Genomic DNA, 72089 nt, shown 5'->3' on the forward strand with positions numbered 1-72089 from the left:
GCTACAAGTACTGTGAACAAAGTGATGTTGTTTTCAAATCGCAATGTACAGGGCAGGCCACACATGCCTGCAGCTGCATGTCCACAGATGTCTCAGAGTCCACCATCAAGGGTGATGAATGTTAGGCCAATAACACCTTGTTGGCGCTGCGGGGGTGATCATCGTTTCCATTCATGCCGCTTCAAAGGGTACGTTTGCAAGGGCTGTGGAATAATGGGACACCTCCAATGTATGTGCAGGCGAGCGGCTAATCTGTTAATCCTGCAAACCACCAAGTTGCAGATGAGGACAGATCCACGGCGGATCACGATGAACCAGAGCCTCAGACAGAGGAGGCAGAGTTATATGGGGTGCATACATTTACCACTAAGTGTCCCCCGATAGTGCTGAAGGTTGAATTAAATGGACTCCCAGTGTCAATGGAGTTGGACACGGGCTTGAGCCAGTCCATTATGAGCAAAAAGACTTTCGAGAAATTGTGGTGCAGCAAGGCCTCAAGGCCAGTCTTGACTTCAATTCGCATGAAACTGAGAACTTACACAAAGGAACTGATTCCCATAATCGGCAGTGCTACTGTAAAGGTCACCTACGATGGAGCGGTGCAAAAGCTACCACTCTGAGTGGTACCGGGCGATGGTCCCACGCTGCTCAGCAGGAGCTGGCTGGGAAAGATACGCTGGAACTGGGATGATGTCCGAGCGCTCTTGTCCGCTGATGACACTTCGTCTGCCCAGGTCTTAAACAAGTTCCCTTCGCTGTTCGAACCAGGCATCGGGAAGTTCCAAGGAACAAAAGTGCAGATCCACCTAATTTTGGGGGCGCGAGCCATCCATCACAAGGCGAGAGCAGTACCGTACATGATGAGAGAAAGGATAGAGATCGGGCTAGACCGGCTGCAAAGATTGGGCATCATTTCGCCGATCTAATTCAACGAGTGGGCCAGTGCAATCGTCCCTGTACTCAAGGGAGACAGAACCGTCAGAATCTGTGGTGATTACAAAGTAACTATCAATCGTTTCTCTCTGCAGAATCAATACCCACTACCAAAGGCCGACGACCTTTTTGCTACGCTGACGGGAAGAAAGACGTTCAAGAAGCTGGACTTGACCTCGGCCTACATGACACAGGAGCTGGAGGAATCATTGAAGGTCCTCACCTGCATCAACACACACAAAGGTCTCTTCATTTATAACAGATGCCCGTTTGAAATTTGATCAGCGGCGGCGATATTCCAGAGAAACATGGAAAGTTTACTGAAGTCAGTCCCGCGCATGGTGGTCTTCCAGGACGACATCTTGGTTACAGGTTGGGACACAGTCGAGCATCTGCAGAACCTGGAGGAGGTTCTTAGTCGACTCAACCGCATGGGGCTCAGGTTAAAATGCTCGAAGTGCGATTTCCTGGCGCCTGAAGTGGAGTTCCAGGGGAGAATAATCGCGGCGGAAGGCATCAGGCCCACTGATTCGAAGACGGAGGCAATCGAGAATGCACCTAGGCCACAAAATGTGACAGAGCTGCGGTCGTTCCTAGGACTCCTGAACTACTTTGGTAACTTCTTACCGGGTCTCAGCACACTGTTAGAACCACTGCACGCCTTACTGCGTAAAGGAGACGAATGGGTATGGGGCAAAAGCCAAGAAAATGCTTGGTAAAAGCTAGAAAATTGTTATGCTCAAACAAATTGCTTATGTTATATGATCCATGTAAGCGTTTGGTACGAGCATGTGATGCGTCGTCGTATGGCATCTGGTGTGTATTGCATCAAGCTAATGATTTTAGGAAATTGCAACTGGTTGCTTATGCATCTAAAAGTCTGTCTAAGGCTGAGAGAGTCTACAGCATGATTGAAAAAGAAGCGTTAGCATGTGTTATATGTGTATACTTGTATTTACTCTGTACAGCCACCAGAGGGCTCATACCCTGGAGTCGCAAGGGATCCCATAATCCCTTGGGAGCACAGGTATTTAAGGAGGCTTCACAGGTTGGAGAGGCACTCTGGAGACCTGCAATAAAAGACTAAGGTCACACTCTACTTTGAGCTCACAGTGTTCAGTCTGGCTCTTTCTCCAGACACAACAACTGGCGACAAGACAGACAGCGAACCTGAAGATGCAGAGAACAGTGGGTATCCTGGAGAAATTCTTGGAGGGAGATGTTTGGCAAACTTTTGTGGAGCGACTCAACCAACACTTCGTGGCCAATGAGCTAGATGGGAAAGAGAGCGCTGCCAAACGAAGGGCAATCCTCCTCACTGTCTGTGGGGCACCAACGTATGGCCTCATGAAGAATCTGCTCACTCCAGCGAAATCCACGGAGAAATCGTACGACGAGTTGTGCACACTGGTCCAAGAGCATTTGAACCCGAAGGAAAGCGTTCTGATGGCGAGACACCGGTTCTATACCTACAAAAGGTCTGAAGGCCAGGAAGTGGCGAGTTATGTCGCTGAGCTAAGACGCCTTGCAGGACATTAAGAATTTGAAGGACATTTGGAGCACATGCTCAGAGACTTTTTCGTACTTGGCATTGGCCACGAAACCATACTTCGCAAACTTTTGACTGTAGAGACCCCAACCTTGAGTAAGGCCATAGCGATAGCCCAGGCGTTCATTGCCATCAGTGACAATACGAAGCAAATCTCTCAGCACACAAGTGCAGCTACAAGTACTGTGAACAAAGTGATGTTGTTTTCGAATCATAACATACAGGGCAGGTCACACACACCTGCAGCTACACGTCCGCAGATGTCTCAGAGTCCACCATCAAGGGTGATGAATGCAAGGCCATTAACACCTTGATGGTGCTGCAGGGGTGATCATCGTTTCCATTCATGCTGATTCAAAGAGTATGTTTGCAAGGGCTGTGGAACAATGGGACACCTCCAACGAGTGTACAGGCGAGCTGCAAAGCCCATTAAAACTGCAAACCACCATGTTGCAGAGGAGGACAGATCCACGGATAATCACGACGAACCAGAGCCTCAGATCGAGGAAGCAAAGGTACATGGGGTGCACACATTCACCACGAATTGTCCCCCAATAATGCTGAATGTTGAACTAAATGGACTCCCGGTGTCAATGGAGCTGGACACGGGCGAGAGCCAGTACATCATGGGCAAAGAGACTTTCGAAAGGTTGTGGTGCAACAAGGCCTCAAGGCCAGTCTTAACTCCAGTTCGCACGAAACTAAGAACTTACATGAAAGAACTGATTCCTTTAATCAGCAGTGCTACCGTAAAGGTCTCCTACGATGGAGCGGTGCACAAGCTACCACTCTGGGTGGTACCGGGCGATGGTCCCATGCTGCTTGACAGGAGCTGGCTGGGAAAGATACGCTGGAACTGGGACGATGTCTGAACGCTATCGCCCGCTGACGACACTTCGTGTGCACAGGTCTTAAACAAATTTCCTTCGCTGTTCGAACCAGGCATCGGGAAATTCCAAGAAGCAAAAGTGCAGATCCACCTAATTCCGGGGGCGGGACCCATCCATCACAAGGTGAGAGCAGTACTGTACATGATGAGAGAAAGGGTTGAGATTGAGCTACACCGGCTGCAAAGAGAGGGCATCATTTCCCCGATCAAGTTCAATGAGTGGGCCAGTCCTATCGTCCCACTCCTCAGGGGAGACGGCACCGTCAGAATCTGTGGCAATTACAAAGTAACTATCAATCTTTTCTTCCTACAGGACCAATACCCACTATCAAAGGCCGACGACCTCTTTGCAACGCTGGCGGGAGGAAAGATGTTCATGAAGCTGGATCTGACTTCAGCCTACATGACGCAGGAACAGGAGGAATCATCGAAGGCCCTCACCTGCATCAACATGCACAAAGGTCTTTTCGTTTATAACAGATGCCCATTTGGAATCCGATCGGTGGCGGCGACATTCCAGAGAAACATGGACAGCTTACTGAAGTCAGTCCCGCACACCATGGTCTTCCAGGACGACATCTTGGTCACAGATCAGAACACAGTCGAGTATCTGCAGAATCAGGAGGAGGTTCTTAGTCGACTCAACCGCGTGGGGCTCAGGTTAAAACACTCGAAGTACGTTTTCCTGGAGCCTGAAGTGGAGCTCCTGGGAAGGAGGATTGCGGTGGACGGCATCAGGCCCACCAACGTGAAGACAGAGGCAATCGAGAATGCACCGAGGCCACAGAACGTGATGGAGCTGCGGTCATTTCTGGGACTCCTGAACTACTTTGGTAACTTCTTACTGGGTCTCAGCACATTGTTAGAACCACTGCATGTCTTACTACGAAAAGAGGACGAATGCGTTTGGGGCAAAAGCCAAGAAAATGCCTTTTTAAAAGCGAGAAAATTGTTATGCTAAAACAAATTGCTGGTGTTGTACGATCCATGTAAACATTTGGTACTAGCATGTGATGCGTTGTCATATGGCATCGGGTGTGTATTGCAACAAGCTAATGATTTCGGGAAACTGCAACCGGTTGCTTATGCATCCAGGAGTCTGTCTAAGGCTGAGAGAGCCTACAGCATGATTGAGAAAGAAGCGTTAGCATGTGTCTATGGGGTAAAGAAAATGCATCAATACCTGTTTGGGCTAAAATTTTAATTGGAAACTGACCATAAGCCACTTATATCCCAGTTCTCCGAGAGTAAAGGGATCAATACCAACGCATTGGCTCGCATCCAGAGATGGGCGCTCACGTTGTCCGCATACAACCACAGGCCAGGCACAGAAAACTGTGCCGATGCTCTCAGTAGGCTGCCATTGCCCACCACGTGGGGTGGAAATGACGCAGCCCGCAGATCTAGCCATGGTTATGGAAGCATTTGAGAGTGAGCAATCACTTGTCAAGGCCCAGAGGATCAAAACCTGGACAAGCCAGGACCCTTTATTATCTCTAATCCAAAGCTGTGTGCTTCACGGGAGCTGGTCCAGTGTCCCAGTGGAAATGCAGGAAGAGATAAAGCCGTACCAGCAGTGCAAAGCTGAAATGTCTATACAGGCAGACTGCCTTCTGTGAGGTAATCGGGTAGTGGTCCCCAAGAAGGGCAGGAATACTTTCATCAGTGATCTCCACAGTACTCACCCAGGCATTGTAATGATGAAAGCGATAGCCAGATCCGAAGTGTGGTGGCCTGGTATCGATGTGGACTTAGAGTCCTGCGTGCACACATGTAACACATGCTCGCAGTTAAGCAATGCACCCAGGGAGGCGCCACTAAGTTTATGTTCTTGGCCGTCCAAACCATGGTCTAGGGTCCATGTTGACTATGCAGGCCCGTTCTTGGGTAAAATGTTCCTTGTGGTTGTAGACGCGTATTCCAAGTGGATTGAATGTGAGATAATGTCGGCTAGCATGTCCTCTGCCACTACTGAAAGCCTGCGGGCCATGTTTGCCACATACGGCTTACCCGATGTCCTGGTGAGCGAGAATGGGCCATGTTTTACCAGTGCTGAGTTCAAAGAAATCATGACCCGTAACGGGATCAAACATGTCACATCTGCCCCGTTTATACCAGTGTCCAATGGTCAGGCTTGGAGAGCAGTCCAAACCATCAAGCAAGGCTTGAAGAGGGTAACTGAAGGCTCACTGCAGACTCGCCTATCCCGAGTCCTGTTTAGCTACCGCACGAGACCCCACTCGCTCACTGGGATTCCACCTGCTGAACTGCTCATGAAAGGACGCTTAAGACAAGGCTCTCATTAGTTCACCCTGATCTATATGAACAGGTAGAGAGCAGGTGGCCTCAACAAAGTACATATCATGATAGCGCAAATGTGTCATGCGAAATTGAAATCAATGATCCTGTATTTGTATTGAATTATGGACAAGATCCCAAGTGGCTTCCCGGCACTATTGTGGCCAAAGAAGGGAGCAGGGTGTTTCGGGTCAAACTTTCAACTGGACTCATTCGCTGGAAACACTTGGACCAAATCAAACTCAGATTCTTGGACTATCCTGAGCAACCCACTTTGGACCCTACCTTCTTTGACCCCCCAAAACACACATCAGTGGCAACCGACACCGCGGTTGGCCACGAAGCAGAACCCATCATCCACAGCAGCCCAGCAGGACTCATCGCACCAGGCAGCCTAGCAAGGCCAGCTGCACAGCAGCCGAGCGATGGCCCAACAGACGATTCACCAATACCAGCATTTGCTCCGAGACAATCAACCAGGGAAAGAAGGGCCCCAGATCGACACACCTTGTAAATAGTTACACAGTTGACTTTGGCGGGGGTGGGAGTGTTATATATGTAAACTTGTATATATCTTGTACAGCCACCAGAGGGCTCATCCCCTGGAGTCCAAAGGGATCCCACAATCCCTTGGGAGCACAGGTACTTAAGCAGGCCTCACATGCTGGAGAGGCACTCTAGAGACCTGCAATAAAGGACTAAAGTCACATTTTACTTTGAGCTCACAGTATCCAGTCAGAATCTTTATTCATACATAACACGTACAATGTAGTGCATGTGGACTTTAGCAAAGCTTTTGATATGACTGGTAGACTGGTCACAAAGGTTAAAGCCCATGGGATCCAGGGCAAAGTAGCAAGTTGGATCCAAAATTGGCTTAGAGGTAGGAAACAAAGAGTAATGGTTGATGGATGTTTTTGTGACTGGAAGGATGTTTCTAGTAGGCTTCTGCAGGGCTCAGTACTGGGTCCCTTGCTTTTTGTGGTATATATCAACGATTTAGATTTAAATATATGATTAAGAAGTTTACAGATGACACTAAAATTGGCTGTGTAGTTGATAATGAAGAGGAAAGTCATGGACTACAGGAGGATATCAATCTACTGGTCAGGTGGGCAGAACAGTGGCAAATGGAATATAATTCAGAGAAGTGTGAGGTAATGCACATGGGGGGGCTAATAAGGAAAGGGTATACACATTAAGCCGTAGGCCACTTAGAAGTGTAAATGAACAAAGGGACCTTGGAGTGCTTGTCCACAGATCCTTGAAAGTAGTAGGTGAGGTGGATCAGGTGGTTAAGAAGCCATATGGAATGCTTGCCTTTACTGGCCGAGGCATAGAATATAAGAGCAGGGAGGTTATATTTAAATTGTATAATACTCTAGTTAGGCCACAGCTGGAATACTGCTTTCAGTTCTGATCGCCGTATTATAGATAAGACGTGATTGCACTAGAGAGGGTGCAGAGGAGATTCACTAGAATGCAGCCTGGAATGGAGTATCTTAGCTATGAGAACAGATTGGATAGGCTGGGTTTGTGCTCATTGGAACAGATGAGGCTGAGAGGAGACCTCATTAAGATGTATAAAATTTTGAGGGCCCTGGATATAGTGGATAGCAAGGGCCTATTTCCATTGGTGGAGGGGTCAATTATAAGGGGGCATAGTTTTAAGATGGTTGGTGGAAGGCTCAGAGGGGATTTGAGAGGAAGCTTCTTCACGCAGAGGGTTGTGGGAATCTGGAACTCACTGCCTGGAAGGGCGGTGGATGCAGAAACCCTCACCACATTTAAAAGGTGCTTGGATGGGCAGTTGAAGTGCGTAACCTGCAGGTTTATGGACCTGGAGCTGGTAAGTGGGATTAGACTGGATAACCTCTTGTTGGCTGGCGCAGATACAATGGTAAGTATTGCAGGGAATCAAATACGGCCTGGATAATCTCCTGGACTAGTTTCGATCGCCTGGATGGGTTGAAGAGTCATTTTCCCAGATTTTTTCTCCAATTGGCCTGGGCTTTTATCTGTTTTTTTGCCTTTCCCAGGAGATCGCATGGCTCCGGTTGGGGTGGAGTTTAGAGTGTTGTGATGCATGGGGTGTCGCAGTTGTGTGGAGCGGACTGGTTGGGCCGGATGCTCTTCACCTGTCTGCCATTATTTATTGTTCATAGGTTTATATGTAACCTGCAGGGCTGCTGACCGAGGGCTGTGCGGCTCTTTGTTGGCCGGTGCGGCCACGATGGGCCAAAATGGCCTCCTTCTGCGCTGTAGATTTCTAAGTTCCGTATCATTACTCTTTTCAGATTTTTTTCCCCTTCGGTGAAATTCTTTGTGCTTTTACAGTGAGGGATATCAGTGATGGAGGCACTGCGCGGATCTCAGAGATGCAGTAATCATGACCATCTTAAAAAAGGGGACAAGTCTGACTGCGACAACTACAGAAGAATCTCCCTGTTATCAGCCACTGTGAAAGTCATCGCTAGAATCATCCTCAGCAGTCTTCTCTCTGAGGCTGAGGAGCTCCTCCCGGAGTCACATGTGGATTCCGTCCCCTACGGGGCACAACGGATATGATCTTTATGGCGCGACAACTGCAAGAGAAATGCAGGGAACAGCACCAACCCTTGTACATGGCCTTCTTTGATCTTACAAAGGCCTTTGACACTGGTAACTGCGAGGGACTATGGAGCACCCTCCTCCATTTCGGCTGCCCGCAAAAGTCTGTCGCCATCCTCCGCCTGCTCCATAACGACATGCAAGCCATGATCCTGACCAACGGACCCATCACAGACTCAATCCACGTCCGGACCAGGGTCAAGCAGGGCTGTGTCATCGCGCCAACCCTCTTCTCGATCTTCCTTGCTGCAATGCTCCACCTCACAGTCAACAAGCTCCCTGCTAGAGTGGAACTAAACTACAAAACTACAGAACCAGTGGGAACCTGTTCAACCTTCGCCGTCTCCAGGCCAGAACCAAGACCATCCCATCCTCAGTCGTCGAGCTACAGTATGTGGACGATGCTTGCATCAGCGCACATTGAGAAGCTGAACGCCAAGTCATCGTCAACATCTTCATCGAAGCATACGAAAGCATGGGCCTTACGCTAAGCATCCGTAAGACAAAGGTCCTCCACCATCCTGACCCTGCCACACAGCACTGCCCCCCAGTCATCAAGATCCATGGCGCGGCCCTGGACAACGTGGACCATTTTCCATACCTTGGGAACCTATTATCAGCAAGGGCAGACATCGACGACGAGGTTCAACACCGCCTCCAGTGCGCCAGCGCAGCCTTTGGCCGCCTGAGGAAGAGAGTGAACGAAGATCAGGCCCTCAAATCTGGCACGAAGCTTATGGTCTACAGGGCTGTCGTGATACCCACCCTCCTGTATGGCTCAGAGATGTGGACCACATACAGTAGACACCTCAAATCGCTGGAGAAATACCACCAATGATGTCTCCTCAAGGTCCTGAAAATCCCCTGGGAGGACAGACGCACCAATGCTAGTGTTCTTGATCAGGCCAACATCCTCAGCATTGAAGCACTGACCACACTCAACCAGCTCCGTTGGGCGAGCCACATTGTTCGCATGCCCGACACAAGACTCCTAAAGCAAGCGCTATACTTGGAACTCCTACACGGCAAGCGAGCCCCAGGTGGGCAGAGGAAACGTTTCAAGGACACCCTCAAAGCCTCCTTGATAAAGTGCAACATCCCCACCGACACCTGGGAGTCCCTGGCTAAAGATTGCCCAAAGTGGAGGAAGAGCATCTGGGAAGGCGCTGAACACCTTGAGTCTTGTCGCCGAGAGCATGCAGAAAACAAGCGCAGGCAGTGGAAGGAACGTGTGGCAAACCAGACTCCCCACCCACCCTTTCCTTCAATGATTGCCTGTCCCACCTGTGACAGAGACTGTAGTTCCCATATTGGACTGCTCAGTCACCTGAGAACTCACTTTTGAAGTACTGCCTATGATGATGATCACCGCGCGACAAATCCAAGAAAAACGTAGGGAGCAGCATCAATCTCTGTACAAGGCCTTCCTTGACCTCACAAAGGCCTTCGACTCTGTCAACCGGGAAGGATTATGGAGTGTCTTTTTCAAATTCGGTCGTCTTCATAAATTTGTCACCGTCCTCTGCCAACTTCACAATGACATGCAAGCCATGGCCCTTACCAACGGATTCACCAGAGACCAATTACAAGTGCAGATCGGGGTCAAGCAAGGCTGTGTCATTGCACCAATGCCCTTCTCAATCTTTCTCACTGCAATGCTTCACTTTTAACAAGCTCCCCGTGGGAGTGGAGCTAATCTACAGGACGAACAGGAAATTGTTCAACCTCCGTCGCCTCCAGTCCAGAACCAAGCTTGTTCCAACCTCTGCCATTGAATTACAGTATGCAGACGATGCTTGCGTTTGTGCACACTTGGAGGCCGAACTCCAAACCATTGTTGACACCTTCACTGAAGTGTACGAGAGACTGGGCCTTGCATTAAACATCCGTAAGACAAAGGTTCTGCACCAACCTGCCCCTGCCACACAGTACTGCCCCCCCCGATTATCATGATCCATGACAAGGTCTTGGACAGCGTGGACCACTTTCCATACCTTGGGAGCCTTCTGTCACTGAGGACAGACATCGATGACAAAATCCAACACCGCCTTCAGTGTGCCAGTGCAGCCTTCGGTGCCTGAGGAAAAGAGTGTTTGAAGACCAAGATCTCAAATCCAGCACCAAGGACATAGTCTATAGTGCAGTAGTGATACCCGCCCTCCTAGATGCTTCAGAGACATGAACAGTAGGCATCTCAAAGCATTGGAAAAGTTTCACCAATGCTGCCTCTGCAAAATCCTGCAAATCCATTGGCAGGATAGGCGTACATAGAAACATAGGAAATAGGAGCAGTTGTAGACCATTCGGCCCTTCGAGCCTGCACCGCCATTCAATATGATCATGGCTGATCCTCTATCTCAACACCATATTCCGCTTTTTCCCCAAACCCCTTGATGCCTTTTGCGTCTAGAAATCTATCTATCTTCTTCTTAAATATATTCAGTGACTTGGCTTCCACAGCTTTCTGTGGTAGGGAATTCCACAGGTTCACCACCCTCTGAGTGAAGAAATTTCTCCTCCTCTCAGTTCTAAATTTCCTACCCCGTATCCTGAGATGTGACCCCTTGTTCTCGACGTCCCAGCCAGGGGAAACATCCTCCCTGCATCCAGGATGTCTAACCCCGTCAGAATTTTATACGTTTCAATGAGATCCCCTCTCATTCTTCTAAACTGAGTGAATATAGGCCTATTCGATCCAATCTCGCCTCATACAACAGTCCTGTCATCCCAGGAATCAGTCTGGTGAACCTTCGCTGCATTCCCTCTATGGCAAGTATCTCCTTAGGTAAGGAGACAAAAACTGCACACAATACTCCCGGTGTAGTCTCACCAAGGCCTTGCATAACTGTAGTAAGACATCCTTGCTCCTGTATTCAAATCCTCTTGCAATGAAGGCCAACATACCATTTGCCTTCCTAATGGCTTGCTGCACCTGCATGTTTGCTTTTAATGGTGTACAAGGACACCCAGGTCCCTTTGTACATTGACATTTCCCAAGCTATCACCATTTAAATAATAGTTTGTCTTTATGTTTTTATTACCAAAATGGATAACTTCACATTTATCCACATTGTACTGTATCTGCCATGTGTTTGCCCACTCACTCAACCTATCTAAATTGCCTTGCAGCGTTTTTGCATTCTTCTCATCTCACAATCCCACCTAGTTTTGTGTCATCAGCAAACTTGGAAATATTACATTTGGTTCCCTCATCCAAATCATTTAAATATATATATATATATATATATATATAGTAAATAGCTGGGGCCCAAGCATTGATCCCTATAGTCACTGCCCGCCATCCCGAAAAAGACCAGTATATTCCTACTCTCTGTTTCATGTCAGTTAACCAATTTTCAATCCACGCCAGTATATTACCCCCAATTCTACGTGCTTTAACTTTGCACGCTAATCTCTTATGTGGGACTTTATCAAAGGCCTTCTGAAAATCCAAATACACTACATCCACTGGTTCTTCCTTATCTATTCTATCAGTTACATCCTCAAAAAACTAAAGTAGGTTTGTTAAACATGATTTTCCTTTCATAAATCCATGTTGTAAGGGGTAATCCCATTGTAAGGGGTATAGAAGAATTGTAAGGGGATAAAATACAGTCACTAAAGTGAAAGTAGACAGACAGATAGATGATCACTAAAGTGGATACTGAAGGTAGTGAATTGATCTGACACATGGTCCAGATTGTCGGGCTTATCAGCATTAGGAGGTTCTGAGGAATCGGGAGTTCCTCTACCTTACGGTAGGGATTGTAATTATCGTAAATTGACAGATTGTATGTAAAACTCGCTTATGTCTGTAAAGCATGCTTATAAACACTTGCTTACAATGGATTTTGAGAAGGGGAAGCAGCAAAGCTTGCTATGCAGCAAAGCTTGAACTTTGGTACAGAATGACGGAAAATGGCATGGAATCAGGTTAAAGGGAATAGCTTTGCTTGTGTGTTTATCTTTAAAAATTGCAGACCAAGCTGGAAACGCCGGAGCAAGGTTAAGACTGTGGAACAACACATTCTAACTAAGGCTGAGATCGAGGGTTAACGAATCAATATAGCTTCGTAAATCAGCTGTAAACCAACTGGTGGTCATGAAAGGTTTTGCAAGAGGGTCGCACACCTTGGAAACTGTATAACTGTGGGCGAAACCATTGTTCTCTGAAGGGTTCATCGGAACTCTTCCCCTGCATACTTGAATAAAGATCGGTTGAACCGAGGTTTCATCTGAGTGATTCTGTGGTCGCATTAATGGGCGGGTGTTGTTTCCTTATATCAGGGAGTCCACCTTGAAGAAGAGAAGTCTTCTTTTCACTCAAACATTTGGCGCTGCGAGCAGGGTACAGAGATTCCGACCCAGATGATGTGTCAGCTATTGCAGTGAGCATTTTTTTTTGTACCACCTGCAGACCTGTAGCATTGACGGGGAAGGAGGTAATCTGTATAAAGAAGTAAGAGGAGGTAATCTGTATAAAGAACTAAGTTATAGCGAACCACGGAAGGATGAAGACCGAGGTAGGATAGGTGTATGTCCTGAAATTGACGGGTGACACGATAATAACAGGGAGAAGCCTGTATTGATCATGCGCGACGCAAAGAAGAAGGAATACAACCTAAAGAGGCGGTGTGTACCGACCCCAGGATCGTTCGGGAAAAACTGGCCAGAGGGATGGAATGAAGACCACGGGAGTCTCTGATATATGGACCAGAAAGGTCTCGGGTATAAATGCTAGCAGAAAAGAATGTGAAAATAATTTTTTTTTTAAACTTACAAGTTAAAACCGACACTTAAGTTGCTGAGGACCTAGATTAGGGAAGCAATCAGTATTGTTAGTCCGGCCAGACGTTAGAGGAGTCCAAGGGCGTGGAAACAGTACACAGAAACTGGTAGAGGGGTAGATGTACCCAGACGAGAAATGGCATGCAAGGATATGTTAGACTGCAGTAGATACTTTGTGGATGACCATAAGAAATTAATAGTGACTATGTTGTGATGGGTGGGATCCCAAGATAGAGCCAGCCAAATAAAAATTCTGGTGGGAGAAACAGAAAAATAAGGAAACCACCAAAGCAGGATTAATGGTAGTAAGTCAGTGCCTACAATACAAAGTCATGGCAAGACCGAAGCTAGAGGAATTACAGAGGTTAAGAATAGAAGTGAGCAGTTTGAGAATGACGCCCACCGGACAGTTTGGACAGAGACTGACGAAGAAAAACAAGGGAACCAGAAAATAAATTGTTGAAAAATAAAACCGCACAGAAGCTTCAGCTTTTGTGCCAAGAAAGGGAAAGATAAGCTGTGTTGAATGAAAAGTTGGTGTGAGTATCTGTCTTTAAATGAAAGTGTTCGTGTGGAAGTTTTCTTGACTGTGGAATATTTGAGGTGGGAGTTAATGAATTTTTTATTTGTCTGAAAGCCGGTCTTTTAACAGAGAAATGCCAAAAGGATGGGTTTATTTAACAAAAGATAAAAGTTCAACCTTGAAGTCACAGTTGCTAAAAGAAAAACAAATTGAACGTTTTAATTGGAGTACAAAAAATGTCATCTGCTCTGTATTGTATTTAGTTAATAACATATAGGCTATGAAAAAGATATGGTTTAATTGGATTATTGAGGGTAATTAACTAATGAAAACTGGACTTTCATTGTGGCCACGGTGAAATTTTGGTTTTGTTTCAAAGTGTGAATATGAAACTTTCACCACATTGGAAAAGAGGTAAAAGACACTCTATACTGATAATTACAGGAACGTTTCTACTTCATTAAAGGAGATTTAAATGTCGGGTTTGAAAACCTTTTTAAAATGATCGAGATGAATTGTGAGCACGTGTCTCTCATATCGGGAAAGGTTTTAAAACAAGAATTACGTGAAGTCACGTAATGACATCATGCCTTCTTACAAACCCGTAAAGGAGTTAACCCTTTCCACAGACAACTCTTTTATTTAGTTCACCAAACAACTTTAGCATCGCTGCATGAAATTAAAAAAAATACTGGACATTATTCATTTGGGTTTCTTAATTGGAAGTGAATGTTTTCCCACGTGCGAGAAGGAACATAAATAAATTGTAACGGTTATAAAGAATTAAAAAAAAATGTGTAATCTTTAATATGGAAAGAGTGAAGTAACATATTTAGGATATATCTTAATATAAGGGAAAAGACAAATGCCCAAGGACAGAAAGGAGGCTATTAGATCAATGCCAAGGCCAGGGACTATGAAATGGGTCAAGCAGGTACTAGGACTATTCAGTTACTGCCGAAACTTAACCCCAAATATGCCGAGATGGCTCAACCTATACAGGCTCTGGTCAAAGCGGGGAAACCCTCCCAAGAGCCAGTGGACTGGGGCCCTGATCAGGAAACAATGTTTGTAAAGTTAAAACAAGCTCTCACAAGTGCTCCAGCCTGGGATTACCCAACCAGAATAGGCCTTTCCACATCTATACGTACCACAGTAAAGATCATTATTACATATCCAGCATACCTGAGTAGAATTGCTTAACACAGGAAGGCTAAAACAGTATTCGACGCACAAAGGGCTCAGTGGGAAGCAATGCTCTTATCCCTCAACGGGACGATAACAATTACGGAGGGAGAGGAGCATCAGTGTAGCCCGACAGGAGAAGGGAAGGGAAGGAGTCAGGCTAGTGAAACCCCGCTTGAGGAGGCAGACATGGATCTATACGTAGATGGGTCCCGGCGCTATATCAACGGGACACCACAGACGGGATGGGCCGTGTTAGATAGCAGCGGACAGGTTAGAAGGGAAGGACGGCTAGAAGGGGGCCTATCGGCTCAAATGGCTGAAATGGTGGCTCTCACCAAGGATGGCTAAGGGAAAAAGAGTAAACATCTATATAGACAGTCGGCATGCTTTTGGAGTAGTGCATGATTATATGATAGCCTGGAGTAGACGGGGATACATGACCTCAGGAGGAGGGCCAATAAAACACGAGGAGATTGTTAAAAAATTAGTGGAAGCCTCCCTCCTACCCCAAGAGTGTGCGATAATAAAAGTCAAAGTGCACATATAAATCAACACCAACACAGAAACGCATGGACAGACGAGGCAGCCAAGCAGGTGATGGAGAGAGATACACTGGCTAGGGAAGCCCAGGTCGGAGCATGTACAATTGGGCCTGAGGAAGTAAACATGCTTAAGGTACAGGGAGAAGCCACACCACAGGAAAAGGAGGGGTGGAAGCCCAACAAGGGACCAACAGGGCATGGAGGAAAGACGGAAATGTGGTGGCCCCAGAATGCATCCAGGGGAGCCTATTAAATACCACAGGTATGTCCATACAGGTAGAACCAACATGATAAGCTCGATGTCCAGATGTTGGTGGTGGAAGGGAATGAGTAGAGATATAGAGAACTACTATAGAAGGTGCGTGACATGCGCAACATACAACCCAGGGGGGAATGTAAAGGTCAGAATGAGACATGAGCCCCGACCGAAAGGACCCTGGGAAAACTTACAGATAGATTTTACTGGACCATTACCCAGCAACAAGGGGAAGACATACTGCTTAGTTAAAATGAAACTCAGGGCAACCCCTAGTCGGACAACAGAACTGACAGCCTTTGAACTAATGACCGGAAGGGCTAGGAGACTGCCAAAAGTCTTGGTTACAGGAAGCAAGGACGTAGGACCTTATAAAGACAGGATATGGAGATTTGTGATGGAACTCTGTAAGCAGTTACATGATTTAAAAGCACAGGCTAGAGGACCAACAATTAATCAAGGACTTAGAAAACGACACTAAGGAACAGAAAGTCTAAATACCCCAAGTAGACAGTCAGGTAATGGTGAGGATTAACCCAGAGAGGTCCGGGCTCGCACCAAAATGGACCAGAGCCCATCAGGTAATAATGGGTATCGACAAGTGGATACACTGGAGCCAGTTGAAAAAGCACTAATTAACCAGTGACGACCAGGAATATTGTTTTTTGCAGGATTCTGGTGCTCATGGGAACAACGTGGGGTAACTCATCCTCATATCAAGGACAACAGGCTGAGGGACAGCAAGGCCTGTATTACAGGGACTCGGGCGACATTAGTTGTGATAAAGAATCAGGAATGCTGATGGTGACGGTCGGAGCAACAGTGGACCTAAATTGCAGCGTTGGCCTAACGGGCATAAGAAAACATAGCGAGGGGTCGGATCGACAATGGGGATGGGCCAATATTGCGGGACTAATAATTTGGGTGAATGAGATCGCAGTGTGTTTTGCAATCAGGAGTGGGGGACAAAGATACTGCACCCGGGAGCAAGGAGGATGCAGATAAGGTGCAGGCCAAATTTCACTCAATTCGCCAGAATACCCTAGCAAGGGAAGGATGAGTGGAAGTTATGCCCGCCCTCCCAATGTGCAGACGCCTATGGATGGTGTTGGAGGGTTATTCCCCGAGAAACACCCTCAGCGCCACCAACGTGTCCAACTATGACTGCTTGGGCAAAAGGGGGATTGGTAATAAGGCAGACCAAGGATAAGATACATTTCGGGGTACATCAGCGAATAATTACTGTATTCTAAATTTAACAGACTTAACCATCCCCAACTTCTGCGAGTCAAACACTATAAGCCTGTATAAAAACCTGACCCTGCGAGCACTTGAAAGCCCTGAATCAAAAACCTTGAAGTTTAATGTGGAAAGAGGGTCAGGTAAAAAGCGGGATCGGGGAAAAAGAGGGATACTAGAAATGATAGGCGCAGGATACGCGGCGGGAGTTGCAACGGTAAACACTATAGACTGGCACACGATAGATGATCGAGTCGACACCCTAACACAAACCTTACAGGGATTGTTGGAGAGGGATGAGGATAATGGAAAAGTACAGGCACAACTGGGTAGTAGCGCAGAGAGGAAATTATTGCAAGTGGCCCACATGTTGCGAGACCACACCAGAACTATAAATTTGATAAATAGAGCGGAAAGAAACTTGAGTAGAACCATACAGACAAAAATAGTATGCGCAGGGTACGGAGCATGGTTACTCAGTGGTATACAACATAACCTAGAGCAACTTCAGAATGGAAAGTTGCCGGATTGGATAACACTTGATGTATTTACCAACTGGACCGTGGACAAAAACACGACTCATGCATGTGAGGTGCGGAGGAACAGTCATGCTTGGGTCCCAAAGGTCAGATGTGGAGCCAACATTTAAATATAATAGGTTTTGTACTATCAATACCACAGTATGATGTGACAAAGGGAAATCCCCTATACCAAACAGATAATATAGGGGAAATAAGAAATCAAACTCGCCTGCATTACCATGACCTATCTAGATATGTAATTAAAGAGAACAACAGTACTAAGAGTTTCAGCATAGATGATTGTTATAAAAATAACCAAGTTGTTTTATGTCAAGATCCACTATGCAGGATCAAAGATGACTTTGGATATGACCAAACTGACGGGTGCACCTTGAGTATCACCCCCCATCTCGAGACTACGAAACTACTGCTGTTCCACAAGGAAATGGAGAATGGTGTGTGAACACCATGGCGACTGAGATGACGGTCACAAATAAGGGAGGAGATACCTCATGTGCCATCATGAATACTGATTTCTGCTTTACCCCGCTTGACAAGACAATATAAATGGGTACATTATAAATCCTGAACTGAAAGAAGAAACCATCAATGGGACAATGATAGACACTATCTGAGAAGGGTATGAGAAGGCCATCGGGCTGCAAGGAAAACCGATACCCGAACTGAATGATGAACAAACTCAACTGGAGCAAGATATTCGGAGGCAAAGACTGAAGTATATAGTCCTGATGGAAGACATAGACAAACTGTAAAAGGACACTGAGGAAATGCTGGACTCAATGTGCAAGTGCATCCATGGATACGGTGTCATATATACTGGTTATAGTGCAAGGGATCATATTGGTCATCTTGCTATTGTTAGCCTGTAAAAAGTGTAACCGATGTAAGAGGCAGGTCATAGCCCGAACTATAGTTAAAACATTGAATAACGGGAATATAGACAGTCCAGCAGAAAGGACTTATCTTGTATAACCTTGATGGGAAAGCTGACAGATGGGATCTACAGTTTGGGAAGTAGCGCTATCCAAGCGAAAGGAGAACCCTGGAGGTTCACCCATGAGGAATAGAATGGGAAATGGCCTATCTTGGGCAAAAAGCCAAGGACCATAAGGGGGGATTGTAAGGGGTATAGAAGAATTGTAAGGCGATAAAATACGGTCACTAAAGTGGAAGTAGACAGACAGATAGATGGTCACTAAAGTGGATACTGAAGGTAGTGAATTGATCTGACACATGGTCCAGATTGTCGGGCTTATCAGTATTAGGAGGTTCTGAAGAATCGGGAGTTCCTCTACCTTATGGTAGGGATTGTAATATATCGTAAATTGACAGATTGTATGTAAAACTTGCTTATGTATGTAAACACTCGCTTACAATGGGTTTTAAGAAGGGGAAGCAGCAAAGCTTGTAATTTGGTACAGAATGATAGAAAATGGCATGGAATCAGGTTAAAATGAATAGCTTTGCTTGTGTGTTTGTCTTTAAAAACTGCAGATCAAGCCGGAGCAAGGTTAAGACTGTGGAACAACACATTCCAACTAAGGTTGAGATGGGGAGGTTGCGAAACCACTCAGCAGCTAGTCTGATAAGGGCTAACAAATCAATATAGCTTCGTAAATCAGCTGTAAACCAACCGGTGGTCATAGAAGGTTTTGCAGGAGGGTCGCACACCTCGGAAACTGTATAACTTTGGGCGAAACCATTGTTCTTTGAAGGGTTTATCGGAACTCTTCCCCTGCATGCTTGACTAAAGACCGATTGAACCAAGGTTTCATCTGAGTGATTCTGTGGTTGCAATAACGGGTGGGTGTTGATCCCTTATATCAGGGAGTCCACCTTGAAGAAGAGAAGTCTTCTTTTTATCCCAACACTGTTGATATTATCTAAGTGTCCCGTTATCACATTCTTTATAATAAACTCTAGCATTTTCCCTACTACTGATGTTAGGGCAACCGGTCTGTAGTTCCCTGTTTTCTCTTTCCCTCCTTTTTTAAACAGTGCGGTTACATTTGCCATCCTCCAATCTGCAGGAACTGTTCCATAATCTATAGAACCAATGCATCCACTATTTCCATGGCTACCTCTTTTAGTACTCTGGGATGCAGAATCATCAGGCCCTGGGGATTTATCGGCTTTCAGTCCCATTAGTTTCTCCAGCACTATTTTCTTACTAATAATCATTTCCTTTAATTCCTTTTGCTCACTAGACCCTTGGTTCCCCAGCATTTCTGGGACGTTATTTGAGTCCTCTTCCGTGAAGACAGAATCGAAGTATTTATTTAATTGTTCTGCATTTCCTTGTTCCCCATTATAAATTCTCCCATTTCTGATTGTAAAGGACCTACATTTGTCTTCACTAATCTTTTTCTTTTTACATACTTGTAGAAACTTTTGCAGTCGGTTTTTATGTTCCTTGCAAGTTTACTCATATTCTTATTTTTTCCCTCTTAATCAATCTCTTGGTCCTTTTTTGCTGAATTCTAAACTGCTCCTAAGCCTCAGGTTTGCTATTTTTTCTGGCAACTTTTATGACTTCTCTTTGGATCTAATACGATCCTTAATTTCTTTTATTAGCCATGGTTGGGCCACTTTTCCTCTTGTGCTTTTGTGCCAGAAAGAAATGTATAACTGTTGCAATTCATGCATTCGTTCCTTAAATATTAGCCATTGCCTATCCATCGTCAAGCGTTTTAATGAATCTTCCCAATCTATCATATCCAATTCATTCTTCATACCTTCATAGTTTTCTTTGTTTAGATTTAGGACCCTAGTTTTGGAATGGACTACTTCACTTTCCATCTTAATAAAGAATTCAATCATGTTATGGTCATTCTTCCCTAAAGGACCCCGCACAACAAGACTGTTAATTGACCCCTTCTCATTATACAATACCCAATCTATACACAATACCTGTTCACTAGTAGGCTTCTCAAGATACTGGTCTAAAAAAACATCTCGTACACACTCCAGGAATTCATCTGCCACAGTATTATTACAAATTTGGTTTGGTCAGTCTATATGTAGATTAAAGTCACCTATGATTACTGTAGTCCCCTTGTTACATGCATCTCTAATTTCCTGTTTGATGCTGTGCCCTACATTGCCACTACTGTTTGGAGGCCTGTAGACAACTCCCACCAATGTTTTCTGCCCCTCGGTGCTCCTTAGCTCCACCCAGACTGATTCTACATCTTGATTTTCTGAGCCAATATCCTTTCTCATTATTGCTCTGATTTCATCCTTTACTAACAACGCCACACCAGCCCCGCTCCTTTTTGCTTGTCCTTCCTAAATATCGAATAGTCAGTTCCCAACCCTGGTCACCTTGCAACCATGTCTCTGTAATTGCAACTATATCATATCCGTTTACATCTATTTGTCTTATCGCTATTTTTTCTTACCTGAACCCTATTTGTTAGTGCACTCTTTTGTTTGTATGCTCTGCCCCTTCCTGACATAATCTGGTTATCCTTACCACAATCACTTTCCTGCATTACTTCCTTTTCTTTTCTCTTTAGCATTCTAGATTTCTCTCCACTGTGTCCGTCATCTCCACGTCACCCCTCCCCCCCGACCCTTATTTAGTTTAAAGCCCTGTCTACCTTCCTAGTTATTCGAATCACTAGAACTCTGGTCCCAGCATTGTTCAGGTGTAATCCGTCCTCAAGGAACCGCTCTCTCTTTCCTGAGTATTGGTGCCAGTGCCCCACGAATCGAAACCCACTTCTCCCACACCAACCTCTGAGCCACACATTCATCTCCCTGATTCTATTGACCCTATGCCAATTTGCTCGTGGCTCAGGTAATAATGCAGAGATTATTACCTTTGTGGTTCTGCTTTTCAATTTAGTCCCTAGCTGTTCAAACTCTCTCAGCAGAACCTCTTTCTTAGTCCTACCTATGTCATTGGTGCCTATGTACCAACATCAGTGTTCTCTCTCAGGCCAACATCCCCAGCATTGAGGCATTAATCGTGCTCAACCAGCTCCGATGGATGGGCCACATCGTCCGTATGCCCGATACTAGACTCCCAAAGCAAGCACACTACTCCGAGCTCCACCACAGCAAGCGAGCCCCAGGAGTGCAGAGAAAACGCTTCAAAGACAACCTCAAAGCCTCCTTGAAAAAATGTAACCCCCTGACTAACCGAATCTTGGGAATCCCTGGCCCAAGACCACTGAACATGGAGGAGAAGCAGCTGAGAAGACGGCAAACACTTCGAGTCTCTTTGTCGGGAACACACGGAAGCCAAGTACAGGTACAGCATCGAGAATCGGAGTTCCGGAATCCATACTGTTTTGGAATCCGGACACCGGGACGATCCGTGGTGGGGTCGTCCGGAACCCGGATCTGCATCTCGGGCCACCGCAAACCTCTTCCCCACCTCGGGATGCCGCCGACCTCACCTCGGGCCGACACCACCTCGTCACCTCAGGCCGACTCCCCCTCGGGCCGACTCCCCATCGCCACCTCGGGCCGACACCACCTCGCCACCTCGGGCCGACTCCCCCTCGGGCCAACTCCCCATCGCCACCTCGGGCCGACTCCCCCTCGCCACATCGGGCCGACTCCCTCTTGGAACGACTCCTCCCGTCAGCTCGGGCCGACTCCCCCTCGGGCTGACTCCCCTTCGGGCCGACTCCCCCTCGGGACGGCTCCCCCCCACCACCTCGGGCCAACTCCCCATCATCAGCTCAGGCTGACTCTCCCCCGCCACCTCGGGCAGGCTCCCCATCGGGCCAACTCACCCCCCACCCCCCACCTCGGGCCGACTCCCCCCCCCCCGACTCGGACTAACTCCCCCCACCACCTCGGGACAACTCACCCCCCCCCACCTCGCGCTGACTCTCCCCCCCCCCTGCTCGGGCCAACTCCTCCTCAGGCCGACTCCCCATTGCCACCTCGGGCCGACTCCCTCTTGGGACGACTCCTCCCGTCACCTCGGGCCGACTCCCCCTCGGGCTGACTCCCCTTCGGGCCGACTCCCCCTCGGGACGGCTCCCCCCCACCACCTCGGGCCAACTCCCCATCATCAGCTCAGGCCGACTCTCCCCCGCCACCTCGGGCAGGCTCCCCCTCGGGCCAACTCACCCCCCACCCCCCACCTCGGGCCGACTCCCCCCCCCCGACTCGGACTAACTCCCCCCACCACCTCGGGACAACTCACCCCCCCCCACCTCGCGCTGACTCTCCCCCCCCCCTGCTCGGGCCAACTCCTCCTCAGGCCGACTCCCCATCGCCACCTCGAGCCAAATCCTCCTCGCCACCCCGGGCCGACTCCCCCCCCTTCCACCTCGAGCCGACTCCCCCCCACCCCCCACCTCGAGCCGATTCCTCCTCGCCACCTCGGGCCGACTCCCCCCCCTTCCACCTCGGGCCGACTCCCCCTTGCCCCCCCCACCTTGAGCAGACTCCCCCTCGCCACCACGGGCCGACTCCCCGTCTGGCCGACTCTCCCTCGCCACCTCGAGCCAATTCCCCCTCCCCCCCACCTTGAGCCGACTCCCCCCCCCCCCCGCCACCTCGGGCCGACTCCCCCTCGGGCCAACTCATACCCCCCCCCCACCTCGGGCTGACTCCCCCCACCACCTGGGGCTGACTCCCCCCCCACACCTCGCGCTGACTCTCCCCCCCCTGCTCAGGCCAACTCCTCCTCAGGCCAACTCCCCCTCGCCACCTTGGTCCGACTCCCCTTCAGGCCGACTCCCCCTCGCCACCTCGAGCCAATTCCCCTCCCCCCCACCTTGAGCTGACTCCCCCTCACCATCTCTGGCCGACTCCCCCTCGAGCCGACCCCCTCTCGCCACCTCGGGCCGATTCCCCTCCCCCCCCACCTCGGGCCGACTCCCCCTCGCCACCTCGGGCTGATTCCCCCTCGCCACCTCGGGCCGATTCCCCCTCGGGCCGATTCCCCCTCGCCACCTCGGGCTGAATCCCCCTCGGGCCGACTCTCCATTGTCACCTCAGGAGCATGATTGGTATGCAAGGGAGGATTATATTGGAGACAGTGTAAATATCGTGACACACATGATTGACCACTTCCTTCAAGGCAGGCCACCATGCTGTTGTGGCCAACTTTTCCAATGTCACCGTGGTCTCCCACTGGATGGGAATGGAAGAGAGAGAACAACTCCTCACCCATTATTGGCGGGGCACACATCATAGTGCAGTGTCTGCCACCTTCTGAAACATTAACAACTGAGTGTCCAACCTGAGGCCAGGGGCCAGTAGAGTACTGGAGGCCCTGGCTGTGGGCTGAGGAAGGAGCTTTTCCTCTTCATGTCATGCGATCACTGTAGCCTAAGGCTGGTATTGTCGCTGGTATTGTCCCTAAATCAATAGGATCAGACGTAGTGGCACTGTGTTCTACAAAAGCATCCTTGGGATCACCTGACATGGCCGCCTCCTTGGCAGCCCTGTTGGCTCCTGCATTCCCTTTATGACTACACGGATGTCGAATAACATTTTGCAGTAGCACCACAGCATAACCAGTACTAGGTGACCTCGGCACATAGTGCAGGGAACCGTCCACATATACGCCTGGAGCACTTTCACTGGGCTCCTTTTGAACAGGATGTGACTCAAAATCTATCAGAGGCAGTGGACACTTTGTTGATCTCCCTCATACGCTAAGAATTGGGGTGGTAGTATGGTTGCTTTGGGGGTTAGTTCAATGTCTCTGTGCAACAGTTCCAGTGTCCATCTACTGAGTTGGGAGGAGACCAGAGAATCTCCGGGTCTCATGAATAAGTTTAGTGGTGTATGCGGGGCATGCAGGATGACTGCTTGTAGCACTGTGATGTACATGAAGTGATGTACTGCTCAGAACACAGCCAGTAGATGACGTTCTCATGCCATATAAGTTGCCTCCACATTGAAGTATTCGGGGCGTGTAAGTGATCGGCTGTAGTCTGTCAGCTCGTTTCTGATAGAGGATGGCAATAAGGATCTGTTGCTCCCACCTCTAGGTGGAAAGGCTGAGTTAGATCAGGAGTGATCAGGCAGGTCGCCTGTATAATGGGTGTCTTGAGTTTAGTTACCGCATCACTGTGGAGTTCTGACCAGCTAGGGCGAATATCACCATCCATTCCCTTTAACAGTTTGTAAAGTCACTTTGCCACCTCGGCAAAACAGGGGTAAAATTTCTCTGATATTCGACCAGACCCAAAAACGCTGTTTGGGATGTCGGAATGGGCAGTATTTGGATGATTTGGATTTTGTGGGCATTCGCCACTGATCTGTTTGGTGAGATAGACAGCTCCAAGAAGGTCACTTGTGCCTTTTGTGGGTTAACCTTGAGGCTGGACTGAGTGAGTATAGTTAATAGTTCATCAAGGAGCAATAGAAGTTTGTCTACAGTTACGGTAGCTAATAATGAATTATCCACGTTCTGCAACAGACACTCAGTCTGGAAAATCCATTAGGGTTTATGCCATTCGTTTGTGGAAGATTGTCGGTGTTGTGTATGGAGAAAGAGGCAGATTGAACACTGTGAGCTCAAAGTAAAGTGTGACCGTAGTCTTTTGTTGCAGGTCTCCAGAGTGCCTCTCCTTAAATACCTGTGCTTCCAAGGAATTATGGGATCCCTTGGGACTCCAGGGGAAAAGCCCTCTGGTGGCTGTACAGAGTAAATACAAGTCCACACATATAACAACCCTCCCCCACAAAGTCAATAGTGCAACTATTTACAATGTGAGTCGATCTGGGGCCCTTCTTGCCCTGGTTGATCATCTCGGTGTGAAAGCTGGTGTTGTTGAATCATTTGTTGGGGCCTTGCTCGGCTGCTGTGCAGCTGGCCTTGCTGGGCTGCCTGGTGTGTTGGGCCCTGCTGGGCTGCGGTGGATGATGGGTTCTGCTTCGTGATCAACCGTGGTGCCAGTTGCCAGTGGTGTGTATGTTGGCGGATCAAAAAAGGTAGGGTCCAAGGTGGGTTGCTCAGGGTAGTCCGTGAATATGAGTTTGATTTGGTCCAAGTGTTATGTCTGAGGTCGAGAAATATTTAGAACCAGTCTCTATCTGCGATAGGAGGGTAGGTGTTTCTTGCACAACCGGGGAACAAGCTGGGTCAATAAGTTAAACTTTTGGTAGACTATGGTCAACCTCCAACTGCCGTCCAGTTTCTTTACAGGCCAAATTGGTGAATTGGTCGTGAAACACCCTGTTTAATGAGGGATTGGATCATGTCCCTAACATAGGGGTGGCTCTCTCTTGGGATGGAATACTGCTTGGCGAACGGGTGAGGGGGTCCATTTATGAACTCTTCCCCTTCCATCCTCCCACAGTCATGTTTGTCAGTGGTGAACACCACGAGGTGTTTTTGAATAAGTTGGCTTACGCATTCATTCTCGTGTTCGGGAGCGTTGTATACTGATGGTTTCTTAATGGCAAAAACAGAATGAGCATCCAAAATTTCCACCATACTAACTGAGGTTCCCAACCCCATCCACATGCAATCCTGATTATAATCGATTGTTGTCCCATATTTCTCTACCATCGGGGGTGGGCATTAACATAGGTGACAAGACTTTACAGGTGAGATCTCTCAACTGTAAATCAGAGGCCTTTCCTGTATATGCGGCAGTAGTTTTGCCATTAAATCCCTTAAGTAGTAAGCAACCCTTGCCCGCCGCCACGTGGCGTTCAGGGTGTGGATGATGGTGATGACAAAGCCAGTAACAATTAGCATAATTTGTTGTTGGCCGTCTTGCAAGACAACAGGGATTCCGTCTTCCATCCCCATCTCATCAGAACCCCACTTTCAACCAGTCGAAGGGGGCCAAACCCCTTTATAGGGACCCTGGTGAGGATCCTTCTCGCAGAGATGCGCTGGCTTCTGTAACCGCACATACTTGCTGGTTATCCTGCCTCCCTGTAATAATTTAGGTTTTCATCAAAGCAATTAAATGAGCCAATTGTTGTTCCACCCCAGAGGGCTTGGGGCCATCCCTCAGGGTGTATCTGGGCGGTAGATCTTGGTGCCTGCATGGGGTTCCGGAACTCTTTCGCTATGTGGCCATTCCTGCAACTATAGCAGGGGCCCAATGGTCTTTTGCCAGATTATTGGAGGCCCTCTACAACAGCAACTGCTTTCGTAGTGGTGTCTCCCGTAAGGGTCTGGTGGCAGATCCTAACCTTTTCCACCTCCCAAGCCCGGGTGACATTCGCCTCCACCACCATCCGCTGGTCCGTGGGTCAAATGGATATGTCCAGAGCTGATTTGACTTGCGGGGTGAAGCTGATGTAAGAACATAGACTTAAACGGAGCCTAGTGTTGTGTTCTCTCGTAGAGATCGTACAGGCGATTAGCAAATGCCCGAGGAATGTCATCTGGTCGCTGCTTAGTCTGTTGCAATAACGCTACCAAGTTAAGATCTTGTATCCCAGGCAGGTAAGGATATGGGTCTTTACCTGGGCTGGGGTAGAGGCAACCTGATGGACCACCTCTGACAGCCCATTCTATAACTGCTGGTGCAGCTTGTGAGAAGGATTCGCTTAATGTCCACATCATCGAACTCTGAGCGCAGCGTCTGTTAACATCCAGTGGAAAGTCCATGGAATAAATGGGGCCTATCTCCCGGTTCAGTGCTGCCATTTCATCAGGATTGAGGGGCTTGGAAAATCTCTGTGATCCCGTGGCCTGATTACCACCAGTACGCAACTCGATGCGAATAATCACCGCCACTGCTGCACTTGAGCAGTTGGGCCCCGGAGGTTCCCAATCGTCAGGCCAGTCATCCTGGTGCCCATATCTAGCTGTCTTCTCTCTCAAATTACCCCAATCTTGGGTCTCCTGGGTCATCGTTATCGATGCCAGTCACCATCCCAGCCATAACAGCTGATACTAACGCCTGCTGTTTTCCCAACTTCCCTTTTAGTTCTAATATTCTAAGCTTAGTGAGAGAGAGGGAGAGAGAGTGATCTGCTCCCTTGTGGGGCTGTTTGGCCGTCTCTTGCAATGCCCCTCCAGCATCATCGAATTTCTGCTTAATCTTTGTATTCTCCTTCTGACATTTATTCAGCTCCTATCGGGTCTGCTGCACTCAGCCAAAGCAGCGGCCGCATTTAAGCTAGTGATACTCTGCTGCTGTAACAATGTGGCTGACTGCTCGGCCCCCAGCTCTAATGCGCTAACCTGTCGGCTCAGCCTGTCTATCTCTTGGTCCTTCTGGGACTTAACCTCCTGTAACTGTTGTTTAAGATTCTCAATCTCTTGTTCTTTTTCTCTAAACGACTCATCGTCTCTATGAGCACAGTAGTGTGCTCTGCAAGCGAAAAGGTTATTTGCATTGTCAACCTTTAACTTTTTCTAGTCTACTCGTTCCTGGATAAACGCTACTACTTCTTCAAAAGGCGTACGCCCGCCTTTAACGAAGCATCCCATTAGCAGTTCCTGCAATTTTTCTAACTTCTCTTTATAGGCTGACGCCATGTCTTTGGATGCCATCTTACTGATCCCAAGTCTTAAGATTGCGTCTTTGATTACTGGCGGGTTGCACAATGAGTCTCTGCACCCTTTAACTGTTTCCCTTCCCAAATCGTGTGTTGGCCGGACTCGCAACTCGGAGATCCCCAATTGCCGCAACAAGAAATCTATATCACTTTGCCAGGTCCTGCCTCGGTCGTCAGATTTGTAAGGTTTCGATCAGACTCGGCAAAAGAAATTGACAGTGAAACTACCACATTGCAACAAGTAGGGACAATTTATTATGTACAACAGTATAAACGCTTAACAAAATAGAGTTGGTAATTAACAGGCCGAGACAGGCCTTACTTCCTGTTGTGTATGGAGAAAGAGTCAGGCTGAACACTGTGAGCTCAAATTAGAGTGTGACCGTAGTCTTTTATTGCCTCTCCAACCTGTGAAGCCTTCTTAAATACCAGTGCTCCCATGGGGTTATGGGATCCCTTGGGACTCCGGGGAATGAGCCCTCTGGTGGCTGTACAGAGTAAATACAAGTCCACATAGATAACAACATTCCCCCGCAAAGTCAATAGTGTAACTATTTACAATGTGAGTCGATCTGGGGCCCTTCTTGCCCTGGTTGATCGTCTCGGTGTGAAAGCTGGTGTTGTTGAATCATTTGTTGGGTCCTCACTGGGCTGCTGTTCAGCTGGCCTTGCTGGGCTGCCTGGTGTGTCGGGCCCTGCTGGGCTGCTGTGGATGATGGGTTCTGCTTCGTGGTCAACCGTGGTGTCGGTTGCCACTGGTGTGTGTGTTGGGGGATCAAAAAAGGTAGGGTCCAAGGTGGGTTGCTCAGTGTAGTCCGTGAATCTGAGTTTGATTTGGTCCAAGCGTTTCCGGTGAATGAGTCCATTTGAAAGTTTGACCCGAAACACCCTGCTCCCCTCTTTGGCCATGACAGTGCTGGGAAGTCACTTGGGACCTTGTCCATAATTTAATACAAATACAGGATCATTGATTTCAATTTCGCGTGACACATTTGCACTATCATGGCACTTTGTTGAACCCGCCTGCTCTCTACCTGTTCATGTAGATCAGTGTGAATTAATGAGAGCCTTGTCTTAAGTGCTCTTTTCATGAGCAGTTCAGCAGGTGGGATCCCAGTGAGTGAATGTGGTCTCGTGCGGTAGCTAAGCAGGACTCGAGATAGTGAGCCTTCAGTAACCCTCTTCAAGCCTTGCTTGATGGTTTGCACTGCTCTCTCTGCCTGACCATTCGATGCTGGTTTAAATGGGGCAGATGTGACATGTTTGATCCCGTTACGGATCATGAATTCTTTGAACTCAGCACTGGTAAAACATGGCCTGTTGTCGCTCATCAGGCCATCGGGTAAGCCGTGTGTGGCAAACATGACCCGCAGGCTTTCAGCAGTGGCAGCAGACGTGCTAGCCGACATTATCTCACATTCAATCCACTTAAAGTATGCGTCTACAACCACAAGGAACATTTTACCCAAGAATGGGCCTGCATAGGCAACGTGTACCTTAGACCATGGTTTGGGGGGGGCCAAGACCATAAACTTAGCGGCGCCTCCCTGAGTACATTGCTTAACTGCGAGCATGTATTGCATCTGTGAACACAGGACTCTAGGTCCGCATCGATACCGGGCCACCACATGTGGGATCTGGCTCTCGCTTTCATCATTACGATGCCTGGGTGGGTACTGTGGAGGTCATTGATGAAGGTGTCTTTGCCCTTCTTGGGGCCACTACTCGATTGCCCCACAGAAAACAGTCTGCCTATATAGACATTTCATCTTTGTGCCACTGGAATGGCTTTATCTCTTCCTGTATTTCCACTGGGACACTGGACCAGCTCCCGTGAAGCACACAGCTTTTGACTAGAGATAATAAGGGGTCCTGGCTTGTCCAGGTTTTGATCTGCCGGGCAGTGACGGTTAATTGCTCACTCTCAAATGCTTCCATAACCATGGCTAGATCTGCGGGCTGCGACATTTCTACCCCCATGGTGGGCAATGGCAGCTTACTGAGAGCATTGGCGCAGTTTTCTGTGCCTGGCCTGTGGCCGATGGCATAGTTGTATGCGGACAACGTGAGCGCCCATCTCTGGATGCAGGCCGATGTATTGGTGTTTATTCCTTTACTCTCAGATATAAGTGGCTTATGGTAGTTTCCAATTCGAATTTTAGCCCAAACAGGTATTGATGCATTTTCTTTACCCCATAGACATACGCTAACGCTTCTTTTTCAATCATGCTGTAGACTCTCTTGGCCTTAGACAGACGCCTTCATGCATAAGCAACCAGTTGCAGTTTCCTGAAATCATTAGCTTGTTGCAATACACACCCGACGCCATATGGCGACGCATCACATGCCAGTACCAAATGTTTACATTGATCATACAACACAAGCAATTTGTTTGAGCATAACAATTTTCTTGCTTTCACAAAGGCATTTTCTTGGCTTTTGCCCCAAACCCATTCTGCCTCTTTTCCTAGTAAGACATGTAGTGATCTAGCAGTGTACTGAGAAGAAGTTACCAAAGTAGTTCAAGAGTCCCAGAAACGACCGCAGCTTCGTCAGGTTCTGTGGTCTCAATGCGTTCTCGATTGCCTCCGTCTTCACGTTGGTGGGCCTGATGCCATCCGCCGCAATCCTCCTTCGCAGGAACTCTACTTCAGGCGTCAGGAAAACGCACTTCGAGCGTTTTAACCTGAGCCCCATGCGGTCAAGTCGACTAAGAACCTCCTCCAGGTTCTGCAGGTGCTCGACTGTGTTCCGACCTATGACCAAGATGTCATCCTGGAAGACCATGGTGTGCGGGACCGACTGCAATAAACTTTCCATGTTTCTCTGGAATATCGTCGCCGCTGATCGGATTCCAAACGGACATCGGTTATAAACAAAAAGACCTTTGTGCGTGTTGATGCAGGTGAGGGCCTTCGATGATTCCTCCAGTTCCTGCGTCATGTAGGCTGAAGTCAGATCCAGCTTCGTGAACATCTTTCCTCCCACCAGTGTTGCAAAGAGGTCGTCGGCTTTTGGTAGTGGGTATTGGTCCTGCAGGGAGAAATGATTGATAGTTATTTTGTAATTGCCACAGATTCTGATGGTGCCATCTCCCTTCAGGATTGGGACAGTAGGACTGGCCCACTCGCTGAACTCGATCGGTGAAATGATGCCCTCTCGTTGCAGCCGGTCTAGCTTGATCTCTACCCTTTCTCTTATCATGTACGGTACTGCTCTCGCCTTGTGATGGGTCGCGCTTCCGGAATTAGGTGGATCTGCACTTTTGCTCCTTGGAATTTCCCGATGCCTGGTTCGAACAGTGAAGGAAATTTGTTTAAGACCTGGGTACACAAAGTGTCATCAGCGGGCGATAGCACTCGGACGTTGTCCCAGTTGCAGCGTATCTTTCCCAACCAGCTCCTGCCGAGCAGTGTGGGACCATCGCCCGGTACCACCCAGAGTGGTAGCTTGTGCACCGCTCCATCGTAGGAGACCTTTACGGTAGCACTGTCGATTACAGGAATCAATTCTTTAGTGTAAGTTCTTAGTCTCATGCGAACTGGAGTTAAGACTGGCCTTGAGGCCTTGTTGCACCACAACCTTTCGAAAGTCTTTTTGCCCATGATGGACTGGCTCGCGCCGTATCCAGCTCCATTAACACCGGGAGTCCATTTAGTTGAACATTCAGCATTATCAGGGGCCAATTCGGGTGAATATGTGTACCCCATGTACCTCTACCTCCTCTATCTGAGGCTCTGGTTCGTAGTGATCCTCCGTGGATCTGTCCTCCTCTGCAATGTGGTGGTTTGCAGGCTTAACAGGCTTAGCAGCTTGCCTGCACACTCGTTGGAGGTGTCCCATTGTTCCACAGCCCTTGCAAATGTATCCTTTGAATTGGCATGAATGGAAACAATGATCACCCCCGCAGCGCCAACAAGGTGTTAATGGCCTTGCATTCATCACCCTTGATGCTGGACTCTGAGACATCTGCGGACATGTAGCTGCAGGTATGTGTGACCTGCCCTGTACATTACAATTCGAAAACAACATCACTTTGTTCACAGTACTTGTAGCAGCACTTGTGTGCTGAGAGATTTGCTTAGTATTGTTACTGGTGGTAATGAACGCCTGGGCTATCGCTATGGCCTTACTCAAGGTTGGGGTCTCTATATTTTAAAGCTTGCAAAGTATGGTTTCGTGGCCAATGCCAACTACGAAAAAGTCTCTGAGCATGTACTCCAAATGTTCTTCAAATTCGCAATGTCCTGCAAGGCATCTCAGCTCGGCGACATAACTCACCACTTCCTGGCCTTCAGAACTTTTGTAGGTGTAGAACCGGTACCTCGCCATCAGAATGTTTCCTTCGGGTTCAAATGCTCTTGGACCAGTGTGCACAACTCGTCGTACGATTTCGCTGTGGGTTTCGCTGGAGTGAGCAGGTTCTTCATGAGGCCATACATTGGTGCCCCACAGACAGTGAGGAGGATTGCTCTACGTTTGGCAGCGCTCTCTTCCCCATCTAGCTCATTGACCATGAAGTATTGGTCGAGTCGATCCACAAATGTTTCCCAATCATCTCCCTCTGAAAATTTCTCCAGGTTGTTCACTGTCCTCTGCATCTTTGGGTTTGCTATCTGTATCTCGTCACCAGTTGTTGTGTATGGAGAAAGAGTCAGACTAAACACTGTGAGCTCAAAGTAGAGTATGACATTTGTCTTTTATTGCAGGTCTCCAGTGTGCCTCTCCAACCTGTGAAGCCTTCTTAAATACCTGTGCTCCCATGGGGTTATGGGATCCCTTGGGACTCCGGGGAATGAGCCCTCTGGTGGCTGTACAGAGTAAAGACACGTCCACATATATAACACTTCCCGTTTTGGTCTTGGACAGCGGAGCACGCCGACTTGACTTCGGTCACATCTACGTCACTGCATCTTCTCTTGCTTGTAGTTCCGTCTTCTCCTCGGTGACAATCAGTGTTTGGCTTGTCCTTGTTATAGTCCCGAGTGCATAATCTTCTCGGGCATGAGCCCTTCTGGCCTAGTGATTGGCTCTTAGAGCATATGATCTCTCCATGATTGGTCCCTATCGGCTTATTCCTGGCCCCGCCTAGGGGTGGACGTAGAGTCTCTCAATCTGATGTTTTTGCTTACACAAATGAATTATATTAATCACATTACACACATGAGTTAATCACATCAATTATACAAGTACATTTTCGCAGTTACAGACCAGTTCAAACCGAGGCAAGCATAAGCAGTTTTAGGTCTGTATATAATTTGAGGTGAAGGGTTCACTCAGAGCCAAATCTCCAGCAGTAAAATTGCACATGTATATGATTTACTAACAGAAATTGAATACGAACATGATTTTCTTACACTGGCAGAATGGATAAGGGGAAACCAGTGAATGTGGTGTATTTCAGAAGGCATTCGATAAGGTGCCACACAAGAGGTTATTAAACAAAATTAGGGCTCATGGAATTGGGGGTAATATACTAGCATAGATTAAGGATTGGTTAACGGACAGAAACAGAGAGTAGGAATAAACAGGTCATTTTCGGGTTGGAAGGCTGTAAATAGTGGGGTACTACAAGGATCAGTGCTTGGGCCTCAGCTATTCACAATCTATATCAATGATTAGGATGAGGGGCCCAAATGTAATATTTCCAACTTTGCTGATGATACAAAGCTAGATTGGAATGTAAGTTGTGAGGAGGATGCAAAGAGGCGTCAAGGGGATAGAGACAGGCTAAGTGAGTGGGCGAGAACATGGCAAATGGAATATAATGTGGAGAAATGTGAAGTTATCCACTTTGGTAGGAAAAATAGAAAAGCAGAGTATTTTCTAAATGGTGAGAGATTGGGAAACATTGGTGTTCAGAGGGACCTGGGTGTCCTTGTACACGAATCACTGAAAGTTACAGGTACAACAAACAATTAAGAAAACGTATGGTATGTTGGCCTCTATTACAAGAGGATTTGAGTATGAGTAAAGATGTCTTACTGCAATGTGTGAGACTGCACCTGGAGTATTGTGTACAGTTTTGGTCTTACCTAAGGAAGAATATACTTGCCATCGAGAGAGTGCAACAAAGGTTCACCAGACTGATTCCTGGGATGGGGGGACTGTCCTATCAGGAGAGGTTGAGCAGGCTTGACCTATATTCTCTAGCGTTTAGAAGAATGAGAAGTAATCTCACTGAAGCATACAACATTTTTACAGGGCTTGACAGGGTAGATGCAGGGGGAATGTTTCCCCTGGCTGGGGAGTCTAGAACCAGGGGTCACAGGCTCAGAATAAAGGGTCGGCCATTTAGGACTGAGATGAGGAGAAATTTCTTAACTCAGAGAGTGGTGGATCTTTGGAATTCTCTACCCCAGAGGGCTGTGGATGCTCAGTCATTGAGTATATTCAAACCAGAGATCGATAGATTCTTGGATATTGAGGGAATTAAGGGATATGGGGATAGTGCAGGAAAATGGAGTTGAGGTAGAAGATCAGCCATAATCTTACTGAATGATGGATCAGGCTTGAGCAGCCGAATGGGATACTCCTGCTCCTATTTCTTATGTTCTTATGTTCAAAATTCCATAGATTCTAAAACGCTTCTCGCGGATTGGAAGGTAGCAAATAACCTCGCTATTTAAGAAAGGAGGGAGAGAAAATGGGGAACTACAGACCTGTTAGCCTGACAACAGCAGTAGAGAAAATGCTGGAATCTATTATTAAGAATGCGGTAACAGGCCACTTAGAAAATAATAATTGGAATGGGCAGAGTCAACGCTGATTTATGAAAGGGAAATTATGTTTGACAAATTTGTTAGTTTTTTGAGGTTGTAATTCGTAGAATAGATAAGGGGGATCGAGTAGATGTGGTGTATTTGAATTTTCAGAAGGCATTCGATAAGGTGCCACACAAGAGGTTATTAAACAAAATTAATGCTCATGGGATTGCGGGTGGAGGGGGTAATATACCAGCATGAGTTGAGGATTGATTAACGGACAGAAAACGGGAGAGTAGGAATAAATGGGTAATTTTCTGAATGGCAAGCTGTAACTAGTGGGGTTAAGCAAGGATCAGTGCTTGGGCCCCAGCTATTCACAATCTATATCAGTGATTTGGATGAATCCAACTTTGCTGATGATAGAAAGCTTCCGTCCTGTCAATCACCGAGCCCTGACCCCGCCCCTTCAATCACCGGGCCCTGACCCCGCCCCTTCAATCACCGGGCCCTGACTCTGCCTCTTCAATCACCGGGCCCTGACTCTGCCTCTTCAATCACCGGGCACTGACACCGCCTGTCAATCACCGAGCCCTGACCCCGCCCCTTCAATCACCGAGCCCTGACCCCGCCCCTTCAATTACCAGGCCCTGACTCTGCCTCTTCAATCTCCGGGCACTGACTTCGCCTGTCAATCTCCGGGCACTGACACCGCCCCTTCAATCACCGAGCCCTGACCCCGCCTGTCAATCACCGGGCACTGACTCCGCCTCTTCAATCACCGGGCACTGACTCCGCCTCTTTAATCACCGAGCCCTGACCCCGCCCCTTCAATCACCGAGCCCTGACCCCGCCCCTTCAATTACCAGGCCCTGACTCTGCCTCTTCAATCTCCGGGCACTGACTTCGCCTGTCAATCTCCGGGCACTGACACCGCCCCTTCAATCACCGAGCCCTGACCCCGCCTGTCAATCACCGGGCACTGACTCCGCCTCTTCAATCACCGGGCACTGACTCCGCCTCTTCAATCACCGGGCACTGACTCCGCCTGTCAATCACCGGGCCCTGACTCCGCCCCTTCAATTACCAAGCACTGACTCCGCCTGTCAATCACCGGGCACTGACTCCGCCTGTCAATCTCCGGGCCCTGACTCCGCCCTTTCAATCACCGGGCACTGACTCCGCCCCTTCCGCCCAGCAAGTTCGGTTGATCTGCCCGAGCTCGGACCACAATGCAAGGCGGCGGCTGACGTCAATGGTACCATGTGACAGTAGGCGGAGCCTGGAGTGAGGTGTGCGCAAGTGCGGGGAGAGTCCACACTTTCATACACACTCTGTCAGAGTGTCTTCAGAAACATTATTGTTAAATACATTTAAATTCAGGATTGTAGGTTCCAGGTCGAGCATTTTCATCATATGACTTGAAACCAAATGACGTAAGCAGGAATTCCGCACCTTCATACCAGTGATGTAACTAATTGACAAAGAGCTTTGATTGGTACAGTATTTGTTTAAAATACCGCAAATATAGCCACTGTGGCGGTTTGTATTTATCAATATACTAGAATCATAGAATCAGATGTAGTGAACTGTTACGTTGCTGGGAATCGAATCAGGCGGAAGGGAGGTTATCTTCTGAGGACGGGACATTAGTAAAGTCTTAAAAAGATGCATTGCAGTGTAGTTTGCTTTTACACTGGGCTGTGTAATTGTTCCATTCGAGTTGTTACACCATAAAAGATAGATACGTTATATCGAGTTCTGCAAACATCACATATTTATTTATTTTAAGTATAAGAATGCAACCATCTCTTTCTCCAGCATATATATTAGGGGAAACCTATTTTAATAAAAAGTGTTGGTAATAGCCTGACAATTATGGTTTTGGTATACCTGCCAAACGCACTAGATTTTAAAGAGATCTCTCTCTCCATCCCTCCACCCCCCCCCCCCACCCCCTGCCCAGAGGCTCCAAAACAATATCCCTCAGGTTAGATGATTTAATCCTGAGCTGAATTTCCGACATCATATTTTCTCCATCACCAAGACTGGCCACTTCCACCTAAGTAATATCGCTTACCTCTGCCACTGCCACTGCCACAGCCTATCTGTTGCTGAAACCCTCATCTGTTCTTTTGTTACTTCCAGATTTGACTATTCCAATGCTCTCCTGGCTACCCTCTCACCTTTATCAGCACGACGTTGCTACTTTGGATGGTGATTGACTGGTCCGATGTCCTATCGAAAACATCCATGGCACCACACATCCTGATGTTGTCCATTTGAAAGTCTCTAAACTTCTAAACACATCTGTGATCACAAGAAATCTCTGCAATACGTTTGCCTGAGGGAATTCAAAAAGCAGCAATAAGCACTGATTGTCGGATATGAATAAACACTCCCATGAAATGTCTCTTAATTTTGCCTCCGTTTCAGTTTGCTGAGCCCCAGAAACACATGCTGAAGGTGTTGCCTCTTATCAACAAGAGCAGACATTGATGATGAGATTCAACACCACCTCCAGTGCGCCAGTGCAGCCTTCGGAAAAGAGTGTTCGAAGACCAGGCCCTCAAATCTGCCTCCAAGCTCATGGTCTACAGGGCTGTGGTAATACCTGCCCTCCTGTATGGCTCCAAGACATGGAGCATGTAAAGTAGATACCTCAAGTCACTGGAGAGATACCACCAACAATGTCTCCGCAAGATCCTACAAATCCCCTGGGAGGACAGACGCACCAACATTAGTGTCCTCGACCAGGCCAACATCCCTAGCATCGAAGCACTGACCACACTTTATCAGCTCTGCGGGGCGAGCCACATTGTTCGCATGCCAGACATGAGACTCCCAAAGCAAGCGCTCTACTCAGAACTCCTTCACGGCAAACAAACCAAAGGTGGGCAGAGGAAACGTTACAAGGACATCCTCAAAGCCTCCCGGATAAAGTGTAACATCCCCACCGACACCTGGGAGTCCCTGGGCAAAGACCGCCCTAAGTGGAGGAAGTGCATCCGGGAGGGCGCTGAACACCTTGAGACTCATTGCCGAGAGCATGCAGAAATCAAGCGCAGGCAGTGGAAAGAGCTTGCGGCAAATCTGTCCCACCCTCCCTTACCCTCAACGACTATTTGTCCCACCTTTGACAGGGACTGTGGCTCTCATATTGGACTGTTCAGCCACCTAAGGACTCATTTTAAGAGTGGAAGCAAGTTTTCCTCGATTCCGAGGGACTGCCTATGATGATGAAATTCAAATCTCTGTAGAAATTATTTAAAAATTGCCTCAGCCTGTGATAATAATTGACCTGCCTTCAGCGAGCAGGTTACTCGCACATAGCCAATCGCACCTCCGTTAAGCGGGCATGTCAGAGGCAGGTTGGTGGTGGGTATTAGAATTTTACAAATATTACCTTCATACCCGCCCCCAACCCACCCGTCCTTCGCAGTTAAATTTCCTCCCAGTGCTTCTACTATTTGACCGATCAGATGGGTGTTGTTGTATAGCCCTGACAAGGTCTCAAAAATCATTGCAGTCTGCTTCATTTTGCATATTTCATAATTTTGATATACAAAGGCACAATAGTGGAGCAGCTGGAATAGGGGACCCAGTCACAACCATTAGCAAAGATATTCAGTTGCAGAAAAGATTCTTAAGATAGGTTCAAACCAATGAGGCCATCCCTTCAGTGTCAGTTCCAAACAAAGCACAAGGGGCCTGAAAATACCCTGGCGAAGTATTTGGGAATGGGGGAGGTTTTCCGATTTACAAGTTGATGTTAGGCGCCTGCACTGCTATGGGCAGATCTTGAATGCTCACCAGAAAAAGGAGTGGTGGTGGGGGAGGCAGGAAAAGTAATGCTGGCCAGCTGCTCTCTGTGCCTGGGCCACTAGAATTAAGACCCAGAAATTCATGTGGCAAAACTTTTACGTCTCATACCTCCTGATATGGCTGATTGCTCAAGATCAGGGACAGTTAAATTCAGAGTGCTTTCAGGACTGTTTCCAATGTGGCCAGGCCACCACCTCAGGTGGGAGTTGAAGATGGCTGCAGTGCCTGTTTTGGTGCATTATAGAGTGGCTGATGTGCAGAAAAATTAAATATATTCAGGGACTCAGCATCCACATCACTCTGGGACAAAGAATTCCAAAAATTCACAACTCTTGAGTTAAGAAATTCCTCATCTCTGTCTTAAATGACCTACCCCTTATCCTGAGACTGTGCCCCCTAGTCCTAGCCAGGGAAACAACCTCTCAGCACCTACCCTGTCAATCCCCTTCAGAATCTTGTATTTCAATGAAATCACCTCTCATTCTTCTAAACTCCAGAGAGTATAGGCCTATTCTATACAATCTCTCATAAGAATCAATCTCTTAACCCAAGAGACAGTCGAGTGAACCTTCATTGCACCGCCTCCAAGGCAATTATATTCTTCCTTAGACACAATACAGTCGAGCAGAGTCAGCATAGTTTTATGAAAGGGAAATCATGTTTGACAAATTTGCTGAAGTTCTTTGAGGATGTAGCGAGCAGGGTGGATAAGGGGGAACCAGTGGCTGTTGTGTATTTGGGTTTTCAGAAGGCATTCGATAAGTGCCACATAAAAGGCTACTGTACAAGATAAAAGCTTACGGGGTTGGGGGTAATATATTAGAATGGATAGCAGATTGGCTAACTAACAGAGTCGGGATAAATGGGTCATTTTCCGATTGGCAAACGGTAATTAGTGGGGTGCCACAGGGATCGGTGCGGGGGCCTCAACTATTTACAATCTATATTAATGACTTGGATGAAGGGACCGAGTGTAATGTAGCCAAGTTTACTGATGATAGAAAGATGGCTGGGAAAGCAAATCGTGAGGAGGACACACAAAATCTGCAAAGGGATATTGACAGGCTAAGTGAGTGGGCAAACATTTGGGAGATGGAGTAAAATGTGGGAAAGTGTGAGGTTATCCATTTTGGCAGGAAAAATAAAAAAGCAAGTTATTATTTAAATGGAGAGAAATTACAAAATGCTGTAGCACAGAGGGACCTAGCGGTCCTTGTGCATGAAACACAAAAAGTTAGTATGCAGGTACAGCAAGTAATCAGGAAGGCTAATGGAATGTTGGCCTTTATTGCAAAGGGAAGTCCTGCTACAAATGTACAAGGTATTGGTGAGGCCATACCTAGAGTACTGTACAGTTTTGGTCACCTTATTTAAGAAGGGATATACTTGCATTAGAGGCATTTCAGAGAAGGTTCACTAGGTTGATTCCTGAGATGAAGGGTTTGACTTATGAAGAAAGGTTAAGAAGGTTGGGCCTATACTCATTGGAGTTTAGAAGAATGAGAGGTGATCTTATTGAAACGTATAAGATACTGAGTGGGCTCAACAAGGTAGATGCAGAGAGGATGTTTCCCCTCATGGGGGAATCTAGAACTAGGGGGCATAGTTTCAGAATAAGGGGTCGCCCATTTAGAACTGAGATAAGGAGGAATTTCTTCTCTGAGGGTCGTAAATTTGTTGAATTCTCTGTCCCAGTGAGCTGTGGAGGCTGGATCATTGAATATATTTAAGGTGGAGATAGATTTTTGAGCGATAAGGGAGTAAAGGGTTATGGGCAGTGAACAGGGAAGTGGAGCTGAGCCCAGGATCAGATCAGCCATGATCTTATTAAATGGTGGAGCAGGCTCGAGGGGCCAAATGGCCTACTGCTGCTCCTGTTTCTTATGTTCTTAAGTAGGAGACCAAAACTATGCACAGTACTCCAAATATGGTCTCATCAAGGCCCTGTACAATTGTAGCAAGACTTCCTTACTTTTATACTCCAACCCCCTTGCAATAAGTGACAACATGCCATTTGCCTTCCTTATTGCTTGCTGTATCTGCATGCTAGCTTTCTGTGTTTCTTGCACAAGGATACCCAAATCTCTCTGAACACCAACATTTAAAAGTTTCTCACCATTTAAAAAATATTCTGTGTTTCTATTCTTCCTCCCAAAGTGAATAACCTCACATTCCCCTACATTGTACTCAATATGCCACATTACTGCTCACTCACTAAGTCTATCTAAAACACTTTTGCAGGATCTTTGTGTTCTCCTCACAGCTTACTGTCCCACCGGCTTTGTATCGTAAGCAAACTTGGATACATTACACGGTCCCTTCATCTAGGTCATTAATATAGATTGTAATTAGCCGAGGCCCCAACAGTGATCATTGCGGCACCTCACTAGTTACAGCCTGCCAATCTGAAAAAGACCCATTTATCCCTACTCTCTGTTTTCTGTCCATTAACCAATCCTCTATCCATGCTAATACATTACCTCCAATCCCATGAGCCCTTATCTTGTGGAATAACCTTTTATGTGGCACCTTATCGAATGCCTTTTGGAAATCCAAATATACTACATCCATTGGTTCCTCTTTATCTACCCTGCTGGTTACATCCTCAAAAAACTCTAATAAATTTGTCAAACACGATTTCCCTTTCATAAAACCATGTTGACTCTGCCTAATTATGTTATAATTTCCTAAGTGCCCTGATACCATTTCCTTAACAATGGATTCCAGCATTTTCCCGACAACTGATGTCAGGCTAACTGGCCTGTAGTTCCCTGTTTTCACTCTCCCTCCTTTCTTGAATAGTGGTGTTACATTTGCTACCTTTCAATCTGCTGGGACAGTTCTAGAGTCTAGGGAATTTTGAAAGATCAAAACCAATACATCCACTATCTCTGCAGCTACCTCTTTTATAACCCTAGGATGGAAGCAGTCAGGTCCAGGGAATTTGTCGGCTTTTAGTCCCATTGGTTTTCTCTACTTATATTAATTAAATTAAGTTCCTCACCCTCATTAGACTCTTGGTTCCCCACCATTTTAGGTATGCTTTTTGCATCTTCTACTCTGAAGATACAAAATATTTGTTTAACATTTCTGCCATTTCCTTATTTCCCATAATAATTTCTCCTGCTTTCATGTTTACTTTTGCTACTCTCTTCCTTTTTACATACTTGTAGAAGCTCTTACAATCTATTGTTATATTTCTTGCTAGATTTCTCTGTCTATTTTTTCCCTTTGTATCAATTTTTGTATGTAAGGGACTAAAATGGCATCACACAGGGTATTTCTCAAAAGGAAACCCATTGGACTTAATTTAAATGGGAGGGCGGGTTGGGAACAGTGGGGCTGCTAAGTGATCTGCAAATCTGGGAGAACGGGTATCCCGCAGGCCCTGCCGAATTTAATGACAAGGCCTGATTTGCAAGGGAAACCACTGCTTCCCACCCTTGTCACCCAGCTGGAGAGGCTAGCTGCCTCCGGGCAGTTAGGCCTGCGGCATTAGGCCACGGGAGGAGGGAAGGATTGCGTGGGGGCCTGGGGGCCGCCGGAGGGGCAGGTGGGGGGTTCGGAAGTGATTGGAGGCCAGGACCAGTACGGGGAGGGGGTTGGAAGAGATCGGGGGCTGGGACCAGAGCGGGGAGGGGGTTAGAAGAGATCTGGGGCCAGGACTAGCATGAGGAGGGGGTCGGAATAGAGAAGGGGTGAGAGGGGTTAGATGAAGATCGGGTGCCGGAGGAGTGGGAGCGGGGTGTCGAGTGAGGATCGGGGGCCAGAGGAGCATTGGGCGGGGGGGGGGAAGGGAGGTGTGGAGGATTTCTGGGGGGGATCGGAGGCCTCTCCTGGGTGGATCCAAAGCCTGGCAGTGGGGGGGGATCAGAGGACTCGTGGGGATCGACCTCCTGGATGGATCCAAAGCCTGGGGAGGTGGTGGGGGGGAGGGCAGAGGGTAGAATCGGCGGCCTCGTGGGGAATCAGAAGCCTAGGGGGGAGGAATCGGAAACCTCGGGGGTGGGGGCGGGGGGACTCTTCGATTGCGGGCGTTGGGTTATGTAGGGATCCAGGAGGCAAGTGTAAAGGTACTTACCTCCTGGATCCAACAGTCTTTGCCTTGCTTTAGCTGTTGGGTTTCATGCAAAACCCAACCAGCTAAAGTTAAATTTAAAATGGTTAAAGCAGAGGCTTCCAGCTTCTTTATAATATTTAAATAGACGACCCACCTCCTGGGAACGCGTTGGCTGCTCGCCACCCCTCCTCCGTTAAAACCAGAAGTGGGCGGGTTGGGGGCATGTTTTGGTCGGAATTCAGATTTTTAACACTTTAACTTCCCACACGATCCCAATACCATCCGTGTTTTAGGTTAAAATTCCCCTCATCAATTCCATTCCAGAAAAAACTGGCCGCAGTGTCATCATAAATACAAACTGATAAGTTGAGGATAATATGTCAATTGGTTGCTGTTGCTGCATTCAGTGACAAGCATCTTAGGTCATTATCAACGATTGCTTTCATTCAATATTGATAATTGGATATTTGATATAACTAAGTTATGCGAGGTGTATCATCTGCTGCCTTTGCTTGAAGATCTGGGGGAATGTTCACAAGATCACTGTCCTCAGTGATTAGGAAAGGCGAACCTGCTCTAAATTGCAGCACCTTGATTGTTAATTTATCACAGATCAGCTAACTCAGCATAGGCCAAAAAAGAGCCTGGAGCTTTCTAGTCTGTAAGGTTTAGTATTCATCTGCCATTTGGCCCAATCAGAACACAGGGATGAGCTTCCTCAGGCTTTTTTCCACCCTTGATTATGTTCTTATGTACCACACCATTTTGGCCCCAAGTTTCGACATGATTTGCTCCTGATTTTTAGGAGCAACTGGTGTAGAACAGAGTATCTTAGAAATCAGAATTCTCGACATTTAGTTTGCTCCAGTTCTAGTCAGTTAGAACAGTTTCACTTTGGAACAGAATTTTTTTTCAAAAGGGGACGTGTCCAGCCACTTACACCTGTTTTCAAAATTTTGTCAGTGAAAACTTACTCCAAACTAACTTAGAATGGAGCAAGTGAAGATTTTTGTACACTCGAAAAAACCTTGTCTACACTTTAGAAAATCAGGCGTAGGGAACAAGGTGGGGGGGTGGGGGGAAGGGAAGTCATTAAATTCTACAATCAATCCTTAGTTATACTTATACAAATATTATACAAATAAATCCAACCTGAATAAAAATCAAAGAAAAGATTAAATAAACCATGTTCCTACCTGTGTGAAATAGCAGCAGCCTTCGAGCTGCTGTGCTTCAGGCAGGCCTTTCATGTTGGAGACAGGCAAGGGTGTGGCGTCAGTGTCTCGACAGCAGCGGCAGCAAGCTTCGAGCTGAGCTGCAGTGCTTGAGGCAGGCCTTCATTCTCTTCGTGGCTGGCCGCGAAGAAGCAACACCAGACGGATTCGGCCATGAGATATCAGCGGCGTCAGTGGCTGGCCGGCAGCCAAAGAATCAGCAGCGGACCGACGTGAGGCCATTTGGCCATAGGATATCGGCGTCAGTGGCTGGCCGGCAGCCGAAGAATCAACACCTGACACACGCAGCTCTTTATGGTGCTTGAGGCCATTCGGCCACGCTTTAGGGGCGGCGTCAGTGGCTCGACGGCAGCCGAAGATACAGCAGCAGCCTTCGAGCTGTGAGGGGGACTGAGGCCATTTGGACAGGGAGAGGCAGCCACATCGACAGTTTTATATTTACATTTGCAAAGTTGAATTGGCACTCTTATTTCTCCAAACACACAGTCCTTAATTTGCATGCACCAATGCAGCACCGGTTCTTCAAGTTTAGCAGTGAAAAGCTGAACTCACTGATTTCAGCAGGTGATTTATTCAGCAATGCTGCTAAAAGCACTCTCTCACACACAGAAATATTAAAAAAAATTACATTACAAGCCTTTGCAGGGGTCCAAGAAACAAATCTTCACTTTTTCTGCAGTCCTTTTAAAAATGGCCGAGTGCCAATGTTTGTGTGAGACTGCGCGTGCGCGCACGCTCCAACGCGCACGCGCAGGGTTGCCGGCATCACAAAGGCTAATTTAAATTGTACCCGCCCCCTGCTACTTAGAAAATTGGTGCGAGTGTTAGGCTCCGCCCCCTGCTGCGAAGAGCGCGCCGCGCCAAGCAGACATCGAGCTCCAAGGAGCTCGAGAATATCGGACTTTTTTTTAAGCGCAGTTTTCGATGCGAAAAACAGGCGCCCAGCTCGGAGGTGCGCCGTTTTCACCGCGGGACGAAACTTGGGGCCATAGTGTCCGCTTTGGCTCAGTGGTAGCAGTCTTGCCTCTGAGTCAAAAGGTTGTGGGTTTAAGCCCACTTCAAGACTTGAGCACATAATCTAGGCTGACACAAATATAAAAGCAAAATACTGCAGATGCTGGAAATCTGAAATAAAAACAGAAAATGCTGTAAATACTCAATAGGTCAGGCAGCATCTGTGGAGAGACACAGTTAACGTTTCAGATTGATGACCTTTCATCAGAATTGGGCTGACACTTCAATGCAGTATTAAGGGCATGCTGCACTATTAGACGTGCCATCTTTTGGATGAGATGTTAAACCAAGACAGGTCTGTTTTCTTGGGTCGATGTCAAAGATGCCATGGTACTAGTTGAAAAAGATCAAGGGAGGTATGCTGGTTAATATTTATCCCTCAACCAACATCACTAAAATAGCCACTAGTCATTTATGTAATTGTTGCTTTTGTGACTTGGTTGTATGCAAATTGGCTGCTGTGTTTCTCTACATTACAGCAGTGACTACACTTCAATAAATAATTAATTGGCTGCGAAGCACTTTGGGAGGTGCTGAGGTTACAAAAGACACTAGAGATATGCAAGTGCTTCCCTTCTTTCATAATGCATTCTCTGTCAAGCTATCAGAAGAGTGAAGATTTGAGTTTTGAAGCAGGCAAACTGATAGTTGAGGTGTCAGCTACACCAGCAGAGTCATATAGGGACTCAGCTGTTACCTTTTGCTAAATGTAAAACTAGACAGGGATCAGGAAAGGGGAATTCTAATGGGTCTGATCTGGATTTGAGTGCTGTGGTTTACCTTGCTGCTGATGAAAACCCTCACATCATGAAACATAAAAGTAAAAGGATGGACTTTTATTTTTAAAAGGACATTTTTAGTCTCTGGTTTAGATTTTAGACATTTATTATACAGGTAATCCACTCAAAAAATCAAATTACCCAGTAATAAAAAAATAGTTGGATGGCAACCCTAAATTCATATGACAAAGAAAAAGCTACAATTTGGAATGCTATTGCTGGAATTTCAAATGGATGAAACGGCATACTTGGTCATTTTTAACCATTTACGCCATTTTTTTAGGCATTCTGCTGATCTCCTGGCAGAGTACCCCCATGTATATTCCAGGCCACTCTGTTTTAGAAGTTGGATCAATTCTGAAATTGGTCAAATTCTGACTGTCGAAACAGAATATATCCTGGACAACTGATTTAGACAAATACCAATGTAACTGGACCCCGAACTGAACACCTTCTTTGCCTCCATTACAGGTGCTGCAAGGGTCACACTCTGTACTGGATAACATTTTAAAAAATCAATGCAAAGTTGTATACAGCCAATCACTAGGTTGTCCACTGGGGGCTGGCTCTATTTAATCTGGGAAATTGGATTAAAATACCAGCCCTGGATTAGACCACCTGTTCTCAGTATAAACATGACGTTGTAGAGATACATTTCTTCTTCATTGTAATGGCTAAATTGCTGGCTTTATCCCCAGATGTTCCTTTTTTCACAATTGTTATACTTGTAGCTAATTAAACATTTTTTTAAATGGCAGTATCATTTAACTAATAATCCATGCGGATTTCTGAACAGTTGTTTACTGTGCCAACCATAATTGTTTAACAATTGCTGTGGTCTCTTTTGATTCTGGAAAAAGTAGAAAATAGCAGCTGTGTTCACATTTGTATTGTAACCGCAATGTGGAAAAATATTTCTGGGTTAACACTGTCTAATAACAGCAACAACAATCCTTTATATAGAAAAATGTCCCAAGACACTTCACAGAGGCATGAGACGTTGAGCTAAAGAATTCAGGTGCTTTCTGACGACAAAAATGTGATCATGCATGTTAATGCCCACATTCAGGGAACACCCATGATATTTTTATCATACAACGGTGCATGATGTCTGCATTGTTTGAATGTCCCAAGAGAATATGCTGAAAAACCAGTACTATACAGTCATGATTTATCATGTCAATTAGAAACCACAGCTCAGTAACTTAGCACATATAATGAAGCTCACCCAGCACCTGAGATACTGTGGAAACTCCATGGAGATGCTGAAGCAACAATGAAATTGTTTGGAGCATTCAGGTGGGGTGTTGCTCTATAGTAAAGTCATGGTTTCCGAAATCATCACTGTCTGCAGCATGCAGCACAAATGTACGACCTGAAGAGGACTGAGCACGCAGCAGCATGATGAGGAGAGTCACAGAAAGAGGATGAGGGTGACATGGAGGAAGGTGCTGTGCAGGCAAGGAGATTGGTGGAACTCTGTGATTGAAAACTACTTGGCACATTCTGCCACTGGCCAACTTGTTCTTGCTATGGAAACCCATACATTGGTTTGGAGTTTCCTCCTTGGGCACAACCTGGAAGTTAGAACTGAAAATGTGCCCAAAGTTGCGCCTGTTTTTCCAATGTCAAGTTACACTCTAGGATCCTTCCAATCTCATTACAATAACACCGAACTTAAAATATAACTGGACATAAATCAGTACTATCAGTCACAGCCCAAAGAATCTCTGAATCCACACGTGTATTTCTTATTTGAGTTTTTAAATTTAAGTTTCAACCCTTTCAAGATGGCTCCTGGGCTGGCAGCTCCTTACTGAGCTGCCCTTCTCCTTGGTCATCCATTGCCATCCTTTGCCCTTTCTTCCCCCAATCTCCTTTCTTCCATTGCTTAAGATACCCTGGCTCTTATGGTGAAGGCATTTCAGCCCAAGTTCGAACTACAAGTTTAAAGTTACCCCTGCAGAGTCCACTGCTCATCCCCTGACCCTGTGTGTTTTTGTTCTCACTCAGCTCTTTCAACTGCTGGAACTCTGTTGAAACTTGACTTCCATCACCTGGATTCCTCTGCCAATAGGACTACGCTGCTCTACTGACTACACTGTTTGACTCAGCGGCTGTGACTCTGCTCTGCTTTTCAGTCACTTCAAGTCTTATGCTGCTGAACTATTTTGTCAAATTGGTTTCTGAACTCCTGGACTTCTTTGGACATCTAGACTACCTTTCTGCTTTGAACTACGCTGGATTAGACTGTAAGACTTACCTGCTGTGTCTCTAATTCTGCTGCTAAAAGATTTTTAACTTTTAAACTGCGGCTGTGACTCTGCTGAACTGGTTCAACTGATTTTTCAGCTCTGCTGACTTCTAGCTAGCAGCTGTTGCTTCACTTGCTGTCTGCTGACTCGTTCTACTGGTTTTCAGCTTTGCTGGCTTGTGGTTTTACTTTTTCTCCACTGCTTTGATCTACGGTGATCTCCAACTTGCATCAATTTCGCCGTCATCTTTCTCCACCGCTACTGACTCTCATTCCTACGGCAACAGCCTCCAACCTTGAACTCCCTACCCATCAAATAGCTTCTGGACTTCACTCGTCTGCTTTGGACAGCAGTTCGTTGACGCTCCGTGCCGGCCCCATCCTGCTTATATCGGCTTTGTCCTTCAATGGGACCTCTAACTTTGACTCTGGTCTCCCTACTATTGTTCCCAACCTATTCCCTGCTACCAGGAAATATGTATTCCATTAATTACTATATTTAACGAGGCACTTTGGCTGCCGTCCTGGACCAGAGCCAGTCAATACCTTTCCACTTTTTCTCCCCCTTTTCCTTTTCTCTCTAACCCTTGCTGACGGCTCTCCCCTGTCATCATGCCTCTTATCTCTCCTCTCTCGGATACTCTACCCTCCCAAATCCCTACCATAATCCTACATTACTCTTCGACCTTCCTATCTCCTGCCACTATCCCAGGCTTGACTCCCTCATAGATAAGCCTACAGCTTCCCTCTATGCCTCTTTTGGCATCCTACGAATAGCCAATCAAGGCATTCATCACTGCCTCCTTACGAGCAGCAACCCCAACTATCCCATCCTACTCTCTCGCCGACCTTCCTGTCCAGCATAACAGCGAGGGACTAATCTTGCCAATCTCCTCCCCGTCCAACTCATCTCCCTCAGTGCTGACCCTCCAGAATGTCCGTTCACTTGCGAACAAGGCCCTTGCCATCCATGAGCTTATCATGGATGATTGCACGACATCATGGCCCTGATGGAAACTTGGTTGAGGGGTGATGACACCTTACCCTTAAATACCCTGGCTGTACCTTCCACCACTTGCCTCGCTCCATCCCTCTCCCTAACATCTGTCTGAGGCTGAACCGCACCGTTTGCAACCTTGGTGTCATATTTGACCCTAAAATGAGCTTCTGACCACATATCCGCGTCATAACTAAGATTGCCTATTTCCAGCTCCGTAACATCGCCCATCTCTGCCCTTGCCTCAGCTCATCCACTGCTGAAACCCTCATCCATGCCTTTGTTACCTCTAGATTTGACTATTCCAATGTACTCCTAGCAGGCCTCCCACATTCTACCCTACGTAAACTTGAGGTCATCCAAAACTCGGCTGTCCCTGTCCTAACTCGCACCAAGTCCTATTCACCCATCACCCCTGTGCTTGCTGACCTATATTAGCTCCCTCCCCAGAGGTCTGTGCCCTTACCAACTCTGGCGTTGAAGTTGCCGAGGAGAATCCGTTTGTCGTCCGTAAGGACTCTGAACTGGGATTGCTCAAGGTTGCAGTAGAATTCCTCTTTGGCCTCATCTGTTGCATCGAGTGTTGGGGCGTACGCACTGATAACTGAGATGCAATGGTTCCAGGATAAGGTGAACTGGAGAGTCATGAGACGTTCGCTAATCCTGCAGGGGAGTTTCTGAGGCGGCCGACCAGCCCGTTCTTGATGGCAAAGCCAACTCCATGGAGGTGGCGTTCTTCTTTTGGTTTGCCTTTCCAGAAGAAGTTGTAACCTCCACCTTGTTCTTTGAGCTGGCCTTCCCCTGCCCGCCGGGTTTCGCTTAGGGCGGCGATGTCGACGTTGAAGCATCTGGATTCCCGGACAACGATGGCCGTACGGCGTTCTGATCTGTCGCTCTGGCGTTGTTCATGAGGGTCCTGATGTTCAAGGTCCTGAACTTCATTTTGAAGCGGTGGAAGATGCTTGTGCGTGAGTTCTTTTAACACCAAGCTTATAATCTACAGGGCTGTAGATCCTCCTATATGGCTCAGAGACGTGGACCATACATAATAGACACCTCAAAGCGCTGGAGAAATACCACCAACACTGCCTCCGCAAGATCCTGCAAATCCACGGGGAGGATAGACGCATCAACGTCAATGTTTTTGATCAGGCCAACATCCCCAGCACCGAAGCACTGACCACACTTGACCAGCTCCATTGGGCGGGCCACATCGTCCGCATGCTCGACACGAGACTCCCAAAGCAAGTGCTCCATTCGGAACTCCGACACGGCAAGCGAGCCCTAGGTGGGCAGAGGAAACATTTCAAGGACACCCTCAAAGTCTCCTTGATAAAGTGCAACATCCCCACCGGCACCTGGAAATCCCTGGCCCAAGACCACCCTAAGTGGAGGAAGACCATCCGGAAGGGCGCTGAGCATTCGAGTCTCGTTGCCGAGAGCGTGCAGAAAACAAGTGCAGGTAACGGAAGGAGCGTGCAGCAAACCAGACTCCCCACCCACCCTTTCCTTCAACCACTGTCTGTCCCACCTGTGACAGAGACTGTAATTTCCATATTGGACTGTACAGTCACCTGAGAGCTCACTTTTAGAGTAGAAGCAAGTCTTCCTCGATTTCGAGGAACTGCCTATGATGATGATGATGACATTGGCTCCCAGTTAAGCAATGCCTCGATTTCAAAATTCTCATCCTTGTTTTCAAATCCCTCCATGGCCTTGCCCCTCCCTTACAGTGTCAGTCATAGCTCAGTGGGTAGCACACTCGACTCTGAGTCAGAAGGTTATGGGTTCAAGTCCCACTCCAGGGCCTTGAGCACATAAATCTAGGCTGACACTCCAGTGCAGTACTGAGGGAGTGCTGCACTGTCGGAGGTGCCGTCTTTCGGATGAGACGTTAAACCGAGGCCCTGTCTGCTCTCTTAGTGGACGTAAAAGATCTCATGGCACTATTCTGAAGAAGAGCAGGGAAGTTATCCCCGGTTTCCTGGCCATTATTTATCCCTCAATCAACATAACAAAAGCAGATTATCTGGTCATTGTCACATTGCTGTTTGTGGGAGCTTCCTGTGTGCAAATTGGCTGCCGCTTTTCCCACATTACAACAGTGATTACACTCCAAAAGTACTTAATTGGCTGTAAAGCACATTGCGACGTCCGGTGGTCGTGAAAGGCGCTATATAAATGCAAATCAACCACCCTTCCCTTCCTTTTCCTTCTCTCCCCCTCCCCGAGATGCCTGCTCTAATTCTTCCCTCTTGAGCATCCTTGATTATAATCACTCAACCATTGGTGGCCGTGTCTTCTGTTACCTAGGCCCTAAGCTCTGGAATTTCCTGTCTAAATCTCACCGCCTCGCTACCTCTCATTCGTCCTTTAAGACACTCCTTAAAACCTACCTCTTTGACCAAGCTTTTGGTTAACTGCCCTAATTTCTCCTTATGTGGCTCGGTGTCAAATTCTTTGACTTATAATACTCATGTGAAGCGCTTTGTGATGTTTTACTATGTTAAAGGTGCTATATAAATACAAGTTGTTGTTGTTATTTAACCATCATTCATGCGCATCAGGCACAGCATGTTCAACCACCTACAATTGGGGAAGCTTTTCAATTCTTAATGTGACTTATACTTATGCTGTAAAAATGCATTAAAAGAATAAGAAAATACAGAGCAGTTCTCTCCAGGATAACTTAAAAAAACTTTAAAAATTACAATTAAAGGACCAGAAAAATGTGTTTTCTGCTGGTCCTGAAAATCTGGTTGTGATGTTGAGAGAGCGCAACCACCCCCCACCCCGGCCCTGAACAAGTACAATTGGAGGATGCTCACATTTGCAGTCGGGAGCCAGGCAGTTTTGTCAGCATGAATGATTTCTGATAGAGGGTTTGGTGGATGGGCATATAAGATTCAGAAGACTTGGCATATTGTAGTTATAGGTGTTTTAGCATTCAATCTCTTAGTTGTATGTTACTAAAGTTACACTTTAATTATTCATGGCTGACGTCATTACTTCACTTATTTCCTTGCATGAGCACTTTTCGTATCATAAGACAAGTTATGCATTCCTTTCATGACTTTTCAAAGCTCTCCTGTTTATATTGGAAAGTCTGTTGCTCCACTATATAAAGCAGTTCGACTGTTAACCCTTAACTCCCCAAGATGTCCAACATACAACTATCCAGGATGTCCAACATATCCACCACTTTTTACTTCTTCTAATGCATGCTCATATATAGACTGTTTATGCAGTATAATTCTAGTTCATGGGTGCTGAACTATGTTTTAAACTGTCATGAAATCATTCATGATTTCCAAAGGATAGATGATGTCCTCTTTTCAACATCAGCATGATGTTGTTTTATATACACTATCAGTCATTTAATGTTAGATTTTTAAACTGAAGAAGTAATCCAAGATAATTGTTACCTTTACTACTTCTCAACCTTAATCTCCAACAGCCCCAGTGACCCCCCATGGGCTTATTTAAGATTTTAATCTTATTAGCATCACATAACTATCTCAATCCATTTGTTTGTCTAGTGTACATTTCATTTGGTTAATGTTACACATCGTGATACAGACACAGAATATCATAATGCATTGTACAGAACCCTACAATGTACCATATTATCAAGAAATTATGGACTTCAAAGCTTCTTCAGCTCTCCTTTTACCATTATCCATCCAGTGGATATTCTTGACAAGCATCATTGCATGCTGACTTTCAGTCATCCCAGTTTCATTGTTAACTCAAAAGAATTCAACCCTGAATTTTAGAAATCCAAATTTTATGTTCCTCTACTTTAATTTCAATCTGTCTGACAGGTACTAGTGTGTTTAACTCTATCCATATTGTTTCATTAAATAGTCAGTTTCTCTACGGAGCATATGTCAGTGCCTTGATTAAAAGTTTTCTCACTCCTCTGAGCCACATTAACCATTTCATGTCGTGTTGTTGTCAAGTAATTGAGCATGTCTGAGACCCGTTCTTTAGTGCATCTTCATTATGCATTTCTGCATGTAGTTGCCTAATGCGCAACATACCACATTTGCACCCATATTTGTATCCCAATTCATACCACATTTGATATCAGATGCAATCCATTCCTTTTAAGCTATTTAACAAAAGATTGGAGGTTTTTGTTCATTCCCCCCGCATGGTCCCAATGTCAGATAGTGGCCAGGCTGTCAAATACATTTTTCTCATTGTTTGGTATAAGCAAAGACACAAACCTCTCCAAGAGAGACCTATCAATTAATGATTCTCACCTACATTTTCCTGATTTTCAATAGAATGTATATCATGGGGGATTTTAACCTACATATCGATTGGTCAAATCAAATCGCACGGGTTAGTCTTGAGGAGGAATTTATAGAATGCATACGGGATTGTTTCTTAGAACAGTATGTTACAGAACCTACAAGGGAGCAAGCTATCTCAGATCTGGTCCTGTGTAATGAAACAGGAATAATCAATGATCTCCTAGTAAAAGATCCTCTCGGAATGAGTGATCACAGTATGGTTGAATTTGTAATACAGATTGAGGGTGAGGAAGTAGTGTCTCAAACGTGCGTACTATGCTTAAACAAAGGGGACTACAGTGGGATGAGGGCAGAGTTGGTTAAAGTAGACTGGGAACACAGACTAAATGGTGGCACAATTGAGGAACAGTGGAGGACTTTTAAGGAGCTCTTTCAGAGTGCTCAACAAAAATATATTCCAGTGAAAAAGAAGAGCAGTAAAAGAAGGGATAACCAGCTGTGGATAACCAAGGAAATAAAGGAGAGTATCAAATTAAAAACCAATGCGCATAAGGTGGCCAAGGCTAGTGGGAAATTAGAAGATTGGGACAATTTTAAACGACAGCAAAGAATGACTAAGAAAGCAATAAAGAAAGGAAAGATAGATTATGAAAGTAAACTTGAGCAAAACATAAAAACAGATAGTAAAAGCTTTTACCGATATATAAAATGGAAAAGAGTGACTAAAGTAAATGTTGGTCCCTTAAAAGATGAGAAGGGGGATTTAATAATGGGAAATGTGGAAATGGCTGAGAAAAACCATGCCAAAAATTGCTGGTCACGGGAATGTGGGAAGGGAGGACCTTGAGACAATCACTATCACTAGTGGGGTAGTGCTGGACAGGCTAATGGGACTCAAGGTAGACAAGTCCCCTGGTCCTGATGAAATGCATCTTTAATAAAGAGATGGTGGAAGTTATAGCAGATGCATTCGTTATAATCTACCAAAATTCTCTGGACTCTGGGGAGGTACCAGCGGATTGAAAAGCAACTAATGTAATGCCTCTGTTTAAAAAAGGGGGCAGACAAAAGGCAGATAACTATAGGCCGGTTAGTTTAACATCTATAGTGGGGAAAATGCTTGAAGCTATCATTAAGGAAGAAATAGCGGGACATCTAGATAGGAATAGTGCAATCAAGCAGACGCAATGTGAATTCATGAAGGGGAAATCATGTTTAACTAATTTACTGGAATTCTTTGAGGATATAACGAGCATGGTGGATAGAGGTGTACCGATGGATGTGGTGTATTTAGATTTCCAAAAGGCATTCGATAAGGTGCAGAAGGTTACTGCAGAAGATAAAGGTACGCGGAGTCAGAGGAAATGTATCAGCATGGATCGAGAATTGGCTGGCTGACAGAAAGCTGAGAGTCGGGATAAATGGGTCCTTTTCGGGTTGGAAATCGGTGGTTAGTGGTGTGCCACAGGGATTGGTGCTGGGACCACAACTGTTTACAATATACGTAGATGACCTGGAAGAGGGGACAGAGTGTATTATAACAAAATTTGCAGATGACACAAAGATTAGTGGGAAAGCAGGTTGTGTAGAGGACACAGAGAGGCTGCAAAGAGATTTAGATAGGTTAAGCGAATGGGCTAAGGTTTGGCAGATGGAATACAATGTCGGAAAATATGAGGTCATCCACCTTGGGAAAAAAAAACAGTAAAAGGGAATATTATTTGAATGGGGAGAAATTACAACATGCTGCAGTGCAGAGGGACCTGGGGGTCCTTGTGCATGAATCCCAAAAAGTTAGTTTGCAGGTGCAGCAGGTAATCAGGAAGGCGAATGGAATGTTGGCCTTCATTGCGAGAGGGATGGAGTACAACAGCAGGGAGGTCCTGCTGCAACTGTACAGGGTATTGGTGAGGCCGCACCTGGATTACTGCGTGCAGTTTTGGTCACCTTACTTAAGGAAGGATATACTAGCTTTGGAGTGGGTACAGAGACGATTCACTAGGCTGATTCCGGAGATGAGGGGGTTACCTTATGGTGATAGATTGAGTAGACTGGGTCTTTACTCGTTGGAGTTCAGAAGGATGAGGGGTGATCTTATAGAAACATTTAAAATAATGAAAGGGATAGACAAGATAGAGGCAGAGAGGTTGTTTCCACTGGTCGGGGAGACTAGAACTAGGGGGCACAACCTCAAAATACGGGGGAGCCAATTTAAAACCGAGATGAGAAGGAAATTCTTCTCCCAGAGGGTTGTGAATCTGTGGAATTGTCTGCCCAAGGAAGCAGTTGAGGCTAACTCATTGAATGTATTCAAATCACAGATAGATAGATTTTTAACCAATAAGGGAATTAAGGGTTACGGGGAGCGGGCGGGTAAGTGGAGCTGAGTTCATGGCCAGATCAGCCATGATCTTGTTGAATGGCGGAGCAGGCTCGAGGGGCTAGATGGCCTACTCCTGTTCCTAATTCTTATGTTCTTATGTTCTTATTAATACCAAATTGAAATCTTTTTGTGAATCATGCCCAGGTGATTGATGTTTTTTTTTATTCGTTCATGGGTGTCGCTGGCAAGGCCAGCATTTATTGCCCATCCCTAATTGCCCTTGAGAAGATGGTGGTGAGCTGTCTTCTTGAACTGCTGCAGTTGTGTGGTGAAGGTACTCCCACAGTGCTGTTAGGGAGGGATTTCCAGGATTTTGACCCAGCGTCGATGAAAGAATGGCAATATACTTGGTGTGTGACTTGGAGGAATCGTGGAGGTGGTGATGTTCCCATGTGCCTGCTGCCCTTGTCCTTCTAGGTGGTAGAGGTCGCTGGTTTGGGAGGTGCTGTTGAAGAAGCATTGACGAGTGGCCGCAATACATCTTGTAGATGATGCGCACTGTAGCCATGGTACAACGGTGATGGAGGGAGTGAATGTTTAATATGCTGGATGGTGTCGATCTTCTTGAGTGTTGTTGGAGCTGCACTCATTGAGGCATGTGGAGAGTATTCCATCACACTCCTGACTTGTGCCTTGTGGGTGGTGGAAAGGCTTTGGGGAGTCAGGAGATGAAACACTCACTGCAGATTACCCAGCCTCTAACTTGCTCTTGTTGCCACAGTATTTATGTGGCTGGTCCAGTTAAGTTTCTGGTCAATGGTGACCCCCCAGGATGTTGATGGTGGTGATGGTAATGCCGTTGAATGTCAAGGGGAGGTGGTTAGACTCTCGCTTGTTGGAGGTGATCATTGCCCTGGCACTTGTGTGGCGCGAACGTTACTTGCCACTTAACAGCCCAAGCCTGAATGTCATCCAGGTCTTGCTGCATGCGGACATGGACTGCTCCATTACCTGAGGAGTTTCAAATGGTACTTGCGCAGTCATCAGCAAACATTCCCACTTCTGACCTTATAATGGAGGGCAGGTCATTGATGAAGGAGCTGAAGATGGTTGGGCCTAGGACACTGCCCTGAGGAACTCCTGCAGAGATGTCCTGGGGTTGGGATGATTGACCTCCAACCATCACAATCATCTTCCTTTTGTGCTAGGTATGACTAGCCAGCGGAGAGTTTTCCCCCTAATTCCCATTGACTTCAGTTTTACTAGGGTTCCTTGGTGCCACACTTGGTCAAGTGCTGCCTTGATGTCAAGGGCAGTCACTCTCACCTCACCTCTGGAATTCTTAAGGATGTTACTTAGGGATGCACTTACACAGCTTTTCCCATCTGTTCAGGTACCTGAAATTTGCCCATAATCACCTGGGAAAATGATTTTAGAAAAATTCCCATTTGTTGGTATAGATTCCCGTGTTTTCATCCCATATCCTCAATCATTTGATACAATTTTACTCATCCCATTATATTACATTTCGTCTCATTTATGAGCCCTGGAGGAACGTAACAAAGTTCTCAAATCAATCCAAGTTATCAACACATTTAGTTCATTACTTAAACAATTATTGGAGCACTTTTTTCAAAATATCCTAGACAACAGGACTTGTCAATGTCCAATTACATTTCGCCAAAAAACTTTCTTCCTTAATACACAGTATTGGACAGGAACCACTTCGACCGAACTTTAAAAAAACAATTTTGAATATCCCTTTAAACTTCAGATAAATTGCCCTTCTCGAGTGCTTGAACAGAAATTCATACCAATTTATTTAATCAATTTCAATTTCACAAACAAATTATGTCCAGGCTTGGTGGTTTTACAAAGGAGACAGAAGTGCGTGCAATTACAATTCGATGTAAGTCTTATATCTTCCCCCTCAAGTAATCTGTCTTGGAAGATAACGAACAACTCAGAATAGGGAGAATGTGAAAGCCAAAGTCTTAAGTCCAATTTGGTCACCATGCTGTGACATTCGAGATCCATCATGTCTGCATTCTGAACACTCAGTCGGGACACTTGGCAAGGAGCTCAAGATCATCGTGCTCAGTTCTGAGTGCCCGGTTCCAAGTTCAAGCCAATGCTGCTGCTGCAGCCGAGAATGCAGCCTATGAGGAGGCCATAGTGAAACGAACAGCTGAGTTGAAAGTTCAACAGGCAGCTGAATAAGCGACAAGGGCAAAAGCGGAAGTGAACAATGAGCAAAACGAGCTACGGCCAAGGCAGACCTCCAGATACTTCTTGTTAGACAAACCGCCGCCGTAGAGAGAGCAAGTTAGATGCGATATTGCAAGCCGAGCAAGATGAACAGATGGTTTGGCCCTGAACCTCACCAGAACAGACCTCAAATGACCATGCCTCGCAGTTCTGAGACCTCGCTGACATGTCAACTAGGTTTGCCCCAGTAAACCAGCTTCGGGCAGCAGCACCAATCTTTCGGCCATCCGTAATGGAACAAACAGCTGTCCCAGCACATATCGATGCAGCACCGAACGATTCAAACTCCTCTCCTCCCGAGATGGCAACCAACAAAGAGGATCCATTCCTCAATCTGACAAGAGAAATTTCTGACACTCTCGTTGGTCAGCGCCAGCCTGAATACGAGTCCGATGGTTATGATGGGGACCCCATCATGTTTCAGCCATGGCTCATTCGAAACCATGGTAAACTAGGCTCGTACCCCAGCCAGAAGTTTACCTTTCTTACCAAATTTACAAAAGGAAAGGCCAAGATACTGGTGGACAGGTTCCGGCACCGGTACGTTTCTGACCCCAAAACAGCCTGAAAGATGCATGGAAGGACCTCGAAGAGAGATTCGGTAACAAGACAAAAATCACAACATCCATCCTTCAAAAACTTGACCGCTTTCCTCAGTTCAAGGCAGATGAAATCCACCAAGTTCTTGAACTTGCCGATTTGTGCATGGACATTGCAGCACAGACGGACGACTTACCCAACTTGAAGGTGCTTAATTAAAGGATTTGGATTCTGAAGCCCTGATCTTTGGCTATATTTCTTGGTTGATGCTAGCTGGAGAAATTAGAGTTATCGCTTGCCTCAAGCTACATTCTTACAGCAGCCAGTACAGTAGAGTATATGGGACAGACTTTATTGATATACAGCAAAGTGGTCAGCCTAACTGTATCCAGAGAGAGCAGCTTTTTGGTTTCTGTATCTTTTGAGCTCTCTAAAGAACTATTGAAAACCATTATCCATTATACACTATTTTGCCTACATCAAAGGTAAATGTCACAGATAAGACCACATAATATATCTTTGAAGACAAACTACTTATACAAACAGTTGTAATTGTTTACTCCAAAAGAACTTTCCTTAATCTTTAATCGCTCATGGCTGATATCATTACAGTCACTTATTTCCTTGCATTTTTTATATCAGCAGACAAGTCATACAAGCAGAGAGTCGGGATAAACGGTTCATTTTCAGAATGGCAGGCAGTGACTAGTGGAGTGCCACAGGGCTCAGTGCTGGGACCCCAGCTCTTTACAATATACATCAATGATTTGGATGAAGGAATTTAATGTAATATCTCCAAGTTTGTAGATGATACTAAACTGGGTGATGGTGTGAGCTGTGAGGGGGACGCTAAGAGGCTGCAGGGTGACTTGGACAGGTTAGGTGAATAGGCAAATGCATGACAGATGCAGTATAATGTGGATAAATGTGAGGTTATCCACTTTGGGGGCAAAAACGCGAAGATAGAATATTATCTGAATGGCGGCAGATTAGGAAACGGGGAGGTGCAACAAGACCTGGATGTCATGGTTCATCAATCATTGAAAGTTGGCATACAGGTAAAGCAGGCGGTGAAGAAGGAAAATGGTATGTTGGCCTTCATAGCTAGGGGATTTGGGTATAGGAGCAGGGAGGTCTTACTGCAGTTGTACAGGGCCTTGGTGAGGCCTCACCTGGAATATTGTGTTCAGTTTTGGTCTCCTAATCTGAGGAAGAACGTTCTTGCTATTGAGGGAGTGAAGCGAAGGTTCACCAGATTGATTCCCGGGATGGCAGGACTGAAATATGAGGAGAGACTGAATCAACTGGGCCTTTATACATTGGAGTTTAGAAGGATGAGAGGGGATCTCATAGAAACGTATAAGATTCTGACGGGACGGGACAGGTTAGATGCGGGAAGAATGTTCCCGATGTTGGGGAAGTCCAGAACCAGGGGACACAGTCTTAGGATAAGGGGTAGGCCATTTAGGACTGAGATGAGGAGAAACTTCTTCGCTCAGAGAGTTGTTAACCTGTGGAATTCCCTGCCGCAGAGAGTTGTTGATGCCAGTTCATTGGATATATTCAAGAGGGTGTTAGATATGGCCCTTACGGCTAAGGGGATCAAGGGGTATAGAGAGAAAGCAAGAAAGGGGTACTGAGGGAATGATCAGCCATGATCTTATTGAATGGTGGTGCAGGCTCGAAGGGCCAAATGGCCTACTCCTGCACCTATTTTCTATGTTTCTATGTTTCTTATGACACTTCAAAGCCATACTGTTTATATTTGTGAGTTAGATGTTCAACATACAACTCACCAACTTATGCCCAAAATTCCATGATCTTTTAAGCCAAATTTGTACCCATATTACAGATGTATCTGGGCATAAATGTGAAGGAAACTCCAGGCCATTGTTTCCCCCAAAATGTTCCACAGTATCACAGTACTTATTAGCCTTCCAAAGCTCTAAAAACACTGTCCACACTGAGGAGAAATAAAAAGATTAGTATTTACTTAACTATATTACATCCGATGGGCTAGATTTTCCATTATTTTGGCATGCATAATGCCCACTTAACGTCCATTTTAACGCTGAAATGAGGTGTAACGCCCACATATTGCCCATTTAGTCACAAAATAGAAACTGACGCCCATTTTTCGGACATTTATCATCGAGCATTACTTTCGGCATGTATATAACGGCGGGAAAAAATAATACCGCCCGCCCACTTTTTTTGGGCGGAATCATCAGAATGGGTGAAACCAATGCCCTTAATATTGCCCAGTGTTACTTTCAGCACGTAATTAACGCCGAGATTCAATGATACTGACTGCCCACTTTTTTTTGTCGTAAAGATCAAATTTGCCAAAACTAACGCCCAGTATATCGCCAGCATCACTTTCACCACCACGCACACATCTCGCCCACAATATCGCTCGCCCAAAACACTGCTCTGAAAAAGTGGAACTGTTCTGAACTAATCACAGCGGTGTGGACGCTATTTTTCAAATCACAGGTCGCTTCATTGAAAAGGCTGCTTCAACTTCGGGGGAATTTGTATTGACTCTGGAGTTCTTCTAAGGTTAAGTGACATCTTTTCAGATTGTGGACGATTGGTTTTACTGTAGGTGACCTTGTGTTGAAATTATTGCTTCTGAACAATCGGCATTATACTTTTATTGGAATGGGGCCAGCCATTTCTCAGCCTGCATCAATTACTACACAGATGCTGCAGAGTGCAAATGGCACAATGTCTAATGCACAGCATTATGTGCCCAATCTAGTGTCAGACCATACACACCCCGCACTTGCAGGGAGAAGCGATCTTACCTCGACGTGTCCGAGAACACCTGCCTTCAGAGACTGCACTTCCACAAATGGTGATCACTGAAATATGCCAGCTCATCGGGGCAGATCTACAGCCTGCCATCACCTTCAGGAGATCACTGTCCGTCGAGGTCAAGGTCACCACGGCGCGGTCATTCTACGCATCCGGTTCTTTTCGGGCCTCGGGGTTGAGATTTCCCCTCTGTCTCACCATGCCACGCATCACTGCATTAGACAGGTCACGAAGGCCCTGTACGAGCATAGGATGGACTTCCCCATGACCACGGAGGCTCATATTGACAGGGCTGGAGCATTCTACTGCACTGTTAAATTCCCTAAGGTGCAGGGAGCAATACAGGGCACCTTCTCAGGACCCAGAAGTTTTTCACAACAGAAAAGGATTTCACTCCCTGAAGGTCCAACTAGTTGTTGACCACAACCAGATAGTATTAGTATTAGGCAGTCCCTCGTATCGAGGATGATCTGCTTCCACACCAAAAAGGGATGAGTTCACAGGTGTTTCAATGAGGGACCTGACATTCTAGGTCCCAAACTACATACTGAAGGGCGGATGATGCCTGTGCATGGATTCTTTTAACATGGGGTGGTCGTTTCACACCAGCCATCAGATGGGCTTGACAGAACTAGGTCTTGATCCAGTGGCAAGGGTTAACCAAGACGACTGGAGACCAAGCTCTACTGCACAGACCCCAGTGAATGCTAAATGTCCAGGCAGCTTCGATGAGACTCACATCCTGCGTGAGAGCGCTGTCTCTGACATGTTTAACAGTCAGCCACAAGGCCAATGCTGGATGCTTGGTGACAACCAATATGGCCTAGCCACCTGGCTGATGACCCCCCTGCGTGACACCCACACTGAGGCCGAGAAGCGATACAACGAGAGCCACAGAGCCACATGCAGTGTGGTCCAGAAAACAATTAGTGTGCTTAAGCAGTGCTTTAGATGCCTGGACTACTCAGGAGGGGAACTACAATACAACCCTGAGCAAGTAGCTCAATTCGTGGTCATGTACTTCATACTGCACAACCTGGCTATCAGGAGGGGACAAGAATTGTCAGAAGGGACTGATGGTCCACCTCAGGAGAGAGAGGAAGAGGAGGACGAGGGGCTGGACGCTGACCTCGTGCCAGACAATCAGGCTGACTATGCAACCATGCCTACATCCCCCCTCCAGACCGCAGGAAAGGGCGCATGGTGGCTACATAGCTGCTAGACTCTTGCATCATCAGTTCATAAATGAGAGCGGGGGGCTCCCTCCTTCCTCCCAAAGCAGCCACACCACACCCACACACGCCTTCAGTAACTCTCAGCTCCCTCTCTCTCTGTCTCCTCTTATGCGCATGTCATGATGACCCTTGACCTTCTGAGTCACAGGAATCGAGCATTGCCATGCCGTTGCTAAGGACGGGGACACTTTATGGTAGAAGGTCAGAGAGATTTAACGCTAACGCCCATTTCATATTGCTCGCGGTAATGCCCAATTAAAAAAGATGGAGACTAAGGGCTTTGAAAATGGACGACAAGCCGGTGATCTGAAAATCCATTTTTACCACCCACACCAGAAATAATGCCCATTTTTGGGCGATCTGCACAAAAGTGTAAAATCTAGCCCTGTGTCTTCTAAACCCTACACCTATGATTTCTGGTGATAACTCTAAATGGTCGACTACATACCCGAAGGTTATCTCCATGTGTTCTATGGGTGGAAAGAGCACCTGTAATAGCAGCTTGCTATTGGGTATTGTGGTTTATTGGGATTGTGGTGGTGGCCATAATGCCTCTGGGTGCAGGGTCACAAGATGGCTCTGCAAAAACTGGAGCCACGTCTCACAATAGAGTAGCTGCCAGTGCTGCCAGTGCCTACCTGAAATAGGAAGTTGTGTGAATACCCGGAGAAGAAGCCCCTTGCTCCAGGAACCGAGTATCCCAATTGATTGATTGGTAACTTGCATGATGTGCCCTCTGTGGGTTAAGCTGAACATCATTGCTCTTCCTAACTGATTAGTTAGTCTGTCAAATCTGGCAGTGACAGGTAAATGGGTACCCAAAGTCTCAGTGCATCAATGATAGCATTTGTGAAAGTTATTCTGTGGCATGTTCCTTCTGGCTTGAAGTACCCTACAGATGGCTGTTAATGTGCCACGTACTCCATGCTTCTCTGAATAAGTTCCTCACACATGACTGCAGTGATGTCTGTGGTGCAGTGCTACACAGTCTCCACCAGCTGTTTCAAGCTGCTCGTGATGGGTTCAAAAGATGTGATTAAAGGCCTTGTGCTCGTCTATTAACTCCTGTCTCAAGGCAAGGCCCAATGGGTTACCAACCGCCTACCAGGATGGCGGGACTGACATATCAAGAAAGACTGGATCAACTGGGCTTGTATTCACTGGAGTTCAGAAGAATGAGAGGGGATCTCATGGAAACGTTTAAAATTCTGACGGGTTTAGACAGGTTAGATGCAGGAAGAATGTTCCCAATGTTGGGGAAGTCCAGAACCAGTGGTCACAGTCTAAAGATAAGGGGTAAGCCATTTAGGACTGAGATGAGGAGAAACTTCTTCACCCAGAGAGTGGTGAACCTGTGGAATTCTCTACCACAGAAAGTTGTTGAGGCCAATTCACTAAATATATTCAAAAAGGAGTTAGATGTAGTCCTTACTACTAGGGGGATCAAGGGGTATGGCGAGAAAGCAGGAATGGGATACTGAAGTTGCATGTTCGGCCATGAACTCATTGAATGGCGGTGCAGGCTCGAAGGGCCGAATGGCCTACTCCTGCACCTATTTTCTATGTTTCCATGATACAGTAAGATATGTGATGTTCAGCCTATCCTGCTCTTTCCTGTTTATCGCCTGCCACCTCCACTTACTCATCCTTATGTTTGAGTTGTTACTTCTGTTGTATATTGGAGAAAGAGTCAGACTGAACACTGTGAGCTCAAAGTAAAGTGTGACCTTAGTCTTTTATTGCAGGTCTCCAGAGTGCCTCTCCAACCTGTGAAACCTCCTTAAATACCTGTGCTTCCAAGGGATTATGGGATCCCTTGGGACTCCAGGGGATGAGACCTCTTGTGGCTGTATAGAGTAAATACAAGTATACATATATAACAACAACCCCCCCCCCCCCCCCCCCCATTTACAATGTGAGTCGATCTGGGGGCCTTCTTGCCCTGGTTGATTGTCTCGGTGTGAAAGCTGGTATTGTTCAATCAATTCTTGGGCCCTCGCTGGGCTGCTGTGCAGCTAGCCTTGCTGGGCTGCCTGGTGTGTTGGGCCCTGCTGGGCTGCTGTGGATGATGGGTTCTGCTTTGTGGTCAACCGTGGTGCTGGTTGCCACTGGTGTGTATGTTGGGGGATCAAAAAAGGTAGGGTCGAAGGTGGGTTACTCAAGATAGTCCGTGAATCTGAGTTTGATTTGGTCCAAGTGTTTCTGGTGAAAGAGTGCATTTGAAAGTTTGACCCGAAACACCCTGTTCCCCTCTTTGGCTACGACAGTGCCGGGAAGCCACTTGGGACATTGTCCATAATTTAATACAAGTACAGGATCATTGATTTCAATCTTGCTTGACACATTTGTGCTATCATGGTATGCACTTTGTTGAAGCCGCCTGCTCTCTACGTGTTCATGTAGATCAGGGTGAACTAACGAGGGCCTTGTCTTAAGTGCTCTTTTCATGAGCAGTTCAGCAGATGGGATCCCAGTGAATGAGTGAGGTCTCGTGCGGTAGCTAAGCAGAACTCGGGATAGGTGAGACTGCAGTGAGCCTTCAGTTACCCTCTTCAAGCCTTGCTTGATGGTTTGCACTGCTCTCTCTGCCTGACCATTGGATGCTGGTTTAAACGGGGCAGATGTGACATGTTTGATCCAGTTACGGGTCATGAATTCTTTGAACTCAGCACTGGTAAAACATGGCCCGTTGTCGCTCACCAGGACATCGGGTAAGCCGTGATTGGCAAACATGGCCCGCAGGCTTTCATTAGTGGCAGCGAACGTGCTAGCCGACATTATCTCACATTCAATCCATTTGGAGTACGCGTCGACAATCACAAGGAACATTTTACCCAAGAACAGGCCTGCATAGTTGACGTGTACCCTGGACCGTGGTTTGGAGGGCCAAGACCATAAACTTAGTGGCACCTCCCTGGGTACGTTGCTTAACTGCGAGCATGTATTACATCTGTGAATGCAGGACTTTAAGTCCGCATCGATACCGGGCTACCACACGTGGGATCTGGCTATCACTTTCATCATTACGATGCCTGGGTGGGTACTGTGGAGGTCATTGATAAAGGTGTCTCTGCCCTTCTTGGGGACCACTACTCGATTGCCCCACAGAAGGCAGTCTGCCTGTATAGACATTTCATCTTTGCGCTGCTGGAATGGCTTTATCTCTTCCTGTATTTCCACTGGGACACTAGACCAGCTCCTGTGAAGCATACAGCTTTTGACTTGAGATAATAAGGGTTTCTGGCTTGTTCAGGTTTTGATCTGCTGGGCAGTGATGGGTGATTGCTCAATCTCAAATGTTTCATAACCATGACTACATCTGCGGGCTGCACCATTTCCAACTCCGTGGTGGGCAATGGCAGCCTACTGAGGGCATCGGTGCAGTTTTCTGTGCCTGGCCTGTGGCGGATGGCATAGTTGTATGCGGACAATGTGAGCGCCCATCTCTGGATGCAGGCCGATGCGTTGGTATTTATCCCTTTACTCTCGGAGAACAGGGATATAAGTGGCTTATGGTCAGTTTCCAATTCGAATTTTAGCCCAAACAAGTATTGATGCATTTTCTTTACCCCGTAGACACATGCTAATGCTTCTTTCTCAATCATGCTGTCGGCTCTCTCAGCCTTAGACAGACTCCTGGATGCATAAGCTGTAGTTTCCTGAAATCATTAGCTTGTTGCAATACACACCCGAAGCCATGTGATGACGCATCACATGCTAGTACCAAACACTTACATGGATCATACAACACAAGCATAACAATTTTCTCGCTTTTAAAAAGGCATTTTCTTGGCTTTTGCCCCAAACCCATTCGTCCCCGTTCCATAGTAAAACATGCAGTAGTTCTAACAGTGTGCTGAGACCTGGTAAGAAGTTACCAAAGTAGTTCAGGAGTCCCAGAAACGACCACTGCTCCATCATGTTCTGTGGCCTCGATGCGTTCTCGATTGCCACCGTCTTCACGTTGGTGGGTCTGATGCCGTCCACCGCAATCCTCCTTCCCAGGAACTCCACTTCAGGCGCCCGGAAACGCACTTCGACCGTTTTAATCTGAGCCCCATGCGGTTGAGTCGACTAAGAACCTCCTCCAGGTTCTGCAGATGCTTGACTGTGTTCCGACCTGTGACCAAGATGTCGTCCTGGAAGACCACAGGATGCGGGACCGACTTCAGTAAGCTTTCCATGTTTCTCTGGAATATCGGCGCCACCGATCGGATTCCAAACGGGCATCTGTTATAAATAAAAAGACCTTTGTGCGTGTTGATGCAGGTGAGGACCTTCGATGATTCCTCCAGTTCCTGTGTCATGTAGGCTGAAGCCAGATCTAGCTTCGTGAACGTCTTTCCTCCAGGCAGCGTTGCAAAGAGGTCGTCGGCCTTTGGTAGTGGGTATTGGTCCTGCAGGGAGAAACGATTGATAGTTACTTTGTAATCGCCACAGATTCTGATAGTGCCATTTCCCTTGAGGATTGGGACGATAGGACTGGCCCACTCATTGAACTCGATCAGTGAAATGATGCCCTCTCTTTGCAGCCGGTCTAGCTCGATCTCTACCCTTTCTCTCATCATGTATGGTACTGCTCTTGCCTTGTAATGGATGGGTTGCGCCCCCAGAATTAGGTGAATCTGCACTTTTGCTCCTTGGAATTTCCCGATGCCTGGTTCGAACAGCGAAGGAAATTTGTTTAAGACCTGGACACACGAAGTGTCGTCAGTGGACGATAGCGCTCGGACATCGTCCCAGTTCCAGCTTATCTTTCCCAGCCAGCTCTTACCGAGTAGCGTGGAACCATTGCCTGGTACCACCAGAGTGGTAGCTTGTGCACCGCTCCATCGTAGGAGACCTTTACGGTGGCACGGCCGATTACAGGAATCAGTTCGTTCGTGTAAGTTCTTAGTTTCGTGCGAACTAAGAATGGCCTTGAGGCCTTGTTGCACCACAACCTTTCGAAAGTCTTTTTGCCCATGATGGACTGGCTCGCACCCGTGTCCAGCTCCTTTGACACCGGGGGTCCATTTAGTTCAACATTCAGCATTATCGGGGTCAATTCGTGGTGAATGTGTGCACCCCATATACCTCTGCCTCCTCGATCTGAGGCTCTGGTTCATCGTGATCCTCCGTGGTTCTGTCCTCCTCTGCAACATGGTGGTTTGCAGGTTTAACAGGCTTTGCAGCTCGCCTGCACACTCGGTGGTGGTGTCCCATTGTTCCAGTGCCCTTGCAAATGTACTCTTTTAATCGGCATGAATGGAAATGATGATCACCCCTGCAGCGCCAACATGGTATTAATGGCCTTGCATTCATCACCCTTGATGGTGGACTCTGAGACATCTGCGGACGTGCAGCTGCAGGTATGTGTGACCTGCCCTGTACATTACGATTCGAAAACATTACTTTGTTCACAGCCCTTGTGGCAGCACTTGTGTGCTGAGAAATTTACTTCGAATTGTCACTGGTGGCAATGAATGCCTTGGCTATCGCTATGGTCTTACTAAAGGTTGTGGTCTCTACAGTCAAATGTTTGTGAAGTATGGTTTCGTGGCCATTGCCAAGTATGAAAAAGTCTCTGAGCATGTGCTCCAAATGTCCTTCAAATTTGCAATGTCCTGCAAGGTGTCTTAGCTCGGCGACATAACTCGCCACTTCCTGGCCTTCAGACCTTTTGTTGGTGTCGAACCGGTACCTCGCCATCAGAGCGCTTTCCTTTGAGTTCAAATGCTCTCGGACCAGTGTGCACAAATCGTCGTATGATTTCTCCGTGGGTTTCGCTGGAGTGAGCAGATTCTTCATGAGGCCGTACATTGGCGCCCCACAGATGGTGAGGAAGATCGGCCTTTGTTTGGCACCGCTCTCTTCCCCATCTAGCTCATTGGCCACGAAGTATTGGCCTAGTCACTCCACAAAAGTTTCCCAATCATCTCCCTCCGAGAATTTCTCCAGGGTGCCCACTGTTCTCTGCATCTTTGGGTTTGCTAACTGTATCTCATCGCCAGATGTTGTGTATGGAGAAAGAGTCAGACTAAACACTGTGAGCTCAAAGTAAACTGTGACCGTAATCTTTTATTGTAGGTCTCCAGAGCACCTCTCTAATCTGTGAAGCCTCTTTAAATACCTGTGCTCCCAAGGGATTATGGGATCCCTTGGGACTCCGGGGGATGAGCCCTCTGGTGGCTGTACAGAGTAAGTACAAGTACACATATGTAACAAATTCACCATGTGTATCTTTCTCCAACTCTCTACCTCCATGCTCTGGGAACCTAGTAATCTGTGCCGGTGCTTGGGCCTGGTGCAATGCTTGACACAACCTGTCAAGATATGTTGGGGCCTGTTGTGCCACTTGCTCGGCCCTCATTATCTAGAGATAATCCTATAGGAAAAGATAAGGCAGTCCGACAATGCATACCTGAGACAATGCCTTCAAAGAATGGCAAAATCAAAACTTTTTGCTTCGTGCACTTTCTGAGTAAAGTTAGTCCATGCCATGAGGATTAACAAAGTAAGTCAGTGTAAGAAGGGTAGCAATAAATGGAGGACATTTGGTGAGTGGCAGCACACCTCAAACTTGTCCTCACCAATCCTCCCCCTAGGTTCACAGCTAAAGTCTCCTTATTTTGTGACAACTGTTTCAGCCTGGCTGGCCCACCATTTCATCTTCAATCTGTGGTTGTGTGCTGCCCTGGCCTGTAGACAGAACACATTTGTGAAAATAATAGCAACTGCCTGAGCACCTCAAATCGGACCCTTGTGCCAGGACCACCAGCTTCCCTATATCGCCATTTCAAAGTAGCCTGTTGGTTGTTTTTGCTGGTAGTATTTTGTGAACTGAACTTCAAACCATTATTTACAAGGTGCAACTGTGCCCACTGGAATTGTGCCTTACAGTATCAGTTGAGTGAAAGAGTGCTGCAAGAAGGGATTAACGTTATCTCCCTGAGGGGCAGGAAAAGAACATTTATACTGGAGTCATGCCTTTGACAGATATAAAGTAACCATCACCTGGAATTTCCCAAGTGGTTTGTTGGTGGGAGATTGGCAGAACCACTGGAGATAAAAGGTGAAAAACTTGGTTCCGTAGCACCCGACTTTTCGGCGTTACGGGTGCCATTTTGTGACTTCTGGTGTGTGCCACGTCAGATGCCATCTTGGTGAGGGCATTAGCGTCAGTGCTGGGAGCATCCACCAGATGTATGTAGAGTAGGCAGATCGTGATGTGCAACACTGTTTTGACACCAGTGCTGTGATTTTCGATCTCAACGCTGCAACTAACCTCACACAGCTGAACATGCATTTAGCAACAACAAGGATTCCCCCCATCAACGATATTTAAAGGGATTATCATTTACTTACAGGTCAGTTGCTGATTAATTTCTACCAGCTCTGTGTAAGTTCGTGAAAGTGTTTGAAGCTTTCTAGTTGGTTTAATTTTGGTGAGGTGCAAGGAGGAAAAGGGAGGGAGGGAGCGAGGGAGAGTGGAGATGGCCTTGGTTCTGACTTCAAGGGTTCTGGTCAGACCGCTTGCTCATGGGTGTTCTAGTTGTCACCCCCCCGCCCCCCCCCCCCAACCTTGGCCTGCAGCATGACAGGGAGATGGAGCAGAGGCAGCGAAGAAGACAAGGTGTTCACAGAGGGAGGAGGGGGAAAAGGGCTCTCAGCAGGAGGCTTTACCCCCTAAGGCCTTCTGAGAGCAATTCTTTTACCTCAACCTGAGTTAGGATCCGTGCTTTATGAAGGAGATGCTCATTAACTCTGCAACCAGACCTGCAGCCTCACTCCAGGGCAAGGACAGTGCTGCCAGTGGCTGAGAAGGTGACCGTGGCCTTGAATTTCCTCGTGTCGAGATCCTTCCAGGCTGGAACATCTATAACATCTCCCAGTTCGCCATTCATTGCTGCATAAGAGAGGTGACAGGCACACTTTATGCCAGGAAAGGGGACTTCATTGTCTTCTTTCTGACTCGAGAAAAGCAGGCAGAGCATGCACGTGGCTTTGCCAGGATAGCAGGCTTCCCTCATGATGCAGGGTGCCATCAACTGCATATACGCAACTTTGCGAGTGCAGAGGTTACTACTCGCAGAATGTGCAGTTGGTGAGCGACCATGCTCAGCACATCATGGTGGTAAATGCCTGGTATCCTGGCAGCAAACATGATGTATTTATATTGCATAGTCCATTGTTCCCTCAGTCTTTGAACGACCACATCAATCAGGAGACTGGCTGTTGGGTGACAAGGGCTGACCACCTGGCTCATGACTGCTCCACAACCCAATCACACGTGGGCAGCATGTGTATAATGAGAGCCATGCTGTCACATTGAATCTGATAGAGCAGCCCATTGGCATCCTTAAACAATGCTTCCGCTGCCTGGACTACTCTTGAGGAGTCCTACAGTACTCATCAAAATTCGTCGTGCTCTGCTGCAGGTTCCACAACCTCGCCATCATGAGGGCCCTTGCCACCAGGCATACGACAATGAGCTGAGGAGGAGGAGGAGGAGGCGGAAGAAGCAGAAGAGGAGGAATTTGAAGGGAGGAGGCAACCTAGACAGGCCCTTTCTGCCCAGGCTGTCCATGATCGACTCATCCAACTGTGGTACCTGTGAATGCAACCCCAATATCCCTTTGAACAATAGTCCCGCACCTTCCCTTCCCTCTGTTACCGACCATCACAGTGTCCTCTTGGTCACATTGCTGAAATAAAAGCCACCACAAAATAAACATTTCAATCCAACTTTATACAATGCATTGAATATTACTTAACAAAGTCAGCTAATTAAACTTGTTCATTCCCTTAGTGCCCGTCTTCTGTGTGCCTTTGCCTGTCCTAGTGCTCCTCCGAAATGTTACCCCAGTGGCTGCAGCATGGCTAGTGGAAGGCTGCTGACTTTCAGTGGGGGAGACTCCAGATGACCTTGCAGGACGACCTCGAGCAGCTCTGGGCCTAGAAGGCCCGGCTGGGGACTACATCACCTTGGCATGGGCGGCAGCAGTCCGGGCTAGCTGGCTGACAGGCAACAGCAAGAGCACTGGCGGAGTGTCGGTGGTGGGCGGACGAATGCTGTTGTCCTGAAGAGGTGCAGACAGCCTATAAGTAGTGCACGGTATCTTTAACTGGTGCTTGCTTCGCACGAACTTGACCCTCTGATGAGCGTTCAGTGACTCAGCAGTGCATGCAGCGTGGGCTGAACGCCACAATCATAGAAATGAGCAGGCAGCACGAAGTATGCCTGCATTCCTCTGAACAGGCGCGGCTTGATCGCGCATTGCGATCCCCGCACCCGTTTTGGGGGCAAACCCATTTCTAGGCCACAGTGTAAATAGTGAAATGCATATTCCCATTTTCTCTGGGGGTTCCTCCAATCTCCCACTGATGTTATGGCAAGAGAATGAAAGTTGTAAAGTCACTATAAGTGAAGTCAATGAATTACAGACACCTCCCCGTGCCCCCCCCCACCACTCCTAAATCATTATGCCACTGTACCAGAACTTTAGGATAGATCAGTTGGATAGTCCACACGAAATTTCCACCATACCTCTGGTTTTAAAGTAATAAATATGATAATAAATGGTGAAGTGGTGATTGAGTGTACAGAGATCTCCTCTGCAGATATCAATTTAACAATTTGGGTGCATTCACTTTTCTCTTCAATCATTGTTTTTCTGCACTTAACAGATTTGAAAATATTAAAATGCTGATCAATTTCCATATTTGAAACTAAACCAAAGTATTGCAGTGTAACTCAAACCTGGTACTTAGCATTGTAAAACAAATATTCCACACAGCTGTCATTTGTTATTCTGAGGTTGAAGAAATAGTGATGGTACATCAGTAGAAATAATTTTCATAGTATCATAACAATAAATTGCATTTATATAATTCCAATAGAAGCATCCCAAGGCACTTGACAAAGGTAAAATCAGACAACAATGGATGCTGACAAAGCAGGACATTTTAAGAAGCGTGAGCAAAA

Source organism: Pristiophorus japonicus, chromosome 5 (genome assembly GCF_044704955.1).
Source record: "Pristiophorus japonicus isolate sPriJap1 chromosome 5, sPriJap1.hap1, whole genome shotgun sequence".
Taxonomy (NCBI): domain Eukaryota; kingdom Metazoa; phylum Chordata; class Chondrichthyes; family Pristiophoridae; genus Pristiophorus; species Pristiophorus japonicus.